We start from the raw sequence: 72,089 nt of genomic DNA, 5'->3' as shown, positions 1-72,089 counted from the left end.
AATAAAACTCCTCCATTACCGTGTCCCTCCACAGGACAACGACTCTCAAGTGGTAGGAGTAATAAATGCCAATTAAAGGGGGGGGGGGGGGGGGGGGGGGGTAACATGTATGTGGTAATAAGCTCCTCCATCACGGTGTCCCAACCCAGGCACTAACTCTCAAAGGTAGAAATGGATGCTAAATACCTGTCATTCACAAGATGATGACATGATACGTGATAAATGCCTATCATTCACAAGACGACGATAAAAGACTCACAGGTACATAAAAAAGTCTCTATGGACTTAAAACACCCAACCATGATGGACTTAAACTCCCAATCGAAGCAACACGCAAGAGGTTGGCCCAAAGAGGTATCTGAGAGTCAAATAAATGATGGTAAGAAAAAGGCTACCAAATAACTAATGGGTAATGGGTAAAGAGGAAGATATGATGCTGAAGCCACCACTTTTTCAATAATAATGTCTTATCTAATGAGACACTATAGCTGCAGTTGAAATGGGCCTGGGCCCATCTAATACGAACCAAAATAATAAAAATCCTTGTAAAAGGACCCATGAAATAATCTGATGCGAGTATCTGCACCAAATAATATAATGACTAAGGAATATGTTGCAAATACCTCAAAATAATAATCCAGCCGAAAAAATAGAATTTGTTCAAGCCAAGTTAAATATCACCAATAATTACCAAAATTATTATTGAGAGTCAGGATTCTTGGTCTTCAATTTTCTTTGCTGCAAAAATTTCTTCTTAGATGCAAAAACTTCATCTTTTGTGCTCCTCCTTTCTTGAATATTTTGGTCACATAAAACTTACCACAACATATAAAATAAAATACCTCTTCTTGTACTTCTTGTACTTCTCCCCCTCAAGCTAGGATATAATGGCAGTGATTCCAGTTTGAACAAAATAACATAGATATAGTAATAAGTTCATCAATAACAACAACTAAAAAAAAAAAATGCAAAACAATCGGGTTAAATTCGGAATTTTCAGTGCAACATGATACTAGCATAACCTTTGATTCTTCCAATGCTAATATATCTTTAAATATAAATTAGATTGACATGAAGATTTCTCCTTCTGAAACTAGACTTAAATAAATTTTATCCAAGTATAACTTCTCTTCATAAAATATACTTCTATTGAAATATATAATATGATAGATTTTGGTCTTTGTAATCTGGCCAAACTCTTCCAAGATCAATATCTCCATATACAAAACTCAGATCGAGAATTGGTTGAATAGTTAAGAAAATAGACTTAAAGATATTTCTTTGGATATATAATTCTCCATAATAAGTCTAGTTCTTTATAGCATAAAATGGATTGAAAGTTCAAGCTTCCGCTGCTGCTCAAACCTCTCTTATAATGTGACCTTTGCTACGTCAATATTGATTTCTCTTTCTATAAAACTCTGATTGCCAAAATTCTTTTTTCATTGAAAATTAGACTCAAATATATTTCCATCAATATAAAATATTAAATATTAAAATATCATTATAGAGGTTAAAACTTAAATAAAATAATGGGTATAGGGACTAAAAAATAAATACGAACCTAAACTACTAGAAATAATAAATAAAAAAGATTACCTTTGTCGGTTGACCAAGTCAACTCACAAAACTTGCTCTAATACCATATTGAATTTATGAAAAAGAGAAATACTTCATTGTTTTATTGTAATTAGAGTACATGAACCTCTATTTATAATAGAGGAATATAGTAGAGTCCAATTACAATTAAACTACCTTTGTCCCAATTACACCCAAAATCTAACACTTAAGTCCTATCATAATTAAATAACCCAATATAAATAGAAGACTAACATGACTAAAACACCTTTAAACTGAAACTCTTATATGAGACCTGCTTCCATAATAATTTTAGCTCTACAAGACTTCTTATTGTGTAAGAACTCATCATGCCATAATTGTATGGGCCTGGGGCTTCTCTTTGGTCTATGGGCCTTGAGCCCATCTTCCACATCTCTTGGATGTGTGGGCCTTCTTTGGTATTGTTGAATTTAGGATCCCTTTTCCATGATCACGAACAAGAGAAAAAAGAAAGAAAATCGAGAAAAGGGGAGGAAAGCTCTCGATAGAGAAGAAAAAAAAATAAAAAGAGAAGAGTGGGGTGCGCTAAGTAAGGAGAGGGAGAGAGAGAACCAACTCGGGATTGAATGTGTGACTTGATTAATTTCGACTTACAAGACCTCTCTTTATAGTAGAGGAGGAGGTAGAGTCCTTATACAACTTATCATTCAATCCTAATTACATTCCAACTCTAACTCTTCAATATAAGTAAGTCTATTTAAACTAAACAACTAGAACACCAACTTGAGTAGAACTTGGAGTCCTTTATTATTCACGTGAGGGGAATGGATAAGCCAGCTCATAGCCTTATCCTTGTGGGCCCCTCATGATCTCCCTGTGCACCTTGATAAGAGTGCCAACTCATGAGATCTTTGTGGGTCCCACTTGATCTTCAAGTCTTCTAAATCAATTTAGCTTGTGCTTCTTGCTTCCTTAACTCGTGCTTGCTTTGGGAGAGGACTTTTCTTGGTGTCCCACGTCCTATAGGACTCTTCTTGATGACCTATGTCCTTATGGTGGGACCCACCAACTCGAGCACCATGGTGGGTCCCACATTGTAACACTCCCCTTCAAGCTGGGGGTGAGAAGACATCATAAATGCCCAACTTGCTGCATATGGTAGACATAATCTTGTGAGTGACTGGTTTGGTGAGGATGTCTACAACTTGATTATGTGATGAGATGTGCTTTAGCCATAAGAGACCAGTTTGGAATTTTTCTTGTATAAAGTGGCAATCTACCTCAATATGCTTTGTCCTCTCATGGAAGACCAGATTAGATACAATATGTATTGCTGCTTGATTATCACAGTATAGATCCATTGGATTTTCTTTATAAAATCTCAATTCAGTGAGAAGAGACCTTATCTATAAGAGTTCACTTACCGTGTATGCCATGGCTCTGTATTCTGCTTCTGCACTTGACCGCATTACTACATTTTGTTTTTTACTTTTCTATGTAACCAGATTTCCTCCAACCATTGTGCAAAAACCAAATGTAGATTTTCTATCATCTGAGGATCCAGCCCAGTCTGCATCCTCGAATCCCTCAATGTTGAAGTGACCATGTTTGTTATAGAGGAGCTCCTTTCCAGGAGCCCCTTTCAGATAACATAGTATCCTTTCAAGTGTTTGCCAATGACTAAGTTGTTGTTTGTGCATAAACTGACTTACCACACTTACTTCATATGAAATGTCTGGCCTCGTTACACATAGGTAAATAAGTCATCCCACTAACCTTTGATATTTGCCAATATCGACATCTTCTTTAGTGCCTCCACATAATTTTGTATTTGCATGTATCTACCGGTTTACATCCCATCATACTTGTTTCTTCTAGTAGATCAAGGGCATATTTTCTGTGGGATATAATAATCCAATGTCTGGATTGTAAGACCTCAATACCCAAAAAGTATTTTAGTAATCCAAGATCCTTTGTCTTGAATTCAACACATATTCTCTCATTTATTTTTTAAATACCCTCAAAATCACTCCCAATTAAAATAATATCATCAACATAAACAACTCGAATCACCTTACCTCTTGTTGTGTTCTCAATAAATACTCAGTGGTCTGCAAAGCATCTGTAAAAGCCTGCCCGTATGATGGCTTGACTAAATTTCTCAAACCATGCCCGTGGGGATTGCTTCAGTCCATATAGAGATTTTTTAAGACGACGTACAGACTCCCCCTCAACCACATATCCAAGTGGTTGTTGCAAATAAATCTCTTCATTGATATCACCATTGAGAAATACGTTTTTTACATCCAGTTGATATATTGGCCATAATGAATTAGCTGCCAAGGATAATAATATACGTACCGAGGTCATTTTTGCCACTGGAGAGAATGTCTCATCATAATCAATGCCATAACATTGAGTGTATCTGTTATGGACTCTATAGCATCACGAGTTACCAACAGGCGTAGGAATTAATGAATGTGTTTTTCAATTTCCATGTAATTGTTTCTTGGTTTGGTTTTGTCTTTGGTTTGGGTTGGTTTAGCATTTATTGGTTTGAACCATTGACCCAAAAGGTCTTTAGGGTTTTGGACGTCCTCCACCCTATTTAAGGGGACGGCTAGGGTGATGAGAATTATCAATTGAGTTCACTTTAGTTAACGTAATTTAGATAAACAGGTCAGGAGCTCCTTCAAGCTCTCTTCCGTTTTTCCCCCCAATTCTCCTTTCCGAAATTCAATTCCCTTCAACCCCTCATTCCATCTCAACATCAAGCAAGGTAATGGAAGGAAGAGAAGAGAGGAGGGTGACAAGATCCATGGCTCATGAGGATCCTAACAACGTGGTATCAGACAGGTCCACCCTCGGTGATTCCTCTTCTCCAGAGGACATACGTCAAGTCCTTTCAGAACTTCAACAACGATCCACTCTTCAAGGTACTGAAATTTCTCACATCAATACTACCTTACAAACACTGGAATCATCTCTACAAACCATCCTCCGACAACTTGCTGCACTTCAAGCACCAATGCCACCACCAGCAACCAATTTTCAACCACAACCAGTTCCCCACCAACAATTCACGCCACCACCAAATCCACTCCTGATCCAACCAATGGGTTCAATGACCACTCACGCACAATGACCATCAACGGTTCCCAGGTACTTTAAACTTAACTTTCCTACATATGATGGCTCTAAAGATCCTTTACTGTGGTTCACGAAATGTGAACAATTCTTCTATCATCAACAAACGGTGGAAATGGACAAGGTTACTTTGGCCGCCTACCACATGCTCGATGAAGCGCTCATGTGGTTCCATCACTACCAAAATGTCCATTCCATTCAGGATTGGCTGCACTTTAAACATGCTTGCCAGTTGAGGTTCGGACCTCCAGCTAGCAACAACCCAGTGGGGGAATTGATCAACTACAAACAGACTAGCACCTTAGAAGTTTACCAAAAAACGTTCCAAGAAAGGTTGGCCAGAGCTAGTGAATTTGTTCCTCCTCACCTACATGTTCAGATTTTTAATGCTGGATTGACAGAGGCAGTCAGATTGGAAGTGGAATTACTTGGTCCGACAAATTTGGACTCAGCAATGAATTATGCCAGAGCTGTGGAACACAAACAGAGAGTTCTAAAAGAGTCTTTACAAAGAAAACCATTTTGGCAAAACAGAATACAGGGTACTGCATCTGGTCCACGTTTTGGGTCCTCTGCCCCTAATCGAGCAGATCAGGCTACTAGTGTGCCTCCACACTCTATGCCACGTAAATTTTTGACTAAACAGGAAATGGACGCTCGAAAGGCAAAGGGCCTATGTTTTAATTGTGATGAACAATTCCTGCCCGGACATACCTGTAAACGTTTATTCAGTATTGAATTGTTAGAAGAAGATTCAGAAGAGCTTCTTGAAAATGAAATTGTTGAAGAGGTACAACAGGAAGCAGAGCTCTCCCTCCATGCCATGCATGGCCTGCGTAGTTCTAATACCATGTAGGTAAAGGCCAGGTTACATCATCTCATGCTACTTGCTTTAGTTGATTCGGGCAGCACACATAATTTTATCAGTGAACCAGCCGCACAACAATTGGGATTAGAAATTCAACAACAAAGGGGACTCTCAGTTTCCGTGGCCAATGGGACCAAAATTGCTAGTGTGGGGTTATGTGCTAACACCCCTTTCACCATTGAGGGGCATTCCTTTAAGGCAGATTTACTAGTCATTCCATTGGCTGGATTTGATTTGGTGCTCGGGGTCAAATGGCTCCAGTTATTAGGACCGATATTATGGGACTTTCAGGCTCGGACTATGACATTTTCAGCACCACAGGGCCAGATTACATTACAAGGCATTGTGGCAGAGGTCCCTAATGCACTTCACACTTTGCATATTCAACACACGGGTAATGATCAGTTAGCTCCTTTACTTACAGCATTTGCGATTTATTTAATGACCCTACAGGTCTACCACCAATGCGTCATTGTGATCACCGCATTTGTTTAAAGTTGGGAATTGATCCAGTAGTGGTGCGGCCTTATCGTTACCCGCATATCTAGAAAGATGAAATAGAACGACAGAGCATGCATATGCTCGCTCATGGTGTGATCCAGCCCAGTCGATCTCCTTTCTCCTCACCAGTGTTACTTGTACGTAAAAAAGATAAATCTTGGAGATTTTGTGTCAACTATAGGCAACTCAACTTGCACACAGTTAAGGACAAGTTCCCCATTCCAGTCGTGGACGATTTGTTGGATGAGTTACATGGTGCTACAATTTTTACCAAATTAGATTTGAAATCGGGCTATCATCAAATACGAGTTTACCAGGCGGATGTGGAGAAGACTGCCTTCCGCACACATCACGGTCTTTTCGAGTTCCTCGTCATGCCCTTCGGTCTCTCCAATGCACCATCCACCTTTCAGGCCCTCATGAATGAGGTATTTTCATCACTTCTACGCCACTATGTGTTAGTCTTTTTTTATGACATTCTGGTCTACAGCAAAAATTGGGAAGAACATCTCCACCACCTCCATCAGGTATTTACCATTCTATGCTCTCATGATTTGGTTTTGAATAAATCGAAATGTTCTATGGGTACATCTGAGGTGGCATATTTGGGCCACGTCAAATCAGCTGTGGGCATGAAAGTTGACCAGAGCAAGATACAGGCAGTTACAGATTGGCCGGTTCCCACCTCCACCACAACATTAAAGGGATTTTTGGGCTTAGCGGGATATTATAGAAAATTTATCCAATCTTATGGCCAGATAGTAGCACCACTCAACAACCTGCTCAAAAAAATGCCTTCCATTGGTCTTCTTCAGCAAAACAAGCCTTTAACCTGTTAAAGGAGGCCTTAGCCTCAGCGCCAGTCCTACAATTACCAGATTTTGAGGCAGAATTTGTGGTGGAATGTGATGCCTCCGGGGGAGGTATAGGGGCAGTGTTACAACAATTGGGACACCCCATTGCTTATTTCAGCCGTCAGTTGGGACAACACCACCATAAGTTAGCTGCATATGAGAGGGAATTGATTGGGTTAGCCAAGGTTGTCCAACATTGGCGACCTTATCTTTGGGGACGACCGTTTCTCATTCGTACAGATCATTGCAGCCTCAAGTATCTTCTTGAACAACGCCTCACCACATCCCTACAACAACATTGGTTAACTAAACTCATGGGTTTCAATTTTACGGTTCATTATAAGCCAGATAGTTCGAATTTGGGGGCTGATGCCTTATCACGTCAGGCTATTTCCGCCACACAAATTTATGCTATCAGTCACCCACGTGCACTGCTATTAGATTCTATTCGTGAGGAAGTACATCAATATCCAGATCTCATGTCATTATATCAGGATATTCAACAGGGGACAGCTGCTCCTCATTGGACGATTCAGGATCATCTCATTCTCTACAAAAACAAGATCTTTTTGCATAATACATCCCCACTTCTTCACACCATCCTATCCTCTATCCATGATAGCACACATGAGGGTCGACAGAAAAACATATTTCTGAATCAGTCGGGACTTTTACTGGAAGGGCATGAAGAGCACAATTGCTGATTATGTAGCTGCTTGTCAGATTTGTCAAAGAAACAAGGCCGAATCTTTAAGTCCGGCCGGCCTACTGCAACCTCTGCAACTACCATCTCAAATCTGGTCTGATATTTCCATGGACTTCATTGCTGGACTTCCCATTTCATCAGGTAAATCGGTGATATTCGTCGTCGTTGATCAGTTTTCAAAATATGGGCACTTCCTTGGTTTGACGCATCCATATACTGCTGCTCAGGTCGCTCAATTATTTATGGACAACATTGTTCGATTACATGGAATTCCCTCATCCATTATCAGTGACAGGGATGCCATTTTTACCAGTCTCTTTTAGAAGGAATTATTCAAATTACAGGGCACCCAATTGGCATTTTCGTCTGCCTATCATCCACAAACGGACGACCAAACAGAGGTTGTCAATCGCACGATTGAAATGTATCTTCGTTGTTTTGTGGGGGACGCACCTAGAAGATGGGTGAAATGGCTTTCATGGGCAGAATTTTGCTATAACACATCTTACCACACAGCACTAGGTACTACTCCTTTCAGGGTAGTTTATGGCAGAGATCCACCTCGTTTGTTACCATATGAACCGGGGGCATCCAAAGTCGTCACTTTGGACCAAGCATTAGTTGAACGAGACGCTATGCTCACTGAGGTACGTACACATCTACAGGAGGCCCAACACTCTATGAAACGCTTTTATGATAAGAAGCACCGGGAGGCCTCTTATTGCCCTGGAGACTATGTGTGGTTAAAGCTTCAACACTACCGCCAGTTGTCCCTGACTGCAGCCAAGCGCCATAAGCTGTCTCCAAAATATTATGGTCCATTTCCGATATTGGACCAAATTGGGCCCGTGGCATACCGCTTGCAGCTACCACCGGAAGCAAAGATCCACAATGTATTTCACATCTCCCAATTGAAGCCCTTCCAGGGTGACTCGCCCCTACTGCACACTCCACTACCGCCACTACATGAGGGCAGAGTCCTTTCTATTCTGACTCAGGTAATACAAGCATGCCACATTCAAGGGGATTGGGAAATTTTAGTCTAGTGGGCAGATGCCGATCCCAGTGACACCACATGGGAGCCGTTATCAGCATTTCGACTTTTATATCCTTCCTTCGAGCTTGAGGACAAGCTCTTTCTCCAGGAGGGGGGTGATGTTATGGACTCTATAGCATCATAAGTTACCAACAGGCGTAGGAATTAATGAATGTGTTTTTCAATTTCCATGTAATTGTTTCTTGGTTTGGTTTTGTCTTTGGTTTGGGTTGGTTTAGCATTTATTGGTTTGAACCATTGACCCAAGAGGTCTTTAGGGTTTTGGACGTCCTCCACCCTATTTAAGGGGACGGCTAGGGTAATGAGAATTATCAATTGAGTTCACTTTAGTTAACGTAATTTAGATAAACAGGTCAAGAGCTCCTTCAAGCTCTCTTCCGTTTTTCCCCCCAATTCTCCTTTCCGAAATTCAATTCCCTTCAACCCCTCATTCCATCTCAACGTCAAGCAAGGTAATGGAAGGAAGAGAAGAGAGGAGGGTGACAAGATCCATGGCTCGTGAGGATCCTAACTATATCCTTTTGCAACCAGTCGAGCCTTCAATCGTGCAATAGTCCTATCTGGATTATGTTTTACTGTATAAACCCACTTGCAACCAACGGGTTTTTTATCTGTAGGTAGAGGAACCAGTGACCATGTATGATTATCATTGAGTGTCTTCATTTCTTCATCCATTGCTATCTTCCACCCTAGATGTTGGAGAGCCTCCTGATATGACTATGGAACAGATATGGAAGAAATAGAAGAAAGAAACTGACAACATAAAGGTGAGAGGCAATAATGAGACAAAATTTGAGATAGGATGAGAAGTAGAAGGTTGAGTGTATGAACGAGGTTCTTTTCTTATAGCAATAGGACGAGTATCAAATTCAGGACCAAAAATGACTGTGATGAAGGACTTACCTCTAGTGGATCCGACAAATTGGCAGGTGTGGTATCGGCCATTGTCTCTAGGGGTTGAACAACCTTTGTATCACGAGGCACAATCGGCCAAGGAGAACTTGGTACTGATGACATACCAGGTGGAGCGCTATCAGAATAATATGAGGAGTCTTCAAAGAATGTTACATCCCTGGACACAAATAAACGTTGCAAAGAGGGACTATAACAAATATAACCCTTTTGTGTGCGAGAGTATCCCAAAAAGATACACTTTATAGATTTAGGGTCAAGTTTGTTGTGTCTAGGTAAAGTATTATGAACAAAATATTGACAACCGAAGACTTTCAATGGTAATGCAAATGGATCATCATGTGGTAATAGTTTAGAGTAGGGGGATTTATTCCCATGAACAGTAGACAGTAGACAATTTTTAAGAAAACACACTGTAAGGACAACATGGGGCCAGTAAAAATATGAAACTTTCATGGCTTATAATAGACCTCGTGCTACCTCAAGAATATGATGATTTTTCCGTTCGGCTATACCGCTTTGTTGAGGAGTGTAGGCACGTGATTTTTTATGGATAATGACATTTTCTTGACAAAAGGAGTCAAGATCTTTTGAAATATACTCTTTGGCATTATCAGACCGGATGATTTTTATCTTCTGACCAAATTGTGTGAGTACCATCGCATAAAATGATTTAAAAATAGATGGTATCTCAGAACACTCTTTAAAAATAAACAACCAAGTTGTGCGAGTGAAATCATCGAAAAAAGTGATAAAATATTTGGCTTGAGAAATATTAGAGATACTCAAAGGCCCCCAAACAACAGTATGAATCAATGAAAAAGGAATGTTACTTTTGACTTCTAGACGAGGAGAGTATGTACTCCTTTGATGTTTACTTAACTGACACACCTCACAACTGAATTATGACCTTATGTTAAGAGATGGAAACATATGATGAAGAGAATGTATGGAAGGATGTCCCAACCGATTGTACCATAATCGTGTCTCATTCTCAGTAGTAGACACCATATTGACCTTTGGCACGTCCAAGTAGTAGAACGCCCCTTGTTCATGGCCTGCACCAATCACCTGCTTCGTTATAAGATCCTAAAAAACAAATGAAGTAGGTGAGAAGGTAACCGAACAATTAAAATATTTTGTAAGCTAACTCACAGAGAACAAGTTTAAAGGAAAGGAAGGAACAAAAAGAATATCATTGAGTGGAAGTGATGGGGTGACAGAAGTGGAACCTTTTCCTTGGACTTTGGTTTGAGAACCGTCAGCTATGGTAACAAACTTGTGTGAAAGACTCAGAGATAAAGAATGTAATAAAGTTTTGTTATCTGTAAGATTCTCGGAGGCCCCTAAATCAATTATCCAGGATGAAGAGGAGGCATATAGCATACCTGAAGTAGTAGTGGTAGTAGTAGTGGCAGAGGGGCTAGGCGAAGACCCTAGCCTGGTCTTCATTTTTTGATATAATTCATACTCTTCATCAGTAATAATTTTGTGTCCAGCTGGTGTTGGGGGATGGTCTGCTTGCGCATCACGTATGAGGGCTTGATTAGCCCTTGTTGATTTTGACTTGTCATTATCCTTATAGCATATTTCTTTATAGTGGCCATATCTACCATAATAGTCCTATAACGGCACTAGTCTATAGTGTGGCCCAGAAATTTACAATGAGTGCATTTAATATCATCTGATCTGCCAGCACTATAGGGTCTATGCAGTGTATCAGGGCATGAATATAGTTTAGTACATGTCTCCCAAATATGTTTAGCAGTGTCAAGATGAATAACCTTACTAGAGACATGTTCTTCCATTCTATTTATCAGCCAACCACTTACCAAAGTATCATTCTTCAACCATTTCATATAAAAAAATATCATCTTCATCAATAGGTGGTCCTCGCGTAGTGAGATGACCAAGTAGGTCTTTGGTTATGAGAATCCTCCTAACCAAGGTGGACCAACTCATAAAATTTGATACCCCACGTAAGGGTATGGTGGTGATTTTCAATATATCACCTTTGATATTCATATTCTCATCAGCCATGATAGGCTTTTCTTCTACAAAAAACTTCAAATAACATCACCAAGTAACACTTCTTCAATCAACTTGGTATATGTAAATATAGCATCCATGCTAAATAATTTTTTTTTACAGAAAACCACTCATAAGAGGCTCAATAGCAATTTTTGATTATCAGGAAATCTTATCCCACGAAAAAAAAATTTCAATAATCTGAGTATGGACTGGTCTCGGTAAACAAAATTTCCAAACCGATAAAATTGTTTTGATAGCTCCTTCTAAATAGAGGGGCATGCATATTCATAAGATAATAAGATGAAAGCATTCACATATTCATCCTTGAATCATCATATAAAAATGAGAACCAGTAGCATAAAAAAAATATTTTTGAACACTTTTCTATCGGCTAGTGTTCTTCCTTCATACAAGAGCTTTCTTTGAGTGGTGTTGATCATCATTTCTCTAGAGCATTCCTTTGTCGAAGGATCCTAAATATGTTGTTCTGATACTATGTTGAATTTAGAATCCATTTTCCATGATCACGAACAAGAGAAAGAAGAAAGAAAACCAAGAAAAGGGGAGGAAAGCTCTCGGTAGAGAAGAGAAAAAAATAAAATGAGAAGAGTGGATTGACCAAGTAAGGAGAGGAAGAGAGAGAACCAACTCGGGATTGAATGTGTGACTTGATTAATTTTGACTTATAAGACCTCTTTTTATAGTAGAGGACGAGGTAGAGTCCTTATACAACTTATCATTCAATCCTAATTACATTCCAACTCTAACTCTTCAATATAAGTAAGTCTATTTAAACTAAACAACTAGAACACCAACTTGAGTAGAACTGGGAGTCCCTTATTATTCACGTGAGGGGAATGGATAAGCCAACTCATAGCCTTATCCTTGTGGGCCCTCATGATCTCCCAGCACAACTTGATAAGAGTGCCAGCTCGTGAGATCTTTGTGGGTCCCACTTGATCTTCAAGTCTTCTAAATCAATTCAGCTTGTATTTCTTGCTTCCTTAACTCGTGCTTGCTTTGGGAGAGGACTTTTCTTAGTGTCCCACGTCCTCTTGGACTCTTCTTGATGACCTACGTCCTTATGGTGGGTCCCACCAGCTCGAGCACCATGGTGGGTCCCACATTGTAACAGGTCATATGGGCTTGGGCCCATCTTCCAACACACTTAGATATGTGGGTCTTCTTTGGTCGTGTGGGCTTGAGCCTACCTTCCAACAGTTATGAGTGCGACAAATCATGGAAAAAAATAAACAAATTCTCAAATCTAAAAGGTAGAACCCCATCCATAAGCAAAGATCCAAAGAACAAGAAGAAGACAATGTTGATTTTGGTTTGGGATACAATGGAAGATTAGTCTAGCCACTCCGAAGAAGAAGAGAGTGACATGAGTCTCATGGCAATTGAAGAATATGACTCCACTACTTCGAAAGAGGTAAGTAACTATGATTATGAAAATAAATTATAAGTTTTTCTAGAACAATTTACTCTTAATCTAAAAAAGTACTAAAAAATGCAATCCTCAAAGACATGAGTTTGCCAAGCTCAAGAGAGAGATTGTTGCCTTGAAGGAAGTAAATGAGAGTCATGTGACAAATGCTTCAAGGCAAAGTGGTGTGATAGATAAACTCTCTTGTGATTGACTGGTTTTCAAGAAGATTTGTATTGAATTAGAACAACAATTCAAAACCTTATCATAGAAGAACACGCCTTGGAGGAAAGTTGGGAAGAACGAAAAGAGACAAAACCAAAAGTTCACTCCCATACCTCACATTCGATTCTACTACTGCTATGAGTTGGGTCATTATGCTCACATTTGTGAAATCAAGAATGTAAATGGCATCAAACAAAAATGGGTACCCAAAACAACTGATAGGATTGTGGTAACACAAATCCTTGGGTGAACAAGTTTGGATGCCCAAATCATTTAGTGGATCAAACCTTCTCCCAAAGGGACCCAATCTAAATATGATCTCTAAGGGATGATCTTTTTCTTGTTGTAGGTACATTTCCAAGCTGAGGCACCAAAGAATGTATGGATTTTAGATAGCAGATGTTTGAGACACATGAGAGGTGATAAGAAGAAGTTTGTAGAAGTCACACAGAAAGACAGTGGTCATGTTACATTTTGAGACAATAGTAAAGGTACCATCAAAGGAATTGGAAAGATAGATACCTCCAACTCTTTCATATTTGAAGTCTACTATGTTGAAGGGTTGATGCATAATTTAGTTAGCATTATGTTATGGTCCCGGATCTGACACGGCGATTCGTAGGGAGGAAGAAGAGAAGGACGAAAATCAAGCTGAAGGGAAGCTTGAAAACCCTAGGTTCTTTGAGGAGAACGCACACCCCTGAGCTTGTTGAGGAGAACTCAAAACCCTTGTTTACGGTAAGTCAATACTTGCATTTTCTCATTACTCTTACCCCTTAAATAGGGTTCACCCTTACAAGGTTCAAAATAAAATATTACAAAAATGCCTATGTGGCCAATTAATTTTTTAACTAAAATAAAATAAAGTGAATTAAAGAAAAATAATTAATTAGACTCTAAATAACTTAATAATGTTATTGTGTGCATAACATTACACCCCCCCTGGGAGAAAGAGTTTATCCTCAAGCTCGAAGGTAGGGTCTACATGCCCTTGCCGACGTCTCCACTCTTCCCAAGTAGCATCCGTGGGATCTGTGCCAGCCCTCTAGATGACAAAACTGAAGCATTCCATGGGAGTAGTAAATTTTATTTTTAAAAAAAAAGAAACTACTAGCATCACTTATTGTAGCACACCCCAATACGGTTAAGTACCATGACATCGAATGCAGGAACTACTTCCTCATACAACGCCTTCACTGCAATAGAAATTGCAATAGGTGGACCTATGCCCATTATAGAAGGGTCCACACCAACAGCAGTAAAATTCTTGGTTCGAGTTACTAGCAGTGGCCGTGCCATCCTTCTTGAAAACAGTCTGCAGCTAAGCCCGGTCAGACCCAATTGCATTATGTCAGCAACCATCTTCCACAGAAAGCACAACATTTTTCTCCTCCTGATTTTTAGTGTCAATGATCTTTGTAGCCACTGATGCAGTTGTTGTAGCAGCTTGCTTATGGGACAGAACAGGAGTGGGGTCTTGCTTCTGCCTGGTGACACCAATTCGATGAGGAACATATTCAGAAGTAATACACAGAGGAAGAAAATCTGGAGCTTGTTGGAAATTCTTTATCTTAGGGTGTATGAAGCCTTCCCATGCCATAGGATGTTCAGGCATCAAATATAATCCAGCTCCAAGTCCTATGTCATTGAAACCAGCTTGTATAGCTACAGCAACAGCGGTAACAATCTGAAGGCTAGAAGAACCTTGCTGTTTCACAGTTCTGAATAGCACCGTTTCTATAAAACCAGCATAGAATGATTGCATCCTGAAAATCCGCATGCCAACATGGGCTGGAAAACCAGCAACGTCATCTGTTTCATGCTACACTACCACTGTTTTCAGCACTGGTTTTTGCACTGTCACAACAGCTCTGTTTTCTATGCTGTTTGGCAGCACTGTTTTCAGCAGTGCCACTGTTGTCAACACTAGTTGTTGCAGTGCCACAGCAGCAGCACAAAAAAATTTGTTGAAGAACCCATGAGCGTATGCACAAGCTGTCCTCAGCACCGTCCTTCAGATGGTTGTGAACACGTTCGGTCAGTCTGTGCTCTACCACTGAGCTATGGACCCATGTATGAATTAAAACTGCAATTGCAGCAAGTCGCTCTCTAGGAGCTATTCTCAGCATATTTTTGTTTTCTAAGTCTTTTGCACCACTGGAATTTGATGGTCATGGATCAAACGAAAAATTAATATGCCCATGCAAAACTGCAGCACTTATACTCTATCTAGACTCCACCCAGGGTTTAATTTTTTTCCCTTCAACAGTCATAAAAATCATTCCCTGCAATATATTCTCCACCATTTCCAGAAAAACCAAACTGCTAAGCATAGAAATCCTATTCTCCACATTTCTTCCAGTGTATTGTGCTTCTTTACTCTCCTGATTCCCCATATGCTGTGTTTTTTTCATCTTTGCAGGGCCACAACTAGCTTGAGGCCTCCTCCTAGGGAAAACCATAGAGCCCACTTCATCAAGAACATTGATTGCCTTGAGAATAATTCCACGATCTGCTAAACCATCGAGAAAATGGGTTAGTGACTTTATTTCAATCTCATTCCCTGATTTATCTATAAACTCTGCTATTGATGGACTTTGGAGCATATCTTTCATAATGGTTCTGGCTTCTTCCATTCTACCCTTAGTAAACAGTCCCCTCACCAAAGTAAGAAAACCCAAAAAGTCAGGTAAAATTGCCCGGCTTCAGCATTCACCAAAAAATAAAAGTGTAGTTTCCATGTCACCTTTGACAGAATAACCACCAAGCACAAAACTAATTGTGGAGGCATCAGGTATTTGGCCACTTTCTTCCATGTGAATAACAAGATCAAGTGCTTGCTCAATTAATCCGTAATTGTAGTTACCATTGATTAATGAGTTGTAGACACATGTATTTGGAATCAAACCCTTGAGAACCATTCTTTTATATAATTCATTTGCATCTTGTAGGTCTATCAAAGTTGAATATGTAGCAACAGAGGGAAGAACATTAATTTTCTCTAATGAATCAAATAGCCTAAATGCTTACACCGGACATCCCTCATGGCACAAACCACTAATCACTGAATTATAAGTAACTATATTGGGATGGACACCCTTGGCTCTCATCCTCTCACAGAGATCTAAAGCCTCTTTCAGACATCCTTCTTTATAAAGCCCATCAACCACAACAGAGTAGACAACAACATCCAAAACCATTCCCATTTCTTCAGCGTCCAAGACAAACTCATGAGCAAGTTGAGCTCTCCCTTGCCTGGTAAGTGCATACAAGATTGTTGTTAGGGCGCTTAAACTTCCCTCACCTCACCCCTATAATTTAGAAGCTGGAGAGCTCCATTTATGTTTTGTTTGCACATGTAATGAACTAGAAGCTTGTTTATTATAGGATCAAGAATACCATATTCTTTTAAATATGAAGTTAACATCAGTTGAACTTGCTCAAGATTTCCAAGGTGGATAAAACGTTTGAGGATTAAATAGTAGGAACTAGTTGTCACAAGTATGCCTCTTATCCTCATTACAAAGTAAACATTAGAAGCTACATAATGACAACCTTTCTTGCATAAAAAACTAATAGCATCATTATACAACAAACCAAGTTTCTTAGAATCTAATTGTTCAATCCAGAAAGCAACTCGAAGATACCCTCTTCACCACCTTCATTAAACTTGACATCCATCAATTTCATATAAATAAAATCATGCAATGGCAACCCATTTTTTCTGAGTTCAAAAAATAGGGCAACTGCCATTTCCACCTTGCCTTCTCTGCAGAGCACTCCAATGATGAAGTTATAGCCAGTAGCACCAGAAGATCCCAGCGAAGTCTTTTTGTACTCATCAAATATCTCAAGTGCCTCACTAATCCCTCCTAGTTTAAGACACCCATCAATTATTGTACAATAAGTAACAGAACTAGCAACTAGGCACAACTAAGGCAGTCGCTTAAAGAGTTTAAAAGCATCCTCAAATGCCCCTGGTTGAAGAATTGACAAGAACTATGGCCGACCAACATACATATCACCCAAAAAATGAAGCACAACGTTTTCAATTTGACAAAGAACAGACACACAGGTACTGTTCGCATCAACAAAAAAACAAATTACCCCAAGAAATTTTTTGAGCATTCCCGGAATCTCCAAAAAAATCCCATATCTCCATTCAGATGCAAAAACCGGAATTCCTTCAAATTGGTTTTGTTTCTCTACTTCACGGAATAGAAAACTCCCAGCCCCAAAATTCGAGCAGTGTTGCTATTGCTCAGACCATTTGAGCCCCATCAACCCCATGGAAGATGCGTTTTGACATAAAAATCGGTAGCGTTTCAAAAACTTACCCCAAAATGTGTTGAGGTTGGTTTCCCGCTGGGTTGCCGAGACCGAGAGTGAGAGGGAGAAGTGTCGTTATGAAGCTAAAGTCCAACGGTTTTTTTTTTATGGAGCCTCACCCTTTTCCGATGGCGAACAACAGGACATCATGGCCAAAATTTAGAATAGGTCTAGTCCGAAGAACCTTAGGGTTGAATTATGAACAAGCCTCTTGGTTCCTCTACAACAGACGCCGACTTTGGATTTGAGGTCCCACCCAAATCGTCTAGTTCCAACGAGGTTTTGGAAGATTTTGGATTTGAGGTTTTAGACTCCGATTTTGGATTTGCAGGGTCCCTGCTGCTGGAGTTCTACTCCGAATTTCCCTACACGAAAATTGTGAATTTTTTTGGCCCGAGGCCTTTTTTCCCGTCCGAGACAACGTCTACTACTTTGCGTTTTGTGAATTTTTCTTGCTTGAAGATTTTAGGTCGTATGAACTTCTTTTTTGCGGCAACGAGATGCCTCTCAATTGCAGACCATTCCTCTAACATTTTAATGGAAGATTGACGCATCTCACATATTAGGGTGCGCACATCTTGATACATCTTACCTGCTGTTGTGTGTAAATCCTAGAGTATGGCGAGTATTTCTTCTAGGGTTGAAGAATCCATCATTGTGTTCTCGCTCTAATACCAGTTGTTATGGTCCTAGATCTAACACGACGATTCGTAGGGAGGAAGAAGAGAAAGACAAAAATCAAGCCAAAGAAAAGTTTGAAAACCCTAGGTTATTTGAGGAGAACGCACACCCCTGAGCTCGTTGAGGATAACTCAAAACCCTTGTTTACACTAAATCAATACTTGTTTTTTCTCATTATTCTTATCCCTTAGATAGGGTTCACCCATACAAGGTTAAAATTAAAATATTACAAAAATACCCATGTGTCCTATTAATTCTTTAACTGAAATTAAATAAATTAAACTAAAAAACAATTAATTAGACTCTAAATAGCTTAATAATGTTATTGCATGCATAACACATTAGTCAATTTTGTGATAAAGAAAATAAAGTATTACTTAAAAAGATAAATGCTTAGTAAAAAATGAGAATGATGAACTAGTTCTAGATTAACATAGAAATAAAAATCTCTTTGTTATGAACATAATTGACTTACCTATAACAAGTGCTATTTATTTAGGAGCAAACATTGATGAGTCTTGGTTATGGCACCAAAGGGTAGGACATATAGGAATAAATTCCATAAACAAATTAGTAAAGAAAAGCCTAGTGAGAGGACTACCAAATCATAAATTTTTAAGGGAGAAAGCTTGTGATGCCTACTAGCTTGGAAAACAAAACAAAAATTCATTCAAAGCCAAAAATTTAGTCTCCACCTCTCGACAACTTCAACTAATTCACATGGGTTTATTTGGACCTACTCACACCCTAAGCTTAAATACAAAGTGTTGCACCCTAGTGGTGGTAGATGTTAGGAATTAGACGCCCTAATTCCAAACTAACGAGAACAACAATAATAATCGCGGAAGAAGGAAAAGAAACACGGAAAAAACACAATAAGATTTATACAGGTTCACCTCAAGGTGAGACTACGTCCTGTATTCCGTCGTTGCAGTAATCCACTATGAAGATGACATAGTTTAGAAGAGAGATTGCACACACTTATAGGTGTTGTTTTTCTCTAACCTCTCTCGGCCGCAACTAATGCTCCTCAGATTGTGATAAAACCCTAATAGTGGCACCCTAAATATAAAGAGAAAAGTAAGGAAACTGCGATACAAGAGTGAAATTCCCAAACTGTCCTAAATGAAACAACAGTTAATATATCACGCACCGACTCAGTGTAGGGCATTGATTAGGGTCCAAAACTTAACAATCTCCCAATTGGAGACTAAACCATCATCAATATCTCCACTACAGTGGCAACAACTTCTTAATCCTCAGAGAGAAGTCTAATTGAAGTTACCCACAACTTTAGTTTCTCAATCATAACAGTCTTTATCAACATATCGGCTGGATTTTGACTTGATTCTTCTCAAGTGCTAAGGTTCAATCCTCCTGAGCCGATCTGATGAAGTGATAACGCGCACCTATATGTGCTTTATTCTGCCATTATAAACATGATTCTTTTCTAAATGAATAACACTCTGACTATAGCAATACAACACATTCTTCCCATGCTTGAGACCTAATTCTTCCTAGAAAGACTGCAACCATACCATCTCTTTGCTGGCTTTAGTCATGGTGACATATTTAGCCTCAGTAGTGAAAGAACAATTATCTTCTGCAACTAGAGACCCCAGCTAAAACCCAATGTGTACACATATCTAGTGGTACTGTTCTTGCCATCAATTTCTCCAGCCATGTCAGCATCCACACAACCCTATAATTCCAAGTCTGACTTTCTGAAACATAAGGTTGTGTCTGCAATGCCTCTCAAAAACCTAAGAATCCACCTCACTGCTTCCCAATGTTGTTTACTAGAATTACTCATATATCTACTCATAACTCCCACTGCATGAGTTATGTCTAGTCTAGTGCACAACATGGCATACATGAGACTGCCAATAGTAGAAGCATAAGGCACATTGGCCATGTAGGCTCGCTACTGCTCTATAGAAGGTGATTGCTCCTTAGATAGCCTAAAGTGACTAGCCAAAGGAGTACTCACTAGTTTTGCATCATTCATGTTGAATCTGCTCAGCACCTTCTTCACATATTCTTCTTGTGATAGTTTCCAGACATCAGTATCTCTAGTACCCCTCATCCCAAGAACTCGTTTTACAACACCCAAATTCCTCATTGCAAACTTTTAGGTCAACTCCCTTTTCAACTTATCTATTTCCTTTTTTCAATCACCTACTATCAACATGTCATCAACATATAGCAGTAGAATAATGAAGGAGTCATTAAAATTCTTCACATAATAACAATGATCCGCTTGGCACCTCAAGAAACCAGTACTACACATAAAGGTGTGAAACTTCATATATCATTGTCTTTGAGCTTGTTTATTTAAGACCATACAAGCTCTTTTGAACTTTGCAAACCATTTTCTCCTTCCCTTGTGTTTGAAACTCTGTGGCTGCATCATGTAAATTTTTTCCTCCAAATCACCATGAAGAAAGGTTGTCTTTACATCCAATAGTTCTAAGTGCAAGTCTTCATTTGCCACTAGTCCAAGCATTGTTCTAATAGTAGTTGATTTCACTACTAGAGAGAAAATCTCAGTGTAGTCTAAGTCTTTTTTTTAAAAGCCCTTTACCACCAGTCTTGCCTTGTACCAATTGTTGTCATCATGTTCATCTTTTATTCGGGACACGCATTTGTTCTACAAGGCCTTCTTCCCTTTTGGTAACTCGGTCAACTGCCAAGTCTGATGGGATAATAGTGAATCCTTCTCATCCTTCATGGACAACTCCCACTTGGTTGATTCATCAACTTGCACGACTTTCTCATAACGCTCTGGTTCACCTTGATCAGTCAACAAATTTTAATTCAATGTAGGAGAGTACCTCTGTGGTGGTCATCTAGTTCTAGCAGATCTCCTACGTTCAGTCACAGGAATGTTATGATTTACTTCTGGGGGTATATTTTCCTGGTCTTCCTGAGCAATATTCTCCATCTCAATAATTGGAAGATCTCTACACTGAATCACTTCAGACTTCTTGGTTTCATCACTTGTGCTCTCAGACTCAGTTCTTAACCTGTTTTTATACATGACACCTTCATTGAAGATCATGTCCTTGCTCCTGATAATCGTACGACTTTGGTCATCCCAGAAGCGATAACCAAACTTTGTACCACCATAGCCATTAAAGAAACATATCTTAGATTTAGTATGAAGTTTATTTCTAATAGCAGAATCAATATGCTCTTTCAAGGTCATGTTCATCTTCTCAACAATACCATTCTGTTGAAGTTTTTTTAGGAATAGTCTTCTTCATCTTGATTCCATTATTAGCACAGTATTGCTTGAAATCATCATCTAAGTATTCTCCCCCATTATCTGATTGCAAACATTTCACCTCAAAATGTCTCATTCTCAACCATTGCTCTCCATCTCTTAAAGGTATCAAAGACATTAGATTTCATTTTCAGGAAATAATTTCATACCTTTCTGCTTGCATCATCAATAAATGTGACATTGAAGTTAGAACCACCAAGGGAAGTAAAAGTTGAAGGCCCCCACACATTAGTGTGAACCAACTCCAATTTTGTTGTCTTTTGCTTTTTTCCGGCCTTAGAAAAACTAACATTTTTCTGCTTTCTGAAAATATAGCCTTCACACAAATTGTTATTTACAGTTTTCAACCCTGGTAGCTTCCCTTTGGACTGAAGCACTTTCATTCCCTTCTCATTTATGTGACTGAGCCTATAATGGACAAATCAGAATCAATAACAACATCAACAACTATAATCGTGTCTCTGCTACTGGAAGTGATGTAAAGAGTCCCTATTTTAACTCCTTGTGCAACAACCATGGATCCCCTAGTGATTTTCTAGGCAACACCATTTAAAGTCACATTACGAGCTTCATCATCAATCTGTCCTACTAAGATCATATTACACATCAATTTTGGTACATGTGTCACCTTGTGAATTTTTCACATTGGCCCGTTTGACATCCTTAAACTGACATTACCAATACCAGCAATATCCAAAGGTTTTCTATCAACAAGATACACCTTCATGTGATCTCTAGCAACATAATTCTTCATGATTTCACGGTGCATAGTAGTGTGAAAAAAAGTCCCTAAATATAATCCCATGAGTCAATAAGGCTATCCACAAGCAAGAGTAACACATCTTGTACCTCTTCAATCACCGCATTTGCAACATCATCTTTCTTTTCATCCTTCTTTGGTGCTCTGCAGGTTTTCTTTATGTGACCAGACTTGCCACAATTCCAGTACTCCACTTCCTTCCAAATTTGGACTTGCTTCTTCCATTCCTTGACTTCCCTCTATCGTTGCCCTTATTGGAATTCCTCTCGAAGTTCCTGCCCCTAGTATCGACACTTAGGGTAGAATTAGATGTCGATGATTCTTCAAAGGTTTTTCTATGAACTTCCTCCACAAGAATGGTATCCTGAACATCATTAAAGATCAACTTCCCATTGCCTATAGAGTTGATGACCGTAACCCTCACAGGCTCCCAACAATTGGTAGAGATACCAAAAGAATTAAAGCATGAACCTCATCATCAAATTTAATCTGAACTGACGTCAATTGATTGACAATTGCGCTAAACTCATTCAAATGCAATGTCACTAATGTATTTTTTGTCATCTTTAAATTGATGAGTTTCTTCATGAGATGTACCTTATTATTTGCTGAAGGATTCTCATACATTTCAGATAGAATCTTCATCATCCCTGTTGTGGTTTTCTCCGATGCTACGTTGTGAACAACGTTCTTTGGTAGTGTTAACCGGACTACTCCCAACACCTGTCAATCGAGGAGATTCCACTCATCATCTTTCATACCTTCTGGTTTCATATCCAGAATTGGTGCATGCAGTTTTTTATTGTATAGATAATCTTCGATCTATATCCTCTAGGACGCAAAATCTATACCATATAACTTGTTGATTCCAAGTGTCGATCCTTCTCTACCAGCCATTGCTTTCAATCACAAACCAAAGCTCTTATACCACTTGTTCGGAATTAAATGTCGTAATTCCAAACTAACGAGAGCAATAATAATAATGGCAAAAGAAGGAAAAAACAAGCACAAAAAAAAAATATGCAACAAGATTTATACAGGTTCGCCTCAAGGTGAGACTACGTCCTAACTTCCACCACTGTAGTAATCCACTATGAAGATGAAATAATTTAGAAGAGAGATCGAACACACTTACAAGTGTTTTTTTTTCTCTAACCTCTCTCGACAGCAACTGATGCTCCTCGGATTGTGATAAAACCCTTATAGCGGTGCCCTAAATATAAAGAGAAAAGTAGGGCAACTGTGATACAAGATTGAAATTTCCAAATTGCCTTTAATGAAACAACAGTTAATATATCGCGTACTGACTCAAAGTAGGGCATTTATTAGGCTCCAAAACTTAACAATAGATGACTATTCTATGTTCACACTGGTAGATTTGCCAGCTCACAGGGATGATGCATGTCCAGCCGTTGCAAAATAATGTGAGAAAGTTAAAAAATAATAAGGTTATAACATAATAAAAAATAGAAGTGACCATAGAGGAGAAGTTGAAAGCTCACACTTTGAGGTATATTGCACACAACATGGTGTTGTTGATAGGAAAAAAAATCCTAATTGAAATAGCAAGGGCTTTGCTACTTGAATAGAATTTGCCACATAGATTTTGGGTTGAACCATAGACACGGTTTGCTACATCATAAACTGAGTTAGTATAGTCCCTTCTCAACAAAACTCCTTATGAATTGCACACGAGCACCCTTCCCAACATAACCTATTTCCGAACTTTTGGATGCAAAATATATGCACTAAAAGAACCAAATGAGAAATTACGAAATTTTGATTTTAGGGCTGGTATAGAATATTTATAGGGAAGTTTGATTTTAGGGCTGGTACAGATCTCAACCCCAACACCAAAATCTTGATGAGAACCTAAATGACACAAATAACCAAGAGGAAGCTCCTAAGAGCCAAAGAACTTTAGGTTCATGGTTGGTTCCTCAAGGTATAATGGCAACTAGAAGAATCATTCACGAAAATATGACGAATAACACCTTTGTTTCTCAATTACAACTCAATGGCTTTGTCAAGGCAGAAAAAGATGACTTTTGGACTATAGCAGGGCTTAACCAATTTGAAAGAAACCATGTTTGGACTCTAGTATCTAAGCACAAAATCAACAAGTCATAGGAACCAAATGGGTCTTTCGCAATAAAGCAAATGAAGATAATAAAATTGTAAGAAGCAAAGGTAGGTTAGTTGCCAAAGGATATAACCAAGAAGAAGGCATTGAATTTAAAGAGATATGCACTAGTGGCAAGATTAGAAGCAATTAGAGTCCTATTAGTCAATATGCTTGTCATAAGAGATTCAAGTTGTACCAAATGGATGTAAAGAGTGCATTCTTAAATGGATACATACATGGAGAAGTTTATATAGAGCAACCCAAAGGTTTTGAAAAGATGAGCAAGCTTGACCATGTATCCAAATTGCACAAAGCTTTATATGGTTTAAAACAAAATCCAAGGGCGTAGTATGAAAGACTTAATAAATACTTACAAAAAAAAAAGGGATAAAAGAGAGGTAGTGTGGGTAAGACTCTATTTACTAAGAACCATGATCAAGTTCTGATTATTGTCCAAATCTATGTGGACAATATCATTTTTGGTTCTACAAATTCATCATTATGTCAAGAATTTGCTAATGTGATGAAGAATGAATTTGAAGTGAGCTAATGGGTGAACTCACATTCTTCCACGGACATCAAATTATGCAAACCGATAATAGAAATTTCATAAATCAATCCAAGTACACCACAGAATTGATAAAGAGATTTAACATTGAAATCTTTAATTCAATTACCACATTCATGAGTTCGTCCATAATACTTGATTTGGACAACTCAGGTAGGGCCATAGATTAAAACAAACTATATAGAAGCATGGTAGTTTCCCTACTTTATTTATCAGCTAGTGGACTGGATATCATGTTTTTTAGTTTGCCTTGCTGCTAGATTCAAGTCCGATCCCAGAGAATTTCACTTAGTGTCTGTGAAAAGAATTTTCTGATATTTACTTAGAACATCAACCTTAGGACTTTAATTCTCCAACTTCTCTGCCATAGATCTAGTAGGTTACTCCAATGCAAATTTTGTCAAATGAAAAATTGATAGAAAGACTACGAGTGGTAGTTGTCAACTACTTGGAAAGATGTTTGTTTCTTGATTTTTCAAGAAACAACATTTAGTTGCATTATCTACCATTGAGGCTGAGTATATAGTTACCGGAAGTTATTGTGCACAACTTTTATGTACGAGACAACAACAAGAGGATTATGGTTTAGAGTTAAATGACATTCCAGTCCATTGTGACAATATGAGTCTCATATGCCTAAGTACGAACCCACTTCACCACTCTCATTCCAAATAGATGGAAATTAGACATCACTTTATATGAGAGCTAGTTCAAACGAAGATGTCAAAAGTTGAATTAGCTCCACATTGAAAACCAAAGACATTTTCACAAAGCCATTAGGACCTATGAGGAGAACTAGGCATGTGAAACCCTCCTACATCTAAATAGCTAGATAAATGTTGAACTAAACATGACATCCCATATATTTCATGCTATGAGAATGAAATGGAATCCCAAATATCAGTTTTGATCACTCTACATAGGACATGATTAATCAATGCAAAGACATGATCAATCAACTTAATTGGCAAGATCAATCAACTTAAAACGATTGACCGATCAATCGAATTAGACTAATAGATCAACCATGGTGGGAATCACAGATATGAAGGCTTTAAACACCATATTAGGCCACTTCAAGCCATTTGAAACCCTAATCCGAGGTCACCTTGAGCTCAAAACCCCCTTCTTTCATCCTTCTTTGCCCTATTTCCTTCAATTTCACCAAATCCCATCTGTCCAAAACCCCTAAAATTGGAATACCTCCTTGGATCTCATGATTTTCACCTCTCGAGTTTTGCCCATTTTGACTGTTGCCTCTAAATTGCCACAAAAAAACTATGGTTCTGACAAAAAAGATAGCAAGGATGGATCCTACTTCAAGACAACAAGAACATTGTGACAAAATGCCAAACTGAAGGGACCATCTAAGAGCCAAAGAAGTAGGTATTTGAAGTCTTATTATCTAAGAGCATGGAAGAGCCTACTCGGCTCAACTTAGGATTTTGTTCCTAATAAGTTTTGGGTTTTGAAGAAGCATTCACACCTTACACGAGCCTATTCTAAGGCCAAAATCTCATTTACCCAACACGGTTGAGGTGTTTTATGGTAATTTGGAAATCGAACAGACCTCACTTGGGAACATGAAGATCACATCCTATGTGAAGAAGACCACCATCTCCTTATACTCTAGTAATCTCAACACAAACCTTGGCACCTCCCAAATAGAGCGGACCACAAGACGTACCTGACAAATACACACAAAACATTCAAGATGCTAGGAGTGACATCGAGTCGAGTCAAGCTCAAACCTACATATGTTCGAGCTTGGCTTGAGCTGAATACTTCAAACTCGACCTCAAGCCTAAAATTGGAATCAAACTCTAGTCGAAGAATTTTAACCGAGCTCGAGACAAGTTTGAGCTCGAGCTCGAGCCAAGTTTGAGCTCCAACCTACACTTAAAATTTCGCATAAAATACATGTCAAATAAACTGTACCAAAAATTATGCTTAAATTCTACATAAAATTGTGTCTCACCTCTATGTAAAATTATACACATCCTATACACAAATTCCGTAAAACAATGTTCATACACTTGCATATTATTGTTCATAAACACTACATAAAATTTTACATAAACTTTGTTCATTAATCAAACACAAATTTTTTAATGAAATAACAATATCAAATTTATGATCACCCAAAAAACTTTAATCTAGTATAAAGTTATAAATTCTAGTTTTTCCTCTTCGTGCTAGAAAACAAAACGATATGTTCTCTGTCGCATGAGCAAAATTCTCACCTATTACAAAAACAAAAGAATAAAACTTATTATTTTTTGATATAAATATACTCTTCGTCTATTAATTACATAATGTAATGGAAAATATTAAAATTACCAATATGTAAAGAAATAAAAAATCAAGTAACTGGTAGTATTATCTCCACAGGATTCTTCTCAGGCTTCAATCATCAAACAAAAAATTAATAAATAAAACTAAAAAATATCATAATAAATAATTATTCAAAAGTAGCCCACCTTCTGATTTTTCTTGACACTGTGAAGAGCTTGAATCCAATGACCGCCATAAATAAGCTTGAATTATATTTGGTGCTAAGGAAGAAGGATATGGGTCTGTTACTTTACCACTATTACAAGGTGGAACCCACGATGATCCTACGAGCTGGTGGGACCCACCATGATCACGTGAGGTGGCATGATGAGTCATCTCATGAACTGAAATCCTTATCACATGATTTGGAAGATTTGACAAATTTTCTTGATTAATGTAATTGATTTATCTTCCCTTGATTTATGTGGATTTGGATAATCATGGTTGATGTAATTATGGATATTATGGATCATATCTAATATCTAAATATGTAATGAAAATAGTATAAATAGGGGTCTTGGTTAAAAATAGTGTACACATTGGGTGGTACAACAGTTAGTTGGGTCTCTAAGCTACAGAAGATAGTTGCTCTTTGCACTACTGAGGCAGGATATCGTCGTCACTAAAACCAGTAAAGAGATGATATGGTTGCCGTCTTTCTGGGAAGAATTAGGTCTCAAGCATAGGAAGAATGTATTATATTGTGACAGTCAGAGTGTTATTCCTTTAGCAAAGAATCATTTTTATCATTCGAGAACAAATCACATACAGATGTGTTATCACTTCATCAGATCGGCTCAGGGGGATAGAGTCTTAGCCCTTGAGAAGATTCAAGGAAGTCAGAATCTGGCAGATATTTTGATAAAGACTATTACAATTTAGAAATTGAAGTTGCGTGAAACTTTAGTTGGACATCTCTCTGAGGATTGAGAAGTTGTTGCCACTACAGAGGAAATATTGATGATGAAGTCTAATCGACGCTCTACGCTGATTGGGGGGTACGACTATTAGGGTTTTATTATTAATCATCCAAGGAGCATTAGTTACAACGAAGAGATGTTAGAGATAAACAACACCTGTAAATGTGTACGATCTCTCTTGTAAACTATTTCATCTTCACAATAGATTACTGTAGCGGTGAAAGACAGGACATAGTCTCACCTTGAAGTGAACCTGTATAAATCTTGTTGTTTGTTCTCATGCTTGCTTTTCCGTCTTTTAAATTTATTATTATTGTTGCCGTTAGTTTGAAATTAGGGTGCCTAACTCCTACACCTCTCTCTCTCTGTTCTCTTCCTTCTCTCTCTTGGTTTCTTCTCTCCTCTCCTCTCTCCCAAGAGCTAGAATTCCTCTCTTATCTCCTTCCCTTGGGATCTCTTGTGTTTGTCTTGTACCTAGAAATCAACATGGTATCCGAGTGGGCAAAGATCTAAGATGGAAAAGGAGAAAGAAGATGGAGAATAAATTGAGGAAGAAGAAGAAGAAGAAAAAGAAAAAGTAAAAGAAAAAAGAGGAGTTTCTCATTTTTCCGTAAGTCTTTTTTTTCCCAAATCCTATTTTTTATTTGATGTTTTAGTCTCTTACCATATGTTTTTATAAAAATTTAAATACTGTTAGAAAGATATTTGATTCAAGTTTCCAAATAAAAAAGAATCATTGCAATAATATTTTTCTATAAAGAGAAATCAATATCTAAAGTAGCAAAGGTCATGTAGCAGAAAAATTTCAAGTAGCAACAGAAAGCTTCAACTTCCTAAACAATTTGAACCAATATTTATGTTGATTTATATTGAGAATTATATCTCAAAATAAATCTATGTGAGTATAATTTCTATCCTATTGCACGTGAAGATCTGAATTCAAGCCGAATTTTTTGCTACACTTTTTGAGTTGCTAATGTTGGTTAAGTTTCCTATTTGTTTTCAAAATCTTGGCAAGATTTTACCAACTTGAGTTTCTTTCCTTCCTTGAAATTTTTTTTTATTTGATCTCACACTGCATTAGTTTCCTTAAGAGAAGTCTTTCCAATTATGATGTTCCTTTTTGACAAAGTCTAAAATTTTTTATTTATAAAGTTTTCTTTCCTAATTATAGATTCCAAATAAGTGTCTTAAATCTCCCTTATTCCACAATTATCTCTTGAATATTTTCTTTTAAATTGCTCAAGTTGTGTTAAAAAATAATTACTTTATTTGAGAAGTTGATTTTTAGAAAGTTTCCATTATTATGTTCCATGTCACAACTTTCTTATTGTTTTTTTAAGTTTCCTTGATCATCATGTTAATAGAGGAATTATTTTTTAATCTCCCTCTTGAGTCAAACCTGTCACTTTTTGTCCATCTATTGGTCTTAAAGTCCCTCCTTCTTAATTGGAAGTATGAAGAGTTGCATTGGGAGCCTCCTTCCGTTTGAAGTATGAGAGCTACTATCTTTATATTCACACCTTAACTCCTCAAGGTACTTTTTTTTTTCAAATTGTGGTTGATAAAATTACTTCAGAACAATGCCTATAAACCCTCTACCTGAAAGTATTGGAGTGTGTCCAACATACAACTTGAGTCAAGTCTTGTATTCTTCACCCAAGAGGTGATTTGGGTTTGAGATACCCTTAAAAAGTGAGTAGTCTCTTTGTTGTGCCCTAAAGTTGGACTGTTTTTCTGTCATTAAAATTGAGCAGAGTGTATTTCAGACTGAATATTTTGACTGGTGTATGGAGTTTTTTTCGTATGGTTAGGAGTGTTTTTTCTTTTCTCACCATTATGATATACAAGTTGGGTCACTTGGTAAATAACAAAGAGATCCTCAAAACACCATGACAAGACATCTGCCACATTATTTAATCTCCCCGCGCGATACTCCACCGAGAAGTCAAATCCCAACAACTTATTGATCCAGTGCTGCTGTGGCGACGTCGTCAAACGCTGTTCTAGTAAGAATTTAAGGCTGTAGTGATCCGTGCGTATGAGAAAATCCTGGCCCCAGAGATAAGGCCTCCAATGTTGGACTGCTTTGGCCAACCCAATCAATTCGCGCTCATAGGCTGCCAGTTTGTGATGGAGGACTGCCAACTGTCTGCTAAAATAAGCAATAGGATGGCCCAGTTGCTGTAAAATGGCCCCCATGCCCACGCCCGAAGCGTCGCACTCTACCACGAACAATTCGTCGAAGTTGGGAAGTTGTAATACTGGCACGGATGCGAGGGCAGCTTTGAGTGCCACAAATGACGTGGTGGCCCCCTCATTCCAAATAAAGGAATTTTTCTTGAGTAAACTCGTCAATGGTGCTGCCACTGGCCCATAGTTCTGAATAAATTTGCGGTAGTAGCCCGCAAGACCCAGAAAACCCCGTAATGCAGAACACGATTGTGGTTGCGGCCACTCGTGAATAGCTCGGATCTTCTCGGGATCCACCGTAACCCCCTCATGTGAGATAATGTGTCCCAGATATCCCACATGTGAAGCCGCAAAGGAACACTTGGAGTGTTTCAAATAGAGCTGATGTGCTCTTAACAAGTCGAAAACAATCCTCAAGTGTGCCAAGTGCTCCTCAACCGACTTGCTATATATCAAAATATCATCGAAAAATACAAGAACAAATTTTCGAAGATAGGGGCTAAATACCTCGTTCATCAAAGCTTGAAAAGTGGAGGGTGCATTGGATAACCTGAACGGCATGACGACGAACTCAAAGTGGCCATGGTGCGTGCGGAACGCCGTCTTCTAGATATCAGAGGGGTGCATCCGGACCTGATGGTATCCCGAACGGAGGTCGAGTTTAGTGAATAACCACGACCAATGTAACTCATCCAGAAGCTCATCAACTACCGGAATTGGGAACTTATCTTTTACTGTCTGCACGTTCAACTCCCGATAATTCACGCAGAACCTCCATGTCCCATCATGTTTCTTCACAAGTAAGACGGGTGAAGAGAACGGGGAGCGACTGGGACGAATAAGACCCTGTTTCAACATCTCATGGCACTGACGCTCTATTTCGTCCTTCTGAAGGTGTGGGTAACGGTAAGGTCTCACGACCACTACCTCAGAACCTGGTTTCAGATAGATCCTGTGGTCACAGTGCCTCATGGGAGGCAACCCCGAAGGCTCCTGGAAGAGGTCATAGAACTCCTCAACCAGACCATCACTAGTACTGGCTGGCTGATCCTGTGTCTGCAAAGTGTGTATGCGGTGGGTCTTGTCCACCTAATAGCCCTGTAAGAGCACCCGACTTCCGGCCAAATCAAAGCTCATGGTTAAAGCCGAAAAGTCCCACAGAATGGGCCCCAATGTTTGTAACCATTTAATGCCTAAAACCATATCAAATCCCGCTAGGGGAATAACAAAAAATTCCGCATTAAAATGAAGTAAATCCAATGGAAAAAGTTACCGCCTTACTAATCCCATAGCTAGGGACCTTCTCGCCATTGGCCACTGAGACGGTGGCTATCGGATGAGTGTGTATCTGGAGCTAGAGATGTTGTGCGGCTGTCAAACTCAGAAAATTGTGTGTACTCCCTGAGTCAACTAGTCCCACCAGTTCTCGGTCGATGACATGAGCTCGGACTTGCATTGTAGTAGGCGATTTCTGCCCAATAATAGCATGCAAGGATATCTCTGGTGGTTCCTCCTTGATAATATCCTCTGGTTCCTCTAGATCCTCTGAATCCTCCATCTCGAGCCAAAATAATCGTTTACATTGGTGTCTGACCCGATACTGCTCATCGCAGTTATAACAGAGATTTTTGGACCGCCTTTCTGCCATCTCTGCACTCGTCAATTTTTTTATAAAGATCGGTAGGGAATTACTAGGGCGAGGATTGGCTACCCGAGTCGTAGTCGGAGTGTGTCTGGATGGTGCTGTTGTAGATGCTCCCTGAGATGAATTATAGCGGCGACCTTGCCACGTGGAGGAAATGTTCCTCTCACTCGACCAACCCGGCTTACGTTGCTACAACTGTTGTCGTTGTTCCATTGCTCGAGCCATATTCATGGCATGAGCTAGATCCGTGGGCATAAGGAGTTCCACCTCTAGCCGTAAATACTCATTGAGACCTGCTGTGAATAAGGAGACCTACTGTTCAACCAATACCCTCTCTCCAGCATGAGCCAACTTTTCCTGGAAGATTTTTTGATAGTGTTCCACCGAACCCGTTTGTCTCAATAGGACTAACTCGCCCAAGGGGTTGCTGTTGGCGGGAGTCTCAAATCTAACTGTGCATAGATTTTTAAATTCTCCCCAACTCATTCCCGGTCTCTCTTTCTCTACTTGAGTCACCCATAACATGGCTTCATCTGTCATATGGAAAGAGGCTAGTTGCACCTTATCCCATTCAGTAGTCCCTTGGTTCAAAAAAAAAATTTCACATCTATGCAACCAAATTACGGGATCCACAGAACCATTGAAAGAGGGAAACTCTAACTTGGTGTACCTTGGGATTGTGCCTCCATGCTGAGGTGCTTGGACAGTAGTGCGCCCAGGCCACTGCGCCTCTCTTCTGTGATATGGTTGAGCAACCTCTCGCACCTCTGGACTCTAATCTCTCTCTGTCCTCAACTCCTGTAGCATGCTAATGATTCGGCTCATCTCTTCTTCCAAACCACAAACCTTTCCCAACACTGGTTGTGCTGTTTCAAGGCTATCTTCTATCTATTGTATCCTGATTTGGATTTCTTCATTGCTGATATGATCCCCCATGTTACCATGCTCTGATACCAAATGTTAAGCACCTAACCAATACTACCCAAAAGACCAGCCTGTTAGGAGCGGAAGATATAGGTACTTAACCCAAGACCATAATTACACCCCACCTTCGCGAGCCGACAACCACGGCGGCGCAATGACACTGGCCCACCGGTGGCCTACTCTAGCGGTGGCCTACTCCTAGTGCCCCTTCGCAGTTCTCCTGGTCGCCCCCTCTACTAGGTCGCCCTTTTTAAACCTACCAGTAATTTTAATCCAGCCTTTGTGCGCCCCGGGACTCGAACTCGCGATGTGGCAGCCCGCTCTGATACCAAGTTGTTACGGTCCCGGGTCCTGGATCGAGTAACACGACGTGGGATTTGTGAATCCAGCACTCAGAATTTACTCACTTCACGTCAAGGGTCTGTGTATGAGTATTTCTCCTTAACCAGTGCTTGGCCAGGAGGAAAGATCCTCTTTTGAGGGTCCTACCGAGTTGTTGTGCTAGGTAGAAGACCCCACAGCAATGTTGTCCTTGCTAGAGCAAGGTGCTATCTTTTTTTGGTCACGGCAAAGAGGGTTTGGCCCTCTTTGTTGCTGCTTGTTATGGTCTTGGGTTAAGTACCTATGTCTTCCTCTCCTAACAGGCCGGTCTTTTGGGTAGTATTGGGTAGTATTGGCTAGGTGCTTAACATTTGGTATCAGAGCTAGCTCCCTCGTCGCGCGTTCGAATCCCGGAGGGGGCGACTGCGAAGGGGGCGACCTTGACGAAGTAGGCCACCGCACGAGCGGAGGGGGCGACCTTGGTGGAGTGGGCCGTCGCAAGTGGGCCGTCGTGGACGTCGGCCCACGAAGGAGGGGTGTGATGTTATGGTCCTGGGTTAAGTACCTATGTCTTCCGCTCCTAACATGCCGATCTTTTGGGTAGTATTGGCTAGGTGCTTAACACTGCTCTAGCTAAGAATGCAATCCTTCTTTCTTAAATAACTTGAAACACGAGTTTGGGATAGATTAATACCTCTTCTTTGATGTTATGATCAGCTCCCACGTTGCACCAGGATTTTCTCAAGATTTGAGGATAAAAATTCTCACTTTGCTGCTTGGTAAGGGAGGAATTCGGCCTCTCTTGCTGCTGCTGCCAAGAGGGAGGATAGACCTCCTCTTTTGGCTTGGAAAAGGGGCAGGAAGCTCCTTTTCTTAGTAGGGATGATGGTGGATGAATTTGGGTGAAGATGGATGGCAATGGAGGGTAAAGGATAGGTTGGATTTTTGGAGTAAACCCTAAACTCGAGATCAAGAGGTGATCTCAACCTATTTAGACTAGGTTATTCTAAAATCTCAAAGCTTGCCTATTTCATTCATACCTATCCCTTAAATAGGGAGTTTTAGGGTTAGGGTTACAATACTTCCCCATAATGCCCTTACATATAAAGTAATTAGAAATAACTCCTACTTAAAACAATATAAGAAATAAATCCAACTCAAAGAAATATAAGAAATAAATCCTACTCAAAGAAATATAAGAATTAAATCCTATTGAGTGAGTTGTTGTTGTCTTCTTCGTTGTGTGACTCGGTGTGCTATTGAGTCCACAACATTATTCAACCCCCAGAACAAGTGGCCGAAACCACACCTGCCAATATAACATATCCACTATAGGTAAGTCCTTCATCACCAGTTATTTTTTGTCCTCAATATGATACTCATCCTATTGGTATAAGGAAAGAACCTCGATCATGCACTAGACGTTCTACTTCTCATCCCATTTCAAATTTTGTGTCTCATCATTGCCTCTCACCTTTATGTTGTCAGGTTCTTTCTTCTATTTCCTCCATATCTGTTCCACATTAATAACAAGAGGCTCTACAATATCCAAGGTGGAAGGCATCAATGGATGAAGAAATGAAGGCTCTTAAAGACAATCATACATGGTCACTGGTTCCTCTTCCCACAAGTAAAAAACCCGTTGGTTGCAAGTGGGTTTATACTATCAAACATAATCCGGATGGGTCAATTGCACGATTGAAGGCTCAACTGGTTACCAAAGGTTTAACTCAGTGCTATGGAATTGATTATGAAGAAACCTTCTTTCCAGTGCCAAGAATGAACTCAGTACGTATATTATTATCTCTGGCGGCCAATTCATCATGGCCGATATATCAAGTTGATGTGAAAAAATGCATTTCTTAATGGTGATATTAAAGAAGAAATTTACATGCAACTACCACATGGGTATGTGGTTGAGGGGGAGTCCGTATGCCGCCTTAAAAAATATCTATATGGTCTAAAGTAGTCCCCTCGGGCATGGTTTGAGAAATTTAGTCAAGCCATCATATGGCCGGCTTTCATAGATGCTCTGCAGATCACTCAGTATTTATTGAAAATACACCAAGAGGTAAGGTGATTCTGGCTGTATATATTGATGATATTATTTTAACTGGGAGTGATTCTGAGGGCATTCAGAAAACAAAGGAGAAAATATGTGTTGAATTCAAGATGAAGGATCTTGGACTACTCAAATATTTTTTGGGTATTGAAATATTACAATCCAGACATGGGATTGTGCTATCACAAAGGAAGTATGCCCTTGATCTACTAGAAGAGACATGAATGATGGGATACAAACCAGTCGACACTGCTATGGATGCAAATACAAAATTATGTGGAGGCACTGGAGAAGATGTAGATATTGGGAAATATCAAAGACTAGTGGGACGACTTACTTACCTATGTGTAACAAGGCCGGATATTTCATACGCAGTAAGTGTGGTAAGTCAATACATGCACAAGCCACAACTTAGTCATTGGCAAGCACTTGAAAGAATACTACGATATCTAAAAGGAGCTCCAGGAAGGAGGCTTCTCTATAAAAACCATGGTCACTTCAACACAGAAAGATTCTCAGATGCAAACTGGGCCGGATCCCCTGATGACAAAAAATCTACTTCGGGATTTTGTACGATGATTAGAGAGAATTTGGTTACATGGAAAAGCAAAAAAAGCAAAATGTAGTAGCATGGTTGAGTACAAAATTAGAATATAGAGCCATGTCACACACTGTTAGTGAACTCATATGGATAAGATATTTTCTCGCTGAATTGGGATTCTACAAAGAAGCTCCAATAGATCTATACTGTGACAATCAAGCAACAATACACATTACATCGAATCCAGTCTTCCATGAAAGGACAAAGCATATTGAAGTGGATTGCTATTTTACATGAGACAAGTTCCAAGCTGGTTTCTTATCTCTGAAGCATATATCATCACAAAGTCAAGTTGCAAATATTCTCACCAAGCTAGTCACTCACAAGATTATGTCTACCATATGTAGCAAGTTGGGGATTTATGATGTCTTCTCACCCCCAGCTTGAGGGGGAGTGTTACAATGTGGGACCCACCATGAGAACATGGGAAACCATGAAGAGTCCTCACCCAAGCAAACACGAGTTAAGGAATTAAGAAGCACAAGCTGAATTGAGTTAGAAGACTTGAAGATCAAGTGGGACCCACAAATATCTCACGAGCTGTCAACCTTATCAAGATGAGCTAGAAGATCATGAGGGACCCACAAGGATAAGGCCACGAGCTGGCCTTCTCCCTTATATTCACGTGAATGAAGAAAGAGTCCTAGTTCAACTCATATTAGTCTTCTAGTAGATTGGTTTGGATAGACTTATCTTAGAGAGTTAGAGTTGGAATGTAATTAGGATTGAAAGGCTAATTGTATAAGGACCTACCTCTTCCTCTACTATAAATAGAGGAGTTGTAATTCAGAATTTATCAAGTTACACATGTCATTCTCGAATTACTTTCTCTCTCTCTTTCTATGCTTGGCGCAACCTCTCTTTGCTCTTTTATTTTTTCTTCTCTCTACCTGAGAGCTCTTCTTCCCTTTTCTTATTTTTTCTTTCTTCTTTCTCTTGCTTGGAATTATGGAAAAGAGATCCTAAATTCAACAAATTCCACAGGCTTGGTATGAAAAGAAATTTTTGCTTTGCTTTGATTCATCTTCTTATTGTTCACATCTTGTTTGTAGTCTTCTTCTTGTTCTCATCTTGTCTCCCCCCCTTACTTGGATATTCTAGTCACTTAAAAATTGATTACCACAACACAAAGAATTCTTCATTATTGGTTACCTCTTTCTTGTACTTCTTCTTCTACTTCTCTCCCTCAAGTTGAGGATCTCTTTGTTCTTTACCAAGAGACCCAGCTTGCAAATCATAATGGTGGAAAAATCACTCATAGTTGTACAACAAAGCTCCATATACCAGTCAAAACAGTCATAGTCTGAAACACACTCCACTCAATTTCAATGGCAGAAAAACAACCCAACTTAAGGGCACAAAAAATAGACTACTCAATTTTTAAGGGGTAGCTCAAACACATATCTCCTCTTGGATGTAGAATAAAAACTTGAGTCAAGCTGGATGTTGGGCACACTCCTACACTTTTAGATAGAGGATCTATAGGCATTGCTTTGAAGTGATTTTATCAAACACAATTTGAATAAAAAATATTACTTTGAGCAGTTAAGGTGTGAATATAAAGATAGTAGCTCTCTTACTTCAAACGGAAGGAGGCTCACAATGCAGCTGTTCATACTTCTAATTAGAAAGGAGGCGCTTTTAGACCAATAGATGGATAAAACGTAACCAAGTTTGACTCAAGGGAGAGATAAAAAATAATTCTTCTATTAGCATGATGATCAATAAAACTTAAAAAAACCCAATTAGAAAGTTTTGAGGTAGAGCATAATAATGAAAAGTTTCTAAAAATAGACTTGTCAAATAAGGCAATTATTTTTTAACATAACTTGACTAATTTACAAAGAAAATATTCAAGAGATAATTCTAGAATAAGGGACATTTAGGACACTTATTCTGAATCTAGAATTAGGAAAGAAAATTTTCTAAATAAAAATTTTGAGACTTTATCAAAAAGGAAACTATAATCATAATAGGAAAGACTTTTCTTAAGGAAACTAATGTACTATGAGATCAAACAAAAGAAACATTTACGAAAGGAAAGATACTCAAGTTGGTAAAATGTTGACTAGATTGTGAAAAAAAATAGGAAACTCAACCAACATTAGCAACTCAAAAAGTAAACCAAAAAATTAGCTAAAATTCAGATCTTCGCATGCAACAGGATACTAGCATAACCTTTGATTCTTCCAATGTGGATATCTCTCTAGAAATATCAGATTGAGAACCGGTTTATAGGGATAGAAAGTATACTTACATAGCTTTATTTTGAGATGTAATTATCAAAATAAACCATCATAAATGTTTGTGCAAACTTTTTAGGAAGTTGTGGCTTTCTACTACTAAATGGAACTTTCTACTGCATAACCTTTGCTGCTTCAGATTATGATTTCTCTTTCTAGAAAAATCTCATTTCAAAGATTCTTTTTGAGTTGGAAACTAGACTAAAATATATTCACAATGGTATATAATTTTCTATAGGAACCATATAGTAAGAGAGTAAAACATCTAATGAAAAATAGGAATTTGGAAAGAAAGACTTGAGGAAAAATGAGAAAAACCACTTTTTATTTTTATTTTTATTCTTCTTTTTCTTCTTCCTCCCTTTATTTTCCACCTTCTTCTCCTTTTCCATCTCAGATCTTTGCCCATTCTAATACCATGTTGATTTCTAGGGACAAGACATAAACATAAGAGATCTCCAGGGAAGGAGTGAAGAGAGGAATTCTGTTCGGTTCTTCCCTTGCCATGGATCGAGTCACCCTTCTTTCCTCTCTTCCCTCCATGGATGATCTTGACGTTGGAAGAGAATTCTTGTTTCTTGAACGAGTAATGGGGGAACTCAATTAGAACAAAGGAGCTTTGGAGGAAGCTCAACCTTGGACCTCAAAGGGAGAAATCCGACCTAGACCTCTGAGGGAGAATCTGACCTGTAAATTATAATTTTCTCAATACTTGCCTCTCTTTTCCTTCACGTTCCCCTAAATAGGGTTGAGGACGAAAATACAAAGATGACCCTTAGGTCAAGTGGTTCACGCCACATTACACTGAACCAACCCAAAGTAAACCAAACCAAATTGAAATTACATGAAAAGTAAATTGACATAATTTAATTCCTATGCCTATGGATAACTCGTGATGCTATGGAGTCCATAACATCACCCCCCCCCCCTAGAGAAAAAGCTTGTCCTCAAGCTCAAAGTATGGGTAGAGGGTGCGAAACGCCGCTAATGGCTCCCATGTCGTGTCACTGGGGTCAACATCTGCCCATTGCACTAAGATCTCCCAATCACCCTGAATACGGTGAGTTTGTAATACCTGTGCCGGGGTAGAAAGTACATGTCCCTCATGGAGTGGGGGCAGTAGGATGTGCAACAAAGGCGAATCACCTTGGAAGGCCTTTAATTGTGAGACATGAAAGACGTTGTGAATTCTGGCCTCTGGCGAAAGCTGCAATCTGTAGGCCACTGTCCCAATGCGGTCCATCACCTGAAAGGGACCATAATATTTTGGAGAGAGCTTGTGACGTTTGGAGGCTATCAATGACAGCTGCCTATAGTGTTGGAGACACAACCAAACATAATCTCCAGGAGAAAAGAAGACTTCCCGGTGCTTCTTGTCATAATATTTTTTCATAGAATGTTGTGCCTCCTGTAGATGAGTGCACACCTCAGTGATGAATGCGTGTCTTTTAGCTAATGCTTGGTCCAAAGTGGCTACTTTAGAGGCCCCCGGTTCATAGGCTAAAAGACGGGGAGGTTCTCTACCATATACCACCTTGAGTGGGGTTGTGCCGAGTGCGCTGTGGTAGGAGGTGTTGTAACAGAACTCAGCCCAGGCGAGCCACTTAACCCACCTCTTAGGTGAGAACCCCACGAAACAACGAAGATACATTTCAATGGTTCTGTTGACGACCTTTGTCTGACCATCAGTCTGCGGATGGTAGGCTGAAGAAAAGGCTAACGTTGTGCCCTATAACTTGAAGAGTTCTTTCCAGAAGGTACTTGTAAAGATTGCATCCCTATCACTGGCAATTGAATTAGGCATCCCATGTAACCAGACAATGTTATCCATAAAAATTTGAGCGACCTGAGTTGCAGTGTAAGGATGCGCCAGAGGAATGAAATGCCCATATTTAGAGAAACGATCCACCACTACAAATATAACAGATTTACCCGACGAAGAGGGAAGTCCATCTATGAAGTCCATAGAAATATCAGACCAGACCTGTGACGGAAGCTGATGTGGTTGGAGCAACCCCACTGGACTTAATGTTTCAGCTTTATTCCATTGACAAGTTTGACAAGCCGCCGCATAATCAGCTATATTGCGCTTCATGCCCCTCCAATAAAATTCCCTACCGATTCAGAAATCTATTTTCTGTCGGCCCTCATGTGTACTGTCATGGAAGGAGGCTAAAATGTTGTTAATCAGAGGGGATGTGTGGTGTAGAAAAATTTTGTTTTTGTAGAGGACGAGATTGTCCTGAACCCTCCAATGTGGTGCTGTTGTCCCCTGCTGGATGTCCGCATAAGGAGATTGTATTCGGGTATTGTTGTGCCTCTTCCCGTATAGAATCCAACAAGAGAGCTCTGGGCTGACTGATGGCGTTTAATTGCGGCACGGGAATGTCCCGGCGAGATAAGGCATCAGCCCCTACATTCAAACTTCCTGATTTATACTCGACAGAAAAGTCAAACCCCATAAGCTTACTTAACCAATGCTGTTGTGGTGATGTAGTGAGATGCTGCTCAAGAAGATACTTGAGGCTGCAATGATCAGTGCGAATCAAAAAAGAACGTCCCCATAGATAAGGGCGCCAATGTTGTATAGCTTTAGCCAATCCTTTCAATTCCCTCTCATAAGTTGCCAACTTGTGGTGGTGTTGGCCCAGTTGACGGCTAAAATAAGCAATCAGGTGGCCCTGTTGGTGCAACACTGCGCCAATACCGCCCCTCAAAGCATCACATTCCACTACAAAGGACTCCTCAAAGTAGGGGAGCTACAAAACTGGGGCTGATGATAAGGCATCTTTCAATTGCTGAAAGGAATGAGCTGTTGTCTTTGACCAGGTAAAAGCATTTTTCTTGAGGAGATTGTTGAACGGAGTTGCAAGCTGGCCATAGCTACGAATAAATTTTCTATAATATCCAGCTAGGCCCAAAAATCCTCTTAAGGTTGTAATAGATGTAGGAATAGGCCAATCTGTGACCGCCTGTATCTTACTCTGGTCCACCTTCACCCCCGATGCGGAAATAACGTGGCCCAAATATGCCACTTCTGATGTGCCCATAGAACATCTTGACCGATTTAAAACCAAATGATGTGAACGTATAAGAGAAAATACCTGGTGAAGGTGCTGAAGATGTTCTTCCCAACTGTTGCTATAGACCAAAGTATCGTCAAAAAATACCACTACATATTTTCTCAAGAGAGGAAAATACCTCATTCATGAGGGCCTGGAAGGTGGAAGGTGCATTTGACAGACCAAATGGCATTACGAGGAATTCAAAATGGCCGTGATGCGTGCGGAACGCTGTTTTCTCCACATCTGATGGATGAACTCGGATTTGATGATAGCCAGATTTCAAATCGAGTTTAGTAAAAATAGTAGCTCCATGTAGCTCCTCTAACAGCTCGTCTACCACTAGAATAGGAAATTTATCTTTAATCGTATGGGCATTGAGTTGTCAGTAGTCCACACAGAACCTCCATGACTTATCATGCTTGCGGACTAGTAATACCGGTGAAGAAAAAGGAGACCTGCTGGGCTGAATAATACCCTGTGCTAACATCTCCTGGCACTGCCTTTCAATCTCATCCTTCTATAAGTGAGGGTAACGATACGGACACACCACTACCGGCTCGGTACCCGTTTTCAAACGGATACAGTGATCACAGTGCCTAAGTGGCGGTAAGGTAGTAGGGTCCTGAAAGATATCTTCAAATTTTGTAAGTAAGCGAGATAACTTACATGTGTTTGTGGACTGGACTTGTGCAACCTGTAGTGCACAGGTGAGTGGTGCTTGTGTGCCATGCAATATAATCTGATGTTGTTCCTTTATAAAAGACATGTTAGAGCTTTGAAATCCCATAGTATTGGTCCCAACAATTGCAGCCATTTAATTCCTAGCTCCAAATCGAATCCTGATAGTGGAATCACCAAAAAATCTGCAACAAATGCATATCCCTCAATATCAAAGTGTGTGGTTGGTGATATGCCTACACTAGTAATTTTAGCCCCATTGGCTACTGATACAGAAAGACCAGTCTGTTGCTGTACTACTAACCCAAGTTGTTCTGGCGTCTACTGATTGATGAAATTATGTGTACTACCCGAGTCAACTAAAGCCAGTAACTGTAAATGATGTAATTGGGCTTTAACCTACATTGTGCTTGCACTGCGTAGACCAGTCATAGCATGAAAGGAAATCTCTGGACCTTCTTGGTCAGTTTCCACAATTTCCTCCTCTTGTGGTATTTCTTCTCCATCCTCCCATAGACATATACTGAATAATCGTTTGCAGTGGTGTCCAATGACATACTGTTCATCACAGTTAAAACAGAGGCCATTGGCCTTTCTCTGGTCCACTTCCTGTCTAGTAAGTTTTTTGAAGTAAGGAGCAGGTGGAGCTGAATTAGAGATGTTTGGGTGTGGGGCTGCACTGTCTCTAAATCTTGGAGGTCCAGGGGAAGGGTTTGACGCTAAGGCATTGTGCCTCCCTGGCCAAGCTGTATTTCTGACCAGTGACTCCTTTAGAACACGCTACTTGTGCTCAATTGCCCTGGCTAAATTCATAGTGTGGTCTAAATCTGTAGGAGCATGTAATTCAACTTCTAAATGCAGAGCTTTTGTCAAACCAGCAGTAAATATATGAACATATTGTGTGTGGCTAACAAACTGGTTTGCTCGGGCTAACCTTTCCTGGAAGGTCTTTTGGTACACCTCCAGTGTTCCAGTTTGTTTGTAATTGATTAATTCTCCCAATGGATTGCTACTAGCTGGAGGACCAAATCTCATCATGCAAGACTATCTAAAAGTTTCCCAATCCTGAACCACTTGGTCATTTCGGAATTGGTGGTACCATAGAAGTGCTTCATCGAGCATGTGGTAGGCGGCCAAATACACTTTCTCATCCGCAGGTGTTTTTTTATGATAAAAGAACTGATCACACTTGGCTAACCAAATCAAAGGGTCCTTAGACCCATCATACGTAGGAAAGTCAACTTTTAAATACCTGGGCACAGTGTTTGGTCCTTGAACGGCAGGCCCCAGATGGGGATGGTGTTGACACATTGGTGGTTGTGGGGAAGGTAGTGGGTGGAATGGATGGTGGTCGGCCAATGGAGAGTAGGCAGCTGGTGGTTGGGCTCGTGTATCATGGTCCTCTTGTTGTCGGAGGAGAGCTTGGATGGCAGCATCCATTGATTTTATTGCCTCACGCAAATCAGAGGTTGTTTGATGCACCTCTTCCAGGGCATGACCCTGGTTATTTGTCCTCTGCCTAGTATCTTCCACTAATTGTCTCAAATCGTCAGGGGAAGAGGAATCCCCAAGGGTGGACCTGTCTGATACCAAGATGTTAGGTTCTTCCCTTGCCATGGATCGAGTCACCCTTCTTTCCTCTCTTCCCTCCATGGATGATCTTGACGTTGGAAGAGAATTCTTGTTTCTTGAACGAGTAATGGTGGAACTCAATTAGAACGAAGGAGCTTTGGAGGAAGCTCAACCTTGGACCTCAAAAGGAGAAATCCGACCTAGACCTCTGAGGGAGAATCTGACCTGTAAATTATAATTTTCTCAATACTTGCCTCTCTTTTCCTTCATGTCCCCCTAAATAGGGTTGAGGACGAAAATACAAAGATGACCCATAGGTCAAGTGGTTCACGCCACATTACACTGAACCAACCCAAAGTAAACCAAACCAAATAAAGTAAACCAAACCGAATTGAAATTACATGAAAGGTAAATTGACATAATTTAATTCCTATGCCTATGGATAACTCGTGATGCTATGGAGTCCATAAAAAATTCTAGCTCTGGGGAGAGAGGAGTGAAGGAAGAGGAAAAGAGAGAGAGAGGTGTATGGACGAATTTAAGCCAAGCGGAAGAGGCTTGAATGCTCTACACCATGCCTTGAGGCTGTATTTATAGTTGTGTGAAGGTGTTTACAATGACTACAATGCCCTTAGGGTTGTATGCTTCAAAAGAAAAAAGACATAAGATGACATACACTAGCACTCATAATTAAAATTCTATGTCATCTCTATGAAAGTTCTCCTTATTTACTAGCCATGCTACTCCTACACACATGGGTGCCTTTTAACACAAGTCTAGAGTTTTGTACATGCTCCTCCTCATCGTCGTGGTGTTGACATAGCAGATGTTATTTACAAGTGTTTGAAAGATTGGGAAATTAACATATTTAGTATCTCAGTTGATAGTTTTACGTATAATGATGTTCGTATAAGAGTTTTGAAAGTTGATTTTTCAAGAAAAAGAAAATTTTTTTGTGGTGGAAAGTTATTTCATGTTCATTGTTGTACTCATATTTTAAATTTATCAATCCAAGATAGACTTGTTGAAATTAATGATATCATTGAGAATGTGCATGAGTGTCAAATTCATTAATCAGTTTGAAACTAGACTTCGTGCTTTTTCTAAATTTGTTTAGCAATGATAGCTAGGTTCAAGAAGGTAGGTTATTGATTGTCCAACTCGTTCAACTCCACATATGACATGTTATCTTCTGCATTAAAATTCAAAGATGGATTTCCTAGATTTCAAAATAGGGAATCCAAGTCTTGATGAAGGGGAAAAGGTTGAAATGGTGTGTGAGATTCTAGAAGTTTTTAATGCAGTCACTAATATCATTTTTGGGAGTGACTACCCTATTTCTAATTTGTACCTAAGTGATGTATATAGGATAAAAGAAGTTTTGAATTTTCATTCTACAAATGAAAATATTTTCATTAGGATGATGATTATTAGAATGAAAGAGAAACTTGAGAAGTATTGGGGTGAATGCAATTTGTTGATGGTTGTAGCTTCAGTTTTGGATCCAATGGTCAAATTAAGATTGATCAAAATGTATTTTTTAGAGATATATTATGAGATGGCATCTAGAATGAATATAAACTTAATTCGATAGACCTTATCTAAGATTTATGATGAATATGTATCCATGTGTAATGTGGAGATTAGTAATGAAGAGATTATTTCAAGTATTAGCTCTACGGGTGCTTCAACAAGTTTTAGATCACATTCCCCATCAATTTCAGGTTGGTCAAAGTTAATGACTTATGTGAAACAAGTGGAAGTAGTGAATTCACCAATGTTGGAAAAGGAAAATAATCTTGAAGAAGATTTGTATATTTTTAAGGAAACTTCACAATATGATTTTGATGTTTTAGAATGGTGGAAAGTGAATAATTTGAAAATTTGAGTATTATCTAAGATGGTAGTAGACATTCTTGTAATTCTAATGTCTACAATAGCCTCAGAGTGTACTCTTTAGTTTAGGTGGTAGAGTGATAGACGATTGCAGCAAGTAGTACAAGGCAAGACTAGTGGTAAAGGGCTTTCAATAAACAGAAGGCATTGACTACAGTGAGATTTTCTCTCCACTAGTGAAATTGACTACTATTAGAAAAGTGCTTGGACTAGTGGCAAATGAAGACTTGCACTTACAGTAGTTGGATGTAAAGACAGCCTTTCTTCATGGTGATTTGGAGGAAGAAATTTACATGATGTAACCACAGGGTTTCAAAGCACAAGGAAAGGAGAAAATGATGTGCAAACTTCAAAAGAGCTTGTATGCTCTTAAACAAGCTCCAAGACAATGGTATAAGAAGTATGACACCTTTATGTGTATTAATGATTTCTTGAGGTGTCAGGCGAATCATTGTTTTTATGTGAAGAAGCTTGATGACTCCTACATTATTCTACTACCATATGTTGATGACATGTTGATAGCACGTGCTTGCAAATAGGAAATAGATAAGTTGAAAAGGGAGTTGTCCAAGAAGTTTGCAATGAAGGATTTGGGTGCTGCAAAATAAATCATTGGGATGAGGATTACTAGGGACCTTGATGTCTTGAAACTGTCACAAGAAGAATATGTGAAGAAGGTGTTGAGTAGGTTCAACAGGAATGATCCAAAACCACTGAGTACTCCTTTAGCTAGTCGCTTAAGGCTATCTAAGGAGCAGTCACTTTCTACATAGCAAGAGCGATCCAACATGGCCTATGTGCCTTATGCTTGTGCTCTTAGCAGTCTCATGTATGGTGTGTACTAGACCTGACATAGCTCATGCAGTGGAAGTCATGAGAAGATATATGAGGAATCAGGGTAAACAATATTGGGAAGCAGTAAAGTGGATTCTCATGTATTTGAGAGACATTGTAGACTCAGCCTTATGTTTCAAAAAGTCAGACTTGGGGATTACAATGTTATTTCGATGTTGACATGGCTGGAGACATAGATGGCAGGAAGAGTACCACTGGATATGTATACACATTGGGTGGTAGAGTAGTTAGTTGGGTCTCTAAGAGTCCGAGAATAGTTGTTCTTTCCACCACTGAGGTAGAGTACGTCGCTGTGACCGAAACCAACAAAGAGATGGTATGGCTGCAGTCTTTCTGAGAAGAATTAGTTCTCAAACATGGGAATAATGTGTTTTATTGTGATAGTCAAAGTGCTATTCATTTAACAAAGAATCATGTTTATCAATCAAGAACATTGCACATATAGGTGCATTATTTCTTCATCAGATTGGCTCTGGAGGATGGAGTCTTAGAACTTGAGAAGATTCAAGGAAGTTAGAATCTGGCGGATATGTTGACAAAGACTGTTATGATCGAGAAATTGAAGTTGTGTTCAACTTCAATTGGACTTCTCTTTGAGGATTGAGAAGTTGTTGCCACCGCAGAGGAGATATTGATGATGGATTAGTCTCCAAGTGGGAGATGATGCATTTCCCACCTTACACTAAGTTGGTCAATGTGGAGGTTGTCGCTCCCCTCCTTGGGGTACAGATGTGGAGCCCCCATCCGATCCACGATATATTGACTGTTGTTTCATTAAGGAAAGTTTATGAATTTCACTCTTGTAATGTGGTTGCCCTAGATTTCTCTTTAAATTTGGGGGAGCAATTATTAGGGTTTCATGGTCATAATCTTAGAAACATTTTGTGTTGCAGCCCGAGAGGTTAGAGAGCAGTTATTAGGGTTTCATGATCTTAATCTTAGGATCATTTTGAGTTGCAGTCCGGGATGTTAGACAGAAACACTTGTAAGTGTGGGATTTCTCTTGTAAACTATTTCATCTTCATAGTGAATTACTACAGTGGCAGAAGACAGGACGTAGTTTCACCTTAAGGTGAACTTGTATAAATCTTGTTGTGCTTTTCCATGCTTACTTTTCCCTTATTCCGCGTTTATTATTATTTCTCTCGTTAGTTTGGAATTAGGGTGTTATGGACTCCATAGCATCAAGAGTGGCTAACCGGAGAAGAGAATAGATGGAGTAAACTTGTATTTCAATATCTTAGGGGTTTAATTGTAATTATAAGTTCCATAAGGGTCTAATTGTAATTATAGAACCTTTGATGTTTTCCTTGACCTATTTAGGGCGTCAAGTGAAGTAATGAAGATAAGCATTGAGTATTAGTCTAAATGAGATCAGGTTCTCTCTCAAAAGAGGCCTAACGTGAGAGCTCCTTTCAAGGCTCACGTCCTTCACCATTGGGCGTTCCAAGAACCCCAAATCCTTCCCTTCCTCATCATTCAATCTGGAAGCTAGAGGAGATCGCCGGGTGACTCGATCCATGGCTAGAGAGCCTAACAACGTGGTATCAGACAGGACCACCCTTGGTGATTCCTCTTCACCTGCAGAAATTCGAAATTTTGTGGAAGAAAACCATGCTGGTCTACAATCTCAAATCAATGGCTTGGAGGGAAAATTCCAGATGTTGCTGTCACGCATGGAGGAAGGCTTCACCCAGCTCTCAGTCCAGATGGCATCCTCCTCACGTCCAGCAGATCCCCTCAACCCTCTTCCAACACCTCCACCTCCTCCCCTGCGCCAAACACCTCAACCTCGTGGGGGCCTCAATCCAGCCCCTCCTACCGTGCCAAGGTACACAAAGCTTGATTTTCCAACGTATGATGGGTCCTCCGACCCTTTAATGTGGTTGCACAGGTGTGATCATTTCTTTTCCAATCAAGGAACTCTGCCCGAAGGCAAGGTTCAATTGGCCGCCTTCCACATGCTCGATGAAGCGCTTATGTGGTTTCATCAATTCAAAAACGAATTCATGGTCTATGATTGGGAATTTTTCAAAGAAAATTGTATGCTACGGTTTGGTCCTCCGCTTCGCAGCAACCCAGTTGGGGATTTGGTCAATCTAAAACAGAGTGGAACTATAGAACAATATCAGAAATTGTTCCAAGAAAAACTTGCTCGGGCAAGTCATTTGGTCCGACCTGAACTTTATGTCAATTTGTTCACGGCTGGCCTGGTCGAACCCCTTCGCCTAGAAGTGGAATTGGAAGCCCCCACCTCCCTAGCCCACGCAATGAATTTGGCAAGAGCATTGGACACCAAACAGCGCCTCTTCCGTGAGTCCTTAAACAAACGTCCTCCTTGGCAACCTCGCCCACAGCCCCATGGCCCTTATCCCACTCACCCCAGGCCTCCTCCCACCCAACCATCACCACCACCACCAGCCTTTACACCCCCACCTGGTTTTATCAAACGTCTGACAAAAGCCGAAATTGATCAGAGGAGGGCTCAAGGCCTATGTTTCAATTGTGATGAGAAATTCGTCAAGGGCCATCTATGCAAAAGACTATTTTGGGTAGAAATAGAAGACCCCTCAGAGGATGACTTTCAGGAGGATATGGACCAAACCGAGGAGGAAACACCAGAAATCTCCCTCCATGCCATGACCGGCCTGCATAGCACAAATACCATGCAGGTCCATGCCACCTTGAAACATCATATTCTGCTAGCACTCGTGGACTCAGGCAGCACACATAATTTTATAAGCAGCCAGGCAGCACAACAGTTGGGTTTATCACTACAGCAGAAATCAGGCATATCAGTCTCAGTGGCTAATGGTGACAAGGTCACCACCGTGGGGTTCGGTTCAGCAGTGCCCTTTACTATTGAAGGTCACTCCTTTGTAGCAGATTTTTTGGTCATACCGTTGGCTGGGTTTGACCTTGTCGTGGGCATTAAATGGCTACAGCGATTGGGTCCGATCTTATGGGATTTCCAATCCCTGACCATGAGTTTTAACCAGGACACCCATCCGATCACCCTCCATGGCAATAGCGCCCAGAGGCCATGCAGCCTCCACACACTTTCGGTGGATACTTCAAAAGGGGATAACTTAGCTTCATTGTTGGCCGAATATGCTGATTTATTTCAGGCACCTACCGACCTTCCTCCTATCAGAGTGTGTGATCACAGAATTCGTTTGAAGATGGGCACAGAACCAGTGGTAGTGCGTCCCTACCGCTATCCCCATGTGCAAAAAGATGAGATAGAACGTCAATGTCAACAAATGCTACAACAAGGTATTATTCAGCCTAGTCGTTCTCCTTTTTCATCCCCGGTATTGCTGGTAAAGAAATCAGATAAATCTTGGCGCTTTTGTGTGGATTACCGTGACCTCAATGCTCGCACCATCAAAGATAAATTTCCAATTCCAGTGGTCGATGAATTATTGGATGAGTTACACGGCTCTCAATTATTTACAAAGTTGGACTTAAAATCAGGCTACCATCAGATTCGGGTTTATTCAGAGGATATCGAAAAAACTGCCTTCCGCACCCACCATGGTCACTACGAGTTCTTGGTGATGCCATTTGGGCTATCCAATGCCCCGTCCACCTTTCAAGCGCTTATGAACCAGGTATTTCGCCCTTTCTTACGGAAGCATGTCTTAGTTTTTTTTGACGATATACTGGTCTATAGCAAAACTTGGGCAGCACACTTGCATCAATTGAGACAGGTTTTCACCATTCTCCGAGCACACCATTTATTTCTCAATCGTGCCAAATGTGACTTTGCCACATCCGAAGTAGCTTATTTGGGGCATGTGATATCAGCATCCGGGGTGAAACCAGACTTCAGCAAGATACAATCGGTGATGGATTGGCCCACACCTCACACCGTTACTGCTTTGAAAGGGTTCCTTGGTCTCGCAGGGTATTATAGAAAATTTATCAAAGACTACGGTCACCTAGCAGCACCATTGCATAATTTACTGAAGAAACATGCCTTTCAGTGGTCTCAGTTGGCAGACTCCTCATTTAACAACTTAAAACAGGCATTAGCGTCAGCACCAGTTCTCCAATTGCCCAACTTTGCCGAACATTTCATTATAGAATGCGATGCATCCGGGGGAGGGATTGGTGCCGTCTTGCAGCAACAGGGTCACCCTATTGCCTATTTCAGCCGCCATCTCGCTCCTCACCATCACAAGTTAGCCACGTATGAAAGGGAACTTATCGGTTTGGCCAAAGCGGTGCAGCATTGGAGGCCGTATCTGTGGGGCAGACCTTTTGTGATCCGGACAGACCACTGTAGCCTCAAATATTTATTGGAGCAGCGCCTTACTACCTCCCCACAACAACATTGGCTCAGCAAATTAATGGGATTCGATTTTCAGGTGGAATACAAACCGGGTTATCTCAACAGGGCAGCAGACGCTTTGTCACGCCGGGCACTAGAGGAGTCACACTTGCACGCATTGAGCCACCCCAAGTCGCCCTTGCTGGACACAATCCGTCAGGATACTAGCCATCATCCAGATCTCCTTGAGTTACAAGCTCAAATCGCAAACCATTCCAAGGACAAGAACTGGACACTACAGGACGGTCTCATTCTGTATAAAGGACGCATATATCTTCATCCTTCGTCGGTACTCATTCCTGCCATTATTGCCTCCTTTCATGATAGTACACATGAGGGCCAGCAGAAAACATACTTCCGCCTCAGTCGGGAATTTTATTGGAGCGGTATGAAGCGGGTCATTGTGGAGTATGTTGCAGCGTGCCAGATCTGTCAGAGGAATAAGTCAGAATCCTTACAACCAGCCGGCTTGCTCCAGCCACTTCCACTTCCTTCACAGGTATGGGCAGATCTATCAATGGATTTTATCGATGGTCTTCCTCCTTCTGCAGGGAAATCTGTTATTTTTGTTGTGGTAGACCGGTTCTCCAAATATGCCCACTTTATGGCCCTCAGCCATCCGTATACAGCCACACAGGTCGCTCAGCTCTTCATGGATAATATTGTCCGTCTCCATGGCCTTCCGGAGACCATCACCAGCGACCGTGATGCTATCTTCACCAGTAAATTCTGGGGGGAACTCTTTAAGCTCCATGGTTCTAAGTTAGCTTTTTCTTCAGCATACCACCCTCAAACAGACGGCCAGACAGAGGTGGTTAACCGCACCTTGGGTATGTATTTGCGGTGCTTTGTGGGGGACACGCCCCGACTGTGGGTTCGTTGGTTAGCATGGGCGGAGTATTGTTATAATACCTCATACCACACCGCCTTGGGTACTACCCCTTTTCAAGTTGTTTATGGACGCGAACCTCCGCGACTACTTTCTTATGAAACGGGGTCTTCTCGGGTAGAAGCATTGGACCAGGCCTTGGCCGACAGAGATGCAATGCTTGCTCAAGTCCGCCTTCAGTTACAACGTGCACAAGCAACTATGAAGCATACTTATGACAAAGGACACCGTCCCCTTACCTTTGCACCTGGAGAATTTGTTTGGCTCAAACTTCAGCCATATCGCCAACTTTCTCTAGCAGCCATCAAACGCCATAAGCTCTCTCCAAAATTTTATGGGCCATTCCAGATCACGCAACGTATTGGCACTGTGGCGTATCGTTTGAAACTACCACCAGACGCCAAGCTCCATGACGTCTTCCACGTCTCCCTTCTCAAGCCGTTCAAGGGAGACTCACCACTGCTGCATACCCCTTTGCCTCCTCTCAAAGATGGCAGGTCCATGCCCACGCCTGCTCAGATCCTTCAAGCCAGGCGAGTTAACAACGCTTGGGAAGTGTTGGTTCGGTGGACTGACAAGGAATTGATAGAAGCCTCTTGGGAGACCCTCGAGTCCTTCCAGACTCTATTTCCCACTTTCGAGCTTGAGGACAAGCTCTTTCTTCAGGAGGGGGGTGATGTTATGGACTCCATAGCATCAAGAGTGGCTAACCGGAGAAGAGAATAGATGGAGTAAACTTGTATTTCAATATCTTAGGGGTTTAATTGTAATTATAAGTTCCATAAGGGTCTAATTGTAATTATAGAACCTTTGATGTTTTCCTTGACCTATTTAGGGCGTCAAGTGAAGTAATGAAGATAAGCATTGAGTATTAGTCTAAATGAGATCAGGTTCTCTCTCAAAAGAGGCCTAACGTGAGAGCTCCTTTCAAGGCTCACGTCCTTCACCATTGGGCGTTCCAAGAACCCCAAATCCTTCCCTTCCTCATCATTCAATCTGGAAGCTAGAGGAGATCGCCGGGTGACTCGATCCATGGCTAGAGAGCCTAACATAGGGCATCTAATTCCTAACATTGGATGGATGGGATTTGGTGAAATAGAAGGAAATAGTGTAGAGAATGATGAAAGAGAGGGGTTTGAGCTCAAGGGGACCTTGGATTAGGGTTTCAAAAGGGTTGAAATGGCCTAAAATGATGTTTAAAGCCATCATATCTATGGTTCCCTCCGTGGTTGATTGATTAGTCTAATTTGATTGATCGATGAATCATTTTAAGTTGATCAATCATGCCATATGTTCTATCGGGTGATCAACCATGAACCTAAAGTTCTTTGGCTCTTAGAAGCCTCCTCTTGGTTATTTGAGTCATTTAGGTTCTCATCAAGTTTTTGGTCTTGAGGTTGAGATCTATACCAGCCCTAGAATCAAACTTCCCTAGAAAAATTCTATACCAGCTCTAGAATAAAACTTCCCTAATTTCTCATTCGGTTCTTTTAGTACATATACTTTGCTTCCAAAGGTTCAGAAATAGATTATGTTTGGAAGGGTGTCCGCATACAATTCATAAAGAGTTTTGTTGAGAAAGGACATTATACTAACTCGGCTTATAATGTAGCAAGCCATGTCTATGGTTCAACCTAAAATCTATGTGGCAAATTCTATTCAAGTAGCAGTGCCCTTGCTATTTCAATAAGAGTTTTTTTTTTTCCTCTCAACAACAACATTTTGTTGAGGAGTTTGAGGTGCTAAAAATGTAGAGTCTATGCCATGTCATGTGTATATACCTCAAAGTGTGAGCTTTCAAATTCTTCTCTATGGTTACTCCTAATTTTGATTATTTCACAACCTTGTTCTTTTTTAACTTTCTCACATGATTTTAGTAAGGTGGGAAATGCATCATCCTTGTGAGCTAGGAAATCTACAAATGTGAACCTAGAATAGTCATCTACAACCATTAGGGTGAGACACTTTCTATTTTAGCTTAAGATGAGAGTAGGTCCAACTAAACCCATGTGCATTAGTTGAAGATGTTGAGAGGTGGAGACTACATTTTCAACTTTGAAAGAATTATTTTGTTATTTTCCAAGAAAGCAGGCATCTTCAACTAAATTATGCATCAACCCTTCAACATAATAAACTTAAGATATGAAATAGTTGGAAGTACCTATCTTGCCAATTCCTTTGATGGTACCTTTACTACTATCTTTGATGGAAGATGGGCCCAAGACGACACGACCAAGGAAGACCCACATGTCCAAGTGGGTGAAAGATGAGCTCAAGTCTTGTCCCACACGTTCAAGAGAGGTGGCATCATGGTAAATAAGAAGATTTCTCATAAAGATGGCATAAGGATGAACATGTCTACTTATGTCTTTTCTTATGTAAAGTTTGTAGCCCTAAGGGCATTCTGGACATTGTAACATCCTCTCAAAAACTATAAATAGAGGCCCTTGGCTTGGGATAGAGCATTCAACCTCTCTCCCTTCTCTGAACCTCTACACCCCCTCCCATTGGCAAAGTTGCATTGCCTACCCATTGCCAGCATGGCAGCAACAACATCATGACCAGCCCCCTGGGAAGGAGTAGACTCAGCAGCATTGACCCCCTCCAGTTGCTACACCAGGAAACAGTAACATGCCCATTAGCCTTAGCTGCTGGCTTACTAACCTTAGTTGCAGGAACTTCATCATCATCAGAATCAATCTCAGATTCGGAGCTGCTAGATGGTTTTGCTTTCTTCAAGTTTCCAGCAGATCCATTTTTGGAGACAACAGAGGATGGTTTCTTTGAAAGAAGAGCAGCTTGAGCAACAACCTCCTCTTCTTCGGATTCATACAAACTATCCTCTAAGTTGCTTGTATCTTGCTTCTTTTTAGGCACAACTTCTTTTTAGCCTCTACTTCTCGTTTCTACATTTTGGCAGTAACTTGTTTCTCAAGTGCTGCCTCTACTTCCCTCTTACTCTTCTTTACAGATATTGCTGGAGAAACTTCCATGGGAGTTGCAACAACATTTGCAAAAGAACCCTTCAGACTTTTCTCCTTCCTTGCCCGTGCAGGAATTCTTCCAAGCTCATCCCCCGACATGCCATTTCCAGCAATAACATTTGGGCCTAGAAAACAAATTTGTATTTTCCATACGCAGGTCCATACTGGGAGCCAACAAATTTTCCATTCAAGAATGCATGCAAGACATGTCCACTGGAGGTCACCCTCAGTGTCACTTCGTTGTTGAAGATTGGATTGCTCTTTTCAATCCGTACAGGAGTCATGTACCACAAGTAGTCACTGGCATCTCCGGTGACTGTGATTTGGTCAATTAGATGAGATGCAGTGAAAGAATCATGATCTGCCCAGTCTTTAAGAACCTCAACTAGACGTTCAGGTCTCCACACGCACCTCAATTGCTTAGGCTGATCCGTAGCCATGTTAGGCTACTGGACCTTCACTGAAGTCAGAGTGCTTACCTTTGTTGTGTTGTATACTTCTGCGGAGCAATCGGGCAAAATGCAAACAGACCATGCAGGTACCAAGTATTGGTTTCCATGGAAAGTGATGGTGGGATCAGTTGTGGTGTTCACATTGCACAAGAAAGCAGCACAAGAACCTTCTTCAGTGGACACAGTAGCAGCAACTCCATTGCCCCTGTCAGCGGTTACATTATCACTGTGAGTGAGAACTCTCTCCCTAGACGTGAGGACTACATGAAGTTGCTTCAAGTGACCCCATTTAGGCTGATTCAAGTGACCGTATTCATCAAGGGGTGCATCATAGTCCAAGGATGTGGAGATATATGGACCTCCTGTTGTTCGCCCAAAGTTTGTGCCACTATGGTACATGTAATAGTTTTGGAAGACTCCACCAGTCTGGAAAAACCTTGCCACAACGAAGGCTACATCTGTCGCCCTCATGTGTGGGTCATTCTCTCCTCAAGCCTTGAACCAGCCAGTCCAATTCTCAGTCCACATCATCGGAGTGAAATTGTCACAATACCATCCATTGCAAGTGTTGATCATTGGAACAGGAGCATCTACTTGTTGGCACATAATCCATGGGATGCCTATATTGAATGAATCAGCCATGGATGCACACCACTGAAGATACTTCGTCCCAACTTCTTTTTATGGACTCAATAGCATCATGTGTTACCCGCAAGCGTAGGAATTAATTAATGTGGTTTTCAGTTTTCATGTAATTGATTTTGGTTTGATTTTTGGTTTGGTTTGGTTTACAATTTATTTGGCTTGAACCAGTGACCCAAGGGTCTGAAGTGTAATTGGCGTCCTCAACCCTAATTAAGGAGACGACTAGGTTAATGAAAGGCAGCGATTGAATTAGTAAATTAGCTTAGAGTAATTTAGATAACAGGTTGAGAGCTCCTTCAAGCTCTCCCCCCTTTTCCCCAATTCCCCTTTCCGAATTTCTTCTTACATCACTCCATCAATCTATTTCTACGTCAAGCAAGGCAATGGAAGGAAGAGAAGAGAGGAGGGTGACAAGATCCATGGCTCGAGAGGATCCTAACAATGTGGTATTAGACAAGTCCACCCTCGGTGACTCCTCTTCTCCCGAGGACATACGTCAAGTGCTTTCAGATCTTCAACAAAGGTCCACGCATCAAGGTGCTGAAATTACAAACATCCATAATACATTGCACACGGTAGAATCTTCTCTCCAAACCATCATCCGTCAGCTTGCACAACTTCAATCAACCACACCACCACCAGCTACAAACTCTCAGCCACCAGCAGCAAACCACCCACACTTCACGCCAATTACACTTCAGACCCTTGGGTCACTGGTTCAAACCAAATAAATTTTAAACCAAACCAAACCAAAAATCAAACCAAAATCAATGACATGAAAACTGATCCTGCCTGCCTACTACAACCTCTACAGCTTCTGTCTCAAATCTGGTCCGACATTTCCATGGATTTGATTGATGGCCTTCCAACTTCATCAGGTAAATCCATGATATTAGTTGTGATTGACCGTTTTTCAAAATATGGTCACTTCATTTCTTTGGCGCATCCATATATTGCTGCTCATGTAGCTCAGTTATTTATTGACCACATTGTTCGATTACACGGGATTCCAGCATCTATTATCAGTGACAGGGATGCCATTTTTACCAGTACCTTTTGGAAAGATTTATTCAAGTTACATGACACCCAATTGGCATTCTCTTCTGCCTATCATCCACAGACTAACGGACAAACCGAGGTCATCAATCGCACGATCAAAATGTATCTTTGCTGTTTTGTGGGGGACTCACCTAAACGGTGGGTTAAGTGGCCTTCCTGGGCATAATTTTGCTATAACACCTCTTACCACAATGCACTGGGAACTACTCCTTTTAGAGTAGTTTATGGCAGAGATCCACCTCGTTTGTTATCCTATGAACCAGGGACATCCAAAGTTGCTACTTTGGACCAAGCATTAGCTGAAAGAGACGCTATACTCACTGAGGTGCGTACTCATCTCCAGGAGGCCCAACACTCTATGAAGTTCTATTATGAAAAGAAGCACCGAGAGGTATATTATTCCCCGGGAAATTATGTGTGGTTAAAACTCCAACACTACCGGCAGCTTTCACTAACAGCCTCCAAGCGCCACAAGCTTTCTCCACAATATTATGGTCCATTTCAGGTGTTGGACCGCATTGGCACCGTGGCCTACCGCTTGCAGCTACCACCCGAGGCAAAGATACATAATGTATTTCACGTATCCCAACTGAAGTCATTTTACGGTGACTCTCCCTTGCTGAACACCCTTCTGCCACCACTCCATGAGGGTCGTGTCCTTTCTACTCTAGCTCAGGTATTGCAGGCACGCCACATTCAAGGCGATTGGGAAATTTTCGTACAATGGGTAGATCCAGACCCCAGTGACACTACATGGGAGCCATTACCAGCATTTCGACTTCTCTACCCTTCCTTCGAGCTTGAGGACAAGCTCTTTCTCCAGGAGAGGGGTGATGTTATGGACTCAATAGCAACACGTGTTACCAGCAGTGTAGGAATTAATTAATGTGGTTTTCAGTTTTCATGTAATTGATTTTGGTTTGGTTTGATTTAAAATTTATTTGGCTTGAACTAGTGACCCAAGGGTCTGAAGTGCAATTGGCATCCTCAACCCTATTTAAGGGGACGGCTAGGTTAATGAAAGGCGGTGATTGAATTAGTAAATTAGCCTAGAGTAATTTAGATAACAGGTCGAGAGATCCTTCAAGCTCTCCCCCCTTTTCCCCAATTCCCCTTTCCGAATTTCTTCTTACATCACTCCATCAATCTATTTCTACGTCAAGCAAGGCAATAGAAGGAAGAGAAGAGAGGAGGGTGACAAGATCCATGGCTCGTGAGGATCCTAACACTTCTTCGTAGTATTTCTGAACATTTCCGTAGTCGTTCTCAATAGGAGCGAGAATGATGGGACCAACTTGTGAAGCAAATAGCTATTCTTGCTTCATCATGTCCACTATCAAAGTGGTGAAGTTTTGCATTTCGTTCTTGACCATTTCACTGTCTGTTCTAAGCACCATACCAGGCATTTGATGCAGCCATGAATTAAGCACAACATTGTCAAGTAGATCCAGAACAAACTCACTACTGCTGGTCCCATCAATAGAAAAAAAATTCATCCACATAATTACCTCAACCCTGCTCTGGATACCCAACAAAAGTTTATCACCAACAGGCACTGGTTGAATAATTTTGACTAACAGTGGATAAGCATCATACAATTCATTCAAAAAAATGAACACATTTGTTTTCAAGGGATTGTTACTACTGGAACAATGACCAGAAACAACCACATTGATGCAGTGTCCATCCACAACTAAATAATTCGTCCCAGCAAAATGGATATAATTCCTCCACAAAAAAAAATGTCAGCACCCCGTTGTCAAATTGACTACCCAAAAGAATTCTATCTCCCTTCAGCAAAGAATATGAAATAGGTCTTGCATCCCCGGGTGCAACAGAAATTTAAAGAGGTGCAAGGTTGCTGGTCTCAACCGTATAGAAAGAAAACAACCTCCAAAAAAACTTTTGTGGCTGAACAACATGCATGGGATCCAGAAAATTAAACCCCACAATGTCAATTGGACAACTCACATTCGCACAATTACGGTGCTCCTCCACAGAAAAACAAAGCCACTCAAAAAAAAAAAAAAATTGAGACGCTTTATCAAATAACTTCACGAAATTTCCTAACTTTCTGAAATTTTCAACGCAAAATTGAGGTTGCAGATACTTACCCCCCACCCAATTTGGAACTTGGGTTCTCTCTGGTCTACCGAGAAGTGGATTGCGAGTGGGACGTGTTGGCCGGGAGTCACATCCCACCGGACTTGGTTCCGACGGCACCAACAAAACCTCCTCCGTGTCCAGTGGCGAAGGGAAGCCCTTTGGGGCTTTGCCACTTGGGGATTTTCCAAGACAGAAGGCTCAGAATACCCTTTCGATGTCCCAAATTTGGAGTTCCCGCTGTCTGATTTCAGAAGAGTGGAGGCCAATTTCGGATTTGAGAACGACTGCGATTTCTGATGTGCAAAGTATTGCTCGTCTGATATCCATGAACTGGAAATCAATTTGGTCTAGCCCGTCGCTGGAGTTCCCTGCTTAGCATACCCCTCCGATTTCCCCAAATCATCATCGCCGTTCGGCTTTGGATTTTCTTGTGTGGAAATCATGATTTTTTGTGAAGCATGGTCCAAATCTTTGTCACCACGGTTCGGCCTTGGAATTCCTTGCGTGGAAATCTTGGATTTTTCTGAAGCAAGGCATCGTTGTCCATCCGGATTTGAGGTCGCACCCAAATTGTCCAATGCCGATGATTTCGGAATTTCTCCTGTTCAGATTTGTATTACCTCCCGTGAGAAAGGGTTTTTCGAACTTGAATGCAAAATAGGATTTTTTGAAGAAGGGTGTGCTGAATATCGTTCCTTTTTTGGAATTTCTGAATTTCCAACTTCGTATGTCGCCGTCGCTGGAGATACAGAGCGCTTGCTGATTTTTTGCATCGCCCGCCATCCAAGACAGAGCCAGAACAAATCCACTGGAGAGACAGAGCGAGTTGCTTACTTGCCCAAAATGTTTTTATGTAAGCGGTACGCCATTCCTGCATTCTTTCCCCTCCATTGAAGAGAGGTGCCCTCACTATCGCTTTTGCCATTTCTAAGGACATCGACCTCCATTCTTCTGGGGATACTTCTCTACGCAACTCCATCCATTCTTCATGGCTCTTTGTGTTCCCGCTCTAATACCAGTTGTTATGCCCAGGATCTAACACGGTAAAGAAGAAGATGAAGGTGAAGATTCGTTGTGAGGTTTTGAGCCTTCGAAGGGAGCTCAACCCTAGACCTCAAAAGGGAGAATCCAACCCTTTTAACAACTAATTGAATTAATGTTTGCTCTCTTACACAGCCCAACCTCCCTATAAAAGGATTAGAGAACACATACACACAAAGGCCTAAACTGAAGGCCACAAGTCTTAAGGAAATTATAATAAAAACCCTTCTAATACATAAACTGGAAAATGCATTAATTAAACCTTGCTATGGGGTCCATAACATTGTCACCTACTTGGGCTCTTTGGTTTGCTTTAGTATTTCTTAAAAAAATTATGCCAATTGATATTTGATCTATTGTGAAATTATTACTGCTAGCCCCCTAAATTAGTGAATGAAAAATTGAGACGAAAAATAGACCTAAGCCCATCATCAACTTGAGCGAGCTCAATTTACCAAGGAAGGACATCTCAAGCTAAGTTTAGTGATAAGGTGATTCATAAATATTTTTGGTGAGCTTGTACTTAATCTATTCTTTCTTGAGTTGATTATTAGACCTTGCCAATCCTAAGAGGATCAGTAGCTCTTGGCTTGGAGTTTACCGAGGCTTGGAAATTACTTTCTCACTTCATCCTTTAAAAGTAACTTATTATTCGGTTCCAGCTCATTAATTGATGCACATTCTCCTTATTCAAGGATGAACTCGCTACAGATTATTTCATGTGCCCTTATTAAAGACTTTCATTATTTGGTACGTATTATTTAGGCATTGGCCATCCGTTGTTGTTGTTGTGTCTCTTTGACTGAGACATGATTATTGAAGAAGGACTCTTCGGTTGCTGACTGTTGTCAACATTGGTTATTCTGATGAAGAAAATAAAGAACACAGTAGCTCCCACATCTTATCTTATTTGATACCCATTACCCCCCTTATTTGGAATTTTTCTCCTACCTTTTCTACCCTTCGAGATGGCTGCCCAGTGTTGGGACACCGTGATGGAGGAACTTATTACTACCCTCTTATTATTTTTTAAAATCACATCTAAGCAATGCCTATAGACTCACTGCCTATAAAGGATAGGAGTGTGCCCAACATACAACATGAGTAAAGTCAATTATTCTCCCAAGAGGTGTTTTTTTCTTTTAGCTACCCTGAGAAAGTGGTAGACTTTGTGCCCCAAAGTTGGACTACTTTCCTGCCTTTGAAATTGAGCAAAGGGTAATTTTGACTATGACCATTTGTCTAGAGTATTGAGCTTTATCATATGGCTAGGAATGATTTTTCTCTCACCATTATTTTGTGATAGTTGGGTCTCTTGAAAAGAACAAAGAGATCACCAGCTTGAGGGGGAGTGTTGGAAGATATGATTGAGGTGGAGTAGCCATTTTATATGGGAAGATCCTATCCACCATTTGCCACAAGCTGAGCATTTATGATGTTCTCTCAACCCCACCTTGAGGGGGGGTGTTGGAATATGGGTCGAAACCCACATGACCAAGAAAGTCCCACACATCCAAAGAAAGCTGGCATCATGGTAAATAAGAAGACTTCTCATAAAGATGACACAAGGATGTAAATTGTCCAGGAGGAACATGTCTACTTATGTCTTTTCTTATGTAAAGCTTGTACCATTAAGGGCATTATAGACATTTAACATCCTCTCAAAAACTATAAATAGAGGCCCTTGGCTTGGGGTAGAGAATTCTAGTTCTCTCCCCTTCTCTTAATTCATCCATGCTCTCTCTTAACCTAAAGGCTCCCTCTCTTCCTTTCTCTCTTATCCTCTTCTTCTTTTCTTCTCCTCTCCCTATCTTACTTTGCTCGAGGTTCTAATCATGGTATCCTAAATTAAACACAGACATATATGTCATACATGTAGAATTTCTTAGGATAAAAAATTCCCATGCTTTAAAAAATCTACATAGTGAACTGACATTGGAATGGTCGATCAATTTTCTATGCACAAGCCAAAAATATAAAATATGAATGATCAACCAAGGTCGTAATCAATCATCCAAAACATGGCCAAACTATATCGATCAACCCATTTTGACTGACCGATCAATATAGTACAGGCGAAGAAAAATTATGTTGATTGATCTATCAACCTTAATGACTGATTGATTGATCAACCTCAATGACTGATATATCATATAAAACTTTGCCAACCACGGGATATAGAGCATGATCGATCATAGCAAAGTCATTGATCGATCATACTTGTTATGCGCTACCAATAAGAATACAGATTGATAGATCAAGTTAAATTGTTAGACCTAACGGGAAGATATTAATCAATCATGCCATAGATCAACAAGCCACATTGTGACAAAGAAATAGTCATTACACATGATTGATCGATCAATGTAAACTCAATTTTTTTGAAAACGAAAAAAAATAACCAGTTTAGCTAGGGGATCTTCTAAATACCCTACTAAACCTCTTGTTGATGATTTATTGAGCTTTTATTGTGTTACAATGTGGGATCCACCATGGCCCCACAAGACCATGAGCTCGAGAGGTGTCAACAAGAGTCCTCATACAAAGTGGTGTTGGAAGATGGGCACATGACCAAGGAAGGCCCACATATCTAACAGTATTATAAGTTGGGCCACATGACCAAGGAAGACCCATAAGATGGGCCCAAGCCCATAAGAAGTAGGACCCACAATGATTACCACGAGCTGGCATCCTTATCACATAAGTTGGAAGATCAAGAAGGACTCACAAAGACATCTTTATCTTATGGTCACATCCTAGAAGATTTATAGTTTGAGTAATGTTTGTCTTTTATCCATATTGAGTTATTTAATTATGCTAGGATTTATCTTTAAGTGTTAGAGTTTGGGTGTAATTGGGACAGAGGTAGTTTTATTGTAATTGGACTCTACTACCTTCCTCTATTATAAATAGAGGATCATGTACTCTGATTATAAGAAGTTAATGAAGTCAATGAAGTATTTATTTTTTCCATAAATTCAACATGGTATTAGAGCAGGTTCTGTGAGTTGACTTGGTCAACCCACAGAGATAATGAGATCCTTTTCTCTAAACCCTAAACCCTAAGTCTAGGTTCGTAGTTATTTTTTTTCAGTGCCTACACCCTTAGTTTTCTTTGCATTTTTCACCTCTATACTGAGATTTTAATATTTCAAATTATATATCGAAGGAAATATATTTGAGTCTACTTTCCAAGGAAAAATGATTTTTTTCCAATTGGAGTTATCTGTAGAGAGATATCGATATTTTATTGAGTAAAGGTCTGATTGCAAAAAGGTTCGAGCAACAGTAGAAAGCTATAGATTCTGAGGCATTTTATGCCACCAAGAACTAGACTTTATATGCAGAAATATATATAAAAAGAAAGATTTGTAAGTCTATTCTTTTACCTATTCAATCAATTTTTTATCTAAATTATCTACAAAGAGAAATCTATATTGGAAGCAGCAAAGGTCAGATTGAAAAAGAGGTTTCGAGCAACACCAGAAAGCTTCAACTCCCGAGTTTCATAAACTAAAGTTCAAGGAAAAGGATCCACTTCTGTTACACCATCACTTCTGCTCACTGATATCCTTTTCGTTCTTACTTTCCCTTTGAATCTTTTATAGGTTAGTCAGCTCACCAAACATTTTAATTGCTCTCTCACTTTCTCACCGACTTCATGTGTGTTTCAAGATCTTACAACGAAGCGGGTGATTGGTGGAGGCTGTGAACAAGAGGGGCTCTACTACCTGGATGTACCACAAATAAGTATTGCATCCACCTGCAACACTGAAACCAGGTTATGGCACAACCGGTCGGGACATCCGTCTGCCCAATCTCTTCATCATACTTTTCCTAATGGGCAGCCGGACCTTCATTGTGAAGCATGTTAAATGAGTAAACTTTAGAGGTTTACATACTCACCTCGTCAGGAAATTAAAAGTGTCTCTCCTTGTTCGTTAATTCATACTAATGTCTGGGGACCCTTGAGTGTCTCCAACATTTCTCCAAGTGAAATATTTTATTACTTTCATCGATGACTTCACTCATACCAATTGGGTTTTTTTTTTAAAGAGCGTTCTGAAATACCATTGTTATTTAAATCTTTTCATGCAATGGTACTCACTCAGTTTGGGCAGAAAATTAAAGTCCTACGGTCGGATAATGCCAAAGAATACACATCCAAAGATCTTGACTCATTTTGTTAAGAAAATGGCATTATTCATTGAACATCATGTGCCTACACCCCTCAAAAAAATGGTGTAGCCGAACGGAAGAACTGTCATATTCTTGAGGTAGCTTGCGATTTACTATATGCCATGCAAGTTCCATAATTTTATTGGCCGCATGTAGTTCTTACCGTATTTTTTCTTATAAACTGGTTACCCTCCTCCATTCTTGGTAAAAAGTCTCCCTACTCTCTATTATTACCTAATGGTGATCCTTTTTCACTACCCTTGAGAGTCTTCAGCTATAGATGTTTTCTCCATATTTCCTCCCTGAAACACAGTAAACTTGATCCCAAATCTGTGAAGTGTATCTTCTTCGGATACTCTCGCACACAAAAGGGTTATGTTTGCTATAATCCCTCTCTTCAGCATTTACTTGTGTCTAGGGATGTCACATTTTTTAAGACTCTCCATATTATTCTGATAATGCTCCTCTAGGTTTATCTTCAGTACCAGGTTCTCCTTGACCGGTTGTGCCCCGTGCTACAGAAACTACTCAACCCCAGAAACATTGGCTGGCACCACCTGCTGAGTTGTTAGATCCTACTGAGGTAATTCCATCTTCTCCGATTATTTTTGGCCTAGAATATGATACTCGTCCTATTGCAATTAGGAAAGAGCCCAGATCATGCACCATGCCTTCTACTTCTCATCCCATAACAAACTTTATGTCTCACCATCGTCTATCCCCTGTTTGTTGTCAATTTCCATCGCCTATTTCCTCTGTACCTATACCACAGTCCTATCAGGAGGCTCTCAAACATCCAGGGTGGAAGGCGGCTATGGATGAAGAAATACAGGCCCTTTATGAAAATCAGACATGGACTCTAGTCCAACTTCCTTCAGATAAGAAATTCATCGGCTGCAAATGGGTATTTAGGTGAAACACAATCCAGATGGGTCTGTGGCTTGGTTGAAAGCTCCCCTTGTTGCTAAAGGCTATACACAATTTTATGGCATTAATTATGGATAAACCTTCTCTCCAATGGCTATATTAAACTCGATACGTTTGTTATTATCTCTGGTAGCTAACTCTTCATGGCAGGTCTATCAACTTGATGTCAAAAATGCAATTCTGAATGGGGGTATAAAGGAGGACATTTATATGCAGCAACCACCTAGGTATGTGGTTGAGGGGGAGTCCGTATGTCGACTACAAAAACCTATTTATGGTCTCAAATAGTCACCTCATGCATGATTTGAAAATTTTAGCCAAGCACTCATACGGGCCGGATTTCACAGATGCTCTAGAGATCACCCTTTCTTTATTAAAGACACACCGAAGGACAAGGTAATTCTAGGTGTATATGTTGATGACATTATTATAACTAGCAGTCCCGAGGGCGTCCAAAAGATAAAATAAAGGATATGTACTGAATTCAAGACAAAGGATTTCAGACTGCTCAAATATTTGTTGGGTATTGAAGTACTACAATCCATACATGGAATTGTATTATCTCAAAGGAAGTATGTCCTTGAACCACTGGAGGAGACATGAATGTTGGGATGTAGACCAATAGAAACTCCTATGGATTCAAATACAAAATTATTTGCGGGTACTGGAGATGAAGTAGATGTCAAAAAATATCAAAGATTGGTGGGAAGACTTATTTATCTCTGCATAATGATGCCAGATATTTCATATGCAATCAGTGTGGTAAGTCAATATATGCACAAACCATAGCTCAGTCATTTTCAAACACTAGAATGGATATTATGATATCTGAAAGGAGCACCAGGAAGAGGGTTCCTCTTTAAAAATCATGGACACTTCAACATCGAAGGATTCTCATATGCAAACTGGGTCGGATCCCCGGATGACAAAAAATCTACTTGGGGATATTGTACAGTGGTTGGAGGAAACTTGTTTACATGGAGAAGCAAGAAATAGAATGTATTTGCAAGGTCTAGTACAGAAGCAGAGTACAGAGTCATGGCACACATAATCAGTGAACTCCTATGGATTAGATCTCTCCTAACTAAACTGGGTTTTTACAAAGAAGCTCCTATGAATCTATATTGCGATAATCAGGCTGCAATTCACATCACATCAAATCCAGTCTTCCATGAGAGAACTAAGCATATAGAAATAGACTGCTACTTCATACAAGAAAAATTCACTCCTAGCATCTTATCTCTCCAACATGTAACTACATAGAACCAAGTTGTAGACATTCTCACCAAACCAGTCACTCACAAAATTTTGTCGAACGTGTACAGCAAGTTGGGCATCTACGATGTTTTCTCACCCCCAGTTTGAGGGGGAGTGTTACAATGTGGGACCCACCATGAGCTCCAGAGGTGTCAACAAGAGCTCTCATACAAAGTGGGTCTAGCTAAGAGATAAGGAACATGTGCTGGAATTACATAGAAGATTTGAAGATCAAGTGGGACCCACAAAGATACCACGAGTTGGTATCTCTATCTATATGAGTTGGAAGATCATGTGAGACCCACATGATAAGACAAAGAGCTGGCTCTCTAGCTTGTTTCATGTCCTTCAAGAAGGTTTTTGTAGTTGAGTTAAATTAGTCTCTTAAATAGATAATGTAATCTTATTCTAATAGGCTTATCTTAGAGAGTTCTAGTTGGAATGTAATTAGGAGTCCTAAGTTTAGTTGTACATGGATTCTATCACCTCCTCAACTATAAATAAAGGTGATTGTAACTCGGAATTATCCAAGATAGTTACTTCTTTTTTTCTCCTCTCTTTTGTGAAGGTTTCTCTCTCTAATGTCTCTTATTTTCCTTCTCTTCTCTCTCTACCCGTGAGCTTTTCTCTTTTTTCTCTCTCTCCCCTTGCTCGAGGTATTATTCATGGGGTCCTAAATTCAACATCTTGACATACCTACTTGCATTTACTCTCAATCCTTTGAAATTCCATCCTGAGTGCATTTTTGAGAAAGAGAGAGCCACACCTAGCAAAATTCTTGCATTTCTTTCTCAATCCATCTCCTTGCATACATACTAGTCAAGCTCCTACATTCTCCATTCTGCATCAAAGGCTGGAAGCTTGGAACTCTCAAAGGAGAAGGTATCTCTCCTATTTACAAGGGTGTAAGCTTTTACCTTTCTTTGTAATTTTCATTTTCTGGTAGGTTCATCTAGAACCTTGATAAATCTAGATAGAAAGAGCCTGCTAGAGATAGAATCTAGGTAATCTCTTTGAAAGATTATATTTTAAATCATGTACTTGAGTATACTCATGACTTAAAAGAGAGTTGGAATCTCTTTTTTGTAATTCCAATCCAATAAAGCTGTTATTAGTGAAATTTCCCAAACACGGGTTCTTGAGTGGTGAATACCAATAGGGGAACATTGATAACAAAATATTTTATGTTAAATTTGTGGTGTGTGAATTTTTTAATATTTAATTTACATATTTACTTGATTTTATTCTTGCTTACCTTAAGTTTTTAAACTTGAAATTCCAAACACAACCCCCACCCCCCCCCCCCCCCCCCCCCCCCCCCCCCCCCCCCCCCCCCCCCCCTCCCTCCCTCTCCCTCTCCCTCTCTTTTGAGAAGCCACCTGGGCCAAAAATTGGTATCATAGTAGGCTACACATTGAAATCAAATCCTATTTGATTTTTATTAAATTGATTTCAAGTGACATCTCAAGTAGAAATTTCGCTCCAAGAGGGTCATGATCCCTACTTTGTTCTCGTGCTCCTTACATCTTGTTGCCAATGGTGAAAAAGGAGAATGGATCACTTCTTACAATCCATTGGATTTAAATTATGGGAAACTATCACAAGTGGGACCTTCATCCCATCGCAAAATAAAATGGGAAGAGCTATTCCAAAATCTATTTGTTATTGAGATGACCTTGACATTGCAAGAGTATGCTAAGGCTATGGGACTCATTTTTAGATCCTTGAGTGATGAAATAGTTGATTCTTACGTATTTTGTAAATCAATTAAGGATTTATGGGATAAATTGGAATATGATTTTTCTAGGAACAAAGAATGTTTCTCTTCACACTCCGTGTGCAATACTTCTAGTGAAAACATAGAAATTAGTGATTTTATGCACTTATGTTTATAGGGAAAGACCATCTCAAATCGAGATGAGACATCTAAGAGTGATAGTAGTGAAGATTTGGACAAAGAAAAATTGATGTGAAAACTTGATGACTCCATGTCCTCCCTTAGAAGAAGAAAGAAACAAAAAAAGAATCTAAAGAGGCAACCTTTCAAATTAGAAAAGAAAACTAATTTATTCCATGTTGGCTTTTCCACAAAGCTAGAAGACCTTAGAGAAGAAAACATAAGACTCATCTCAATATGTTAGAAACTGGAAGTTTATTCTTCAAACATTCTTGAGTCGAGAAAAGAAAAAAAAATATTTTCTCTTGGGTTTTACAACTTCAAAAAGAAAATAAATTACTAGAAACCAAAATGTAAAGCCCTCAATTTATCTCTTGCATTAAAGATACAACCTTGGGAAAAGTTACTCCTACGATTAGATAAAAAATCAAGTAAGAAACTTGAAGTTTAGAGTTAAGGTTCAAGCGACTAGAAAAGAAAGAAAACCTAGTTGCTCCCATAGGACAAATGTGACCAAGTTCACAACATCACCAATGTACAAAATTTCTTGCTATAAATATGGAATCTTAGGACATTATGAATTTGAGTGCTAAGCCAGAAGATCAAAATTGAATGAGGTGAATCAAATTTGGATTCCCAGGAGAAGCCTAAATTTGTCTTCCAAATTTGAAATGGTGGGATCCAAGTGTTAGATTTAGGATCCCATGATGTTTGTAGTAAACAAACTAGATTTAGGGTGGAGAGTGTAACAAGAGAGAGAGAGAGAGAGAGAGAGAGAGTGTGTGAGAGAGAGAGAGAGGAGAGAGAGAGAGAGAAGAGATGAACAAGTGAAAGGAGAAGGAGAAAGAGAGAATAGAAGAGATCAGATGAGTGAAAGAGGAGAGAAGGAGGATTAGGTTAGGTGATATGCCTAATGCTTCCCCTCAATGTGTATTTATAATAATAAGAATCACAATAATTACACCAATACCTTTTAACCTAAGAAGGGAGGAAAAGGAAAAATCAAAGACAATTTACATCAAGTTGGGGGAGAGAAAATATCGTAGATACCCAACTTGCCGCATATAGTGGTCTAGATATTGGATGTGACTGGTTTTTTAAGTATGTTTGTCACATGTCCATGGGATGAAACATGTCTGAGAGATATAATACCGTGTTAAAAACCTAGCCAATACTACCCAAAAGACCGGCCTGTTAGGAGCGGAAGACATAAGTACTTAACCCAGGACCATAACATCACACCCCACGTTCACGAGCCGATGACCACCACGGCGCAACGACACAGGCTGACCCAGTTTCTGCCGACCCTACCTATATTTTAATCCAGCCTCTACACCATGGCTAGGAATCAAACTCGCGACGTGGTGCCCGCTCTGATACCAAATGTTAAGCACCTAGCCAAGACTATCCAAAAGACCGACATGTTAGGAGCGGAAGACATAGGTACTTAACCCAGAAAAAAATACCCCACCTTCATGAGCCGACGACCACGGCGGCACAACGACACAGGCCCAACCCGGTTTCTGCCAACCCTACCTGTATTTTAATCTAGCCTTTACACACGACGCAACGACATAGACCCGACCCGATTTCTGACAACCCTACCTGTATTTTAATCCAGCCTCTACGTCGTTGTCAAGAATCGAACTCCCGATGTGGGAGCCCACTCTGATACCAAATGTTAAGCACCTAGCCAATACTACCCAAAAGACCGGCCTGTTAGGAGCGGAAGACATAGGTACTTAACCCAGGACCATAACATACCAGCATGAAATTTTTTTTCATATGAAGTGGCAATTGATGTCAATATGTTTTGTTCTCTCGTGAAAGACTGGATTTGAAGCAATATGGATGGTTTTTTGGTTGTCACTATATAGTTCCATATGGGTTTCTTTGTGAGACCTTAATTCGGTAAGGAGGGATTTGATCCATCAAAGCTCACTGATTGCATGGGTCATAGCTTTGTATTTTGCTTCGCCACTAGATCTTGCAACAACATTTGGATTTTTACTTATCCATGTAATTAGGTTTCCTCCAACTAAAGTATAATACCCAGAAGCGGTCTTCCTATCATCAAGTAATTCAGCCCAAACTGCATCTGTAAATCCTTCAATATTGAAGTGACCATGATTTTTATATAGAAGTCTCTTTCCTGGAGCTCCTTTTAAATAACTAAGGATCCTCTCCAAAGATTGTCAATGGGTAAGTTGTGGTTTATGTATTTACTGACTAACCACACTTACTGCATATGATATATCGGGTCTGGTTACTATGCGGTAAATAAGTTTTGTAACAAGTCTCTAATATTTACCTATATCAACATCTTCACTAGTGCCTGCACATAAATTTGTATTAGCCTCCATAGAAGTATCTGTTGGTCGACATCCCATGATCCGTGTCCTCAAGTAGATCAAGAACATACTTCCTCTGAGATAAGATGATCCCACACTTTGACAAGAAAACCTCAATACCCAAGAAATATTTCAGAAGTCCAAGATCTTTCATTTTGAATTTCTTCCATATCTTCTCTTTGACTTCTTTTATATTGTCTCCATCACTACCAGTCAAGACATTATCATCCACATAAACTGCCAGTAATACAGTTCCCTTTAAGGTATTCAAAACAAAGATGAAATGATCTACTGAGCACCTATTGAATCCAAACCATAACATTACTTGGCTAAATTTGTCAAACCAAGCCCGAGGAAATTGTTTTAGGCCATATAAATATTTTCTCAATCTGCATACCGACTCCCACTCAACCACAAAGTTAGGTGGTTGATGCATATAGATTTCTTCCTTAATATCACCATTTAAAAAAACACTCTTCACTTCTTGTTGATATACCGGCCAAGTGGAATTTGTAGCAAGTTATAACAAGATTCTTACTGAATTTAATTTGGCCACCGGGGAGAAAGTTTCCCCATAATCAACTCCATGGCACTAACTATGACCCATGGAAACTAGATGGGCCTAGAGGCAAGTCACGAAACCATTTGGATTGTCCTTAATAGTAAAAACCCATTTATAATCCAATTTGAGCAGAAGTGGAACTAAGGCCCAAGTCTGATTTTCATATAAGGCATTCCTTTTCTCTTCCATTGATGCATTCCATCTTGGATGTCTTAGAGTCTTCTAATATGACTGTGAGACATATACAGAAGAGATAGAGGCAAGAAATTGACAACAACAAGAAGCCAAAATTTGATATAGGATGAGAAGTAGAGGGCCTAGTGCATGTCCTAGGTTACTTTCGAAGAGCTATGGGCCTAGGATCAAATGGTGGAACAAATATAAGAGGGGAAGATGGACTCACCTCAGAAGGATCTGTAAACTCCACAAGTGTGGTATTGGTCGATGCTTCAGGGGGCTGAATAGAGAGATCCGCATCAAGGGGTACAACAGGCTTCAGAGCTGCATGAATAGATGAAAGACCTAGAGGAACACCCTTTGAGGAATAAAAGGATGTATCTTCAAAAATATTTACATCCCTGGATACAATTAACTTCCAAAGAGAAGGCCTCTAGCAAACATATCCTTTTTTGGTACGAGATTAACCCGAAGAAATGCACTTAATAGCCTTCGGGTCCAACTTACTTCTATGTGGGGATGTGACATGAAGGAAACATGTGCAACGAAAGACCTTCAAAGGAAGGAAAAAATGGTCCTCATCTGGAAATAACAAGGAATATGGGGACTTATGAGCAAGTATCGAATACGGTAGCCTATTAATGACGAAACATATTATAAGAATCACATGAGGCCAATGAAAATATGGAAATAACAAAGAATATGGGGACTTATGAGCAAGTATTGAATATGGTAGCCTATTAATGACGAAACATATTATAAGAATCACATGAGGCCAATAAAAATAGGGCACATTCATGGAGTAAAGAAGGCCATGGGTTACCTCAAGGAGATGTCAATTTTTTCTTTCGGCTACACCCTTTTGTTGATGGGTGTAGG

At 40.1% G+C, this 72,089-nt stretch overlaps 2 protein-coding genes and 1 pseudogene across 2 annotated transcripts; all 3 read right to left on the bottom strand.

Annotated features, from left to right (window-relative positions):
- Positions 1 to 14,641: 14,641 nt before the first annotated feature.
- Positions 14,642 to 15,070, bottom strand: LOC137942999 (3-ketoacyl-CoA thiolase 2, peroxisomal-like). Its single transcript, XM_068788708.1, has one exon. It carries the CDS (start codon positions 15,068 to 15,070, stop codon positions 14,642 to 14,644), a length of 429 nt encoding a protein of 142 aa, XP_068644809.1.
- Positions 15,071 to 15,995: 925 nt separating this feature from the next.
- Positions 15,996 to 16,496, bottom strand: LOC137942998 (pentatricopeptide repeat-containing protein At5g57250, mitochondrial-like). Its single transcript, XM_068788707.1, has 2 exons — positions 16,346 to 16,496; positions 15,996 to 16,243 (listed from the first exon to the last, which is right to left on the bottom strand). The coding sequence occupies exons 1-2, from the start codon at positions 16,494 to 16,496 to the stop codon at positions 15,996 to 15,998; spliced, it is 399 nt and encodes a 132-aa protein (XP_068644808.1).
- A 38,186-nt stretch (positions 16,497 to 54,682) lies between these two features.
- Positions 54,683 to 59,744, bottom strand: LOC137942997 (beta-galactosidase 15-like; annotated as a pseudogene).
- Positions 59,745 to 72,089: the final 12,345 nt, after the last annotated feature.

Source organism: Aristolochia californica, unplaced genomic scaffold (genome assembly GCF_029961685.1).
Source record: "Aristolochia californica isolate CCGP_79_NKW_82.1479 unplaced genomic scaffold, dmAriCali1.0.hap1 SCAF_10, whole genome shotgun sequence".
Classification (NCBI taxonomy): Eukaryota; Viridiplantae; Streptophyta; class Magnoliopsida; order Piperales; family Aristolochiaceae; genus Aristolochia; species Aristolochia californica.
Note: the sequence above shows the minus strand (reverse complement) of the source record. Positions and strands in the feature narration are given on the sequence as shown.

Excerpts from the sequence above, each read along its gene's own strand:
- LOC137942999 (XM_068788708.1), bottom strand. The coding sequence starts at position 15,070 with ATGCGGATTTTCAGGATGCAATCATTCTATGCTGGTTTTATAGAAACG.
- LOC137942998 (XM_068788707.1), bottom strand. The coding sequence starts at position 16,496 with ATGGGAATGGTTTTGGATGTTGTTGTCTACTCTGTTGTGGTTGATGGG. Across the intron at positions 16,244-16,345 it reads TTATAATTCAGTGATTAGTG|ACCTACAAGATGCAAATGAA; the intron begins GTTTGTGCCATG and ends CAACTTTGATAG.